Raw genomic sequence first — 72,089 nt, 5'->3', positions numbered from 1 at the left:
TATGTACAATTTGAATTTGTATAAAATGAGAAAGAGAGAAAGACAAAAGAGACTTGACAAGGAATATACAATTGAATCAAATTGTATAAAATGAGAAAGAGAGAAATTAGATACAATTTGAAAATTGTATAAAACGAGAAAGTGAGAAAGGCAAAAGAAACTGGGTAGGGGAGTATATTATTGTATAATTATAAGTGTATAGGACGAAAATATATGTACTTGCATGTGTATATACAATTTTTCTCACACTTTACACAAAAAGAAACACGATATATACATTTTGCTTCTGTTTGTATAAGTGAGAAAGGCTAGGGTGGTGAGCGACATTTAGGAGAGTGGCGAGCGAGATCTGCAAGAGGGGGGAGAGGGGAACAAAAATATATGTATTTATACAATTTTCTCTGCTTTATACAATTAGAAACAAATTTTACACACTTGTATTTATATAAAAAGTGAGGAAGCGAGAGAGAGACTAGAGGAGAGTGGCGAGCGAGATATTTGGGAGAGATACGCCTGGCAATGTTTTGCAAACGTTTGCTATTGATCACAATTAAATCAAACCCTAGCTACTCCATTTATTTTAGGTTATTAGTTTGCTATTATATACAATTTTTCCTTAAATGAATTATGCAGACAACTTTAAGGGGCCGCATATGACTTAAGCCTAATAATAAAGATAATGAATATTATTTTATCAATTGTCACAACACATTCAGATGTAACGCTTCAAACTTATTATGTATTGTTATCACATTCAGTAGAGAATAGTCATCATTATATCATTGTTACAATGATATAATGTGACTTAAATCCAATATCTTGTCCATATAAATTGTTGTTAGTTCACGATGTATTAAAACTTAAATTCAATATACATTGTCATTAGAGTACATCATGACTATAACTCGATATTTTATCAACTTCATTGTCCTACCCTCAATCAATGGCGTATGTAATAGGCCAAAAAAATCAATCAACTCCTTTCGTTTCTATTCATTTGTCAAATATTTTCTAATTGATTTTTTTTGTCATTTTTGACAAATTAAGAAATGGCAAAAAAATTCATATTATACCCCAAGTTTATTAATATTGATGAGTTAATGTCTTTGAAAATATAGTAAGTAAATATGTTTAAGACCCTATCAATTAATATGGGTAAAATGATAAACTCACCATAACATTTATTATTTTCTTAATAAGTATATCAAGTCAAAAATTGACAAGTAAAAGAGACGAAGGGAGTACTGTATATCAAGTTTTTAAACTTATTGTGAAACAAATTTAAAGTTTTGTGTATGTTATAATTATATATATCAATATATAATGTTGTATAACAAAATTTCCAAACGTCTTTATTAAAAAATAGAAAAAAATTACGCAGATAAGTAAACATATACTAGTTAATTGACTAACATAACTATAGTTTGAATTAATTATCATTTTCTTAGCCTTTTTAACTATAATTATGTGTGCATGTGCCTCTCTCTTATACATATACAAATTCAGTTGTACGAATTATACATTTCTATATACAATTATATGACAAATATATATATATATATATATACACACACACACAATTCGTCTCTCTCCACTCTCTGTCATCTCTCGCCTCCCTCTCGCAGTCTCGCTTGTCAACAGGGGCGGCTCAACGTCATTGGGGCCTAAAATAAAATTTCAATTTGAGGCCTAAAATATAAACAAACTTCGTATACATATTTATTTAAATTTAATTTTTCTTAGCCTATTTAAATTAAAATTATTAGTATGTTATAAATCCATTGAATGAGTGGATAGTCCATAAAGTTAATACATGAACAACTATGCATATTCACTAAGTTTCATGAACATTTTTGGATAAGAATGTATCTATTTATTATGATACTTAATATGATGACTTTTGGAGTGATTTTTCAACCTATAAATACGGTTATTTATTCACTATTGTATGAAACACATATGAGACATACATACACTTGAATTAGAAGAAAGTCTTCTCCTACATCTATTTCTCTTATCTTCTTTCTTTATACTTATATTATTCTGCGCTTAAATTTCAAAACACGTTATCAGCACAAGTCTCTAGCCAATTAAGGTTAAGTTTTAGTTTTTTTTTAACTCATGTTTTGGTTGATCTCGTTATGAGAATCAAGGTATTATATGCATAAAATCAGGTATGTATTTTCTAAAATATTTTTATGATTTAGAATAAAATAGTATTCAGCCACTAACAATTGTTGACACCCATTTTTTTTTACCCTCACCGATATAAATTAATTAACAAGATTCTTAATTCGAAACGACTTAAAATAATGAGATTTTATAAAGTTTAAAATATTTTAAATTATTTAAAAGGATTTCATCATACATATATGTTTTACAAATTTTATATATAACTAGTATACAATTATTTGAAAATCATCTCGAAAAGATTTTATTCTATTTTAAATACTCTGCTATTGAGTTCAATTATATAATAGTTTACGTTTTGAATTAATTATCTTACAATTACGTTGATTATTTTATTTCGTTAAAGTTAAAGAAGTTTGTTTAATTAATGAATCTTAATCCTTTTTGTCTAACCACCCAAATATTTAATTCATTTGGACAAAAATCAATTTGGATCATTTTCTTAATACAATTAGACCCAATACTTTTTTTCAGCCGACCCCCTTTTATTTTGGGAAAATTTCATATATGGCAAATTTAATTGACTAAATAACATTTTATGGGTATAGTTTACCTAATTACATTTTATGGGTATAGTTTAGTTATTTTAGGTATCTTTAATTTTGTATATAAGGTTTCTTTTGTTTTTTATTTATACAATTTTATTTTATAAAAAGTAGTTTGTAACTGAAGCGTTAAATATGCTAACAATAAATTTAGATAATGTCATAATTTAAGGTAAACGTCCATAATTTAAGGTAAACATTCAAATTCATTTTTTTTTTCAAAAAAAAAAAAGAAGTATACATCAATTGAAACACAAGATAAACTTGTTTCTGCTATTTATGAAACATGAGTAGATCGATTTTTTTTCTTTATAATTGAATACAGGTAATCATTCATTGGAACAAGATTCATGTTTATTATTGCAATATTTATACAATGTTCTATTGGATTTACAAATTTTGATGTATGTGCGTTCGTTATTGTGGTGATAATTGTATATAGCCATATCGTAAGTGTTTTTCTTTTGAAAACTGGTTTCTAAAATATATAAATTCTTTAAGAAGAAATTTCGTAGGGTACAGTTATATAATTTTTGTTGATAAGATACAATTATATACTTTTCGTAGGATATAATTATATACTTTTCGTTTGTGATAATTGTATATAGCCATAACGTAAGTGTTTTGCTTTGAAAATTGATTTCAAAAATATAAAAAATTTTAAAGAAGAAAATTCATATGATACAATTATATTTTTTTTTGATGTAGTATTTGTATATTAGAAAGAAACATTTGTAATTGTGTTTCTTTTGTATACATATACAAACTTACCTTTTTTGTATATTAATATGTGTACATGAATATGGTAGTTAAACATGGCAATATATACAACTGTCTAAATGAATTTGTATATACTACAATAATATATAAACTTAATATATACTAACTTTAATAATTTGTATATAACTACTAAAATATACAAATTATAATCATATATGAAATTTTCCCATCTCTATAACTAAATTCAATTATTTTTTGTATATGTATACAAAAACAAAAATAATATGGAGCCTTTAATATATAATCCACTACTACCACTATTAATACTTAGTATATTATTCATTATACATAACTTAAAGTATGTATAAAATAATCAAATCTACAGACACATACAAAATTGACATGCAATGGAAAACCTCTGGTAATCCTCATAGATGAAGATGATTCATTCACTCTGTGAATAATTTGTGATCTAATAAGAACAAACAATCGATTATTTCACCAAAAAAATGAAATAACATAAGAAACACAATACATATACAATTGTTGAATAAGAAAAAAAAAGGAAAACGACTAAAATTTAGGAGTACCTGCGAAAATTGAATTCAACTTCGGGAGGGAGGAATTGAATTTTTGACAATTTGAAATTCAAATCGGATAGAAGTATTAATTGTAGGAGAAAAAGGTGGAATGTGAATAGGAGAGATAATATTGTTTTGTGTAAAATTATATACAAAATTTAAAAAAAAAAAGGTTTTTATACTATTGGTTTAGGAATAGGTGGTGGACCCCATTAATTATAGCCAAAAAAAACTATAATTATAAAAAGTAAATAAATTAAACTATACCCTTATTATATAATTACTTAGGTCATCCCACGTAATTTTCCCTTTTTATTTTAAATTCAAAATGACCCACTAGTAATACACATTGTTTTATCCAAAGTCACCCAGCCAGCCCATAAAATAACCCCCAAATCAGATCCGGCGTCCGTGCCCAGGGTGTGAAACGGATATCAAACCAACTCTGGTGTGTCTCTACCTCCATCACGATGAGCGATCTAAACCGATAGCTTCCTCTTTTCCGTTTTCGTATGAGTCTGCCAGAAAAAAAAAACAGCAAAAGCCTAAACCGATAGGCACATTATTTGCTTTAAAGAAAAATGCTTTACAGTGCTATCCTCTTGAGGCAACGTTGTCATTTTTTATTCCATCAGAATACTCGTGCTGCATATTTATATCCATTGTGTTTAGTTTCTAAATATCATCGATCGGTCCTCCTTAGCTTAAAGATGATTTATTTGCTACTATCCTTTACTTCCCGCCCTTTGGCATTGGTTAGAGATGTGATTTTATTTTGGAAGGAAATAGTATATTTGTCAATAGTAGGATAAGTCCTCTTTTGCCCCCAGTGCCTTAGCTGGTTAGTGTATAAAATGGCATGTTTGTTTCAGTTTGCCTTCATGGTTCGGTTGTGGAAGAGACTTTAACTCCTCTATTGTGTTTATCCATAATATCAGTACTTTAATAGTTGGCCTAATTCTTGAGAAAAAAAGCAGAAATTTGGTTCACTCTCTCATTTGCCTTACTTTACTGTAGGCCTTCCCTCTCTATGCTTGTTTGTTTTCCTAGCTAGAGAACAGTACATATTTCTTTTCTTCATTAGTGGAGTTTTCTTTTAGTTAAGCCTCGTTTTGTTTGAGTTATCTTATTCGTTTTATGGCTTCAAATACTAATCCTTATCACCCCTTTTCCTTGCATACAAAACCTATCCGAGTTCATCATGAACTCCTCTTCTCTTGCATTTCAAGAGAGTCGTCAAGACTCGGCTTCCTTTACTCGAGTCAATCAACCCGTAAAAGGCAAAAATTTTCTGAAGTTTGAAGGGATCGAAGAAGATCGGAGGAATGGAAGTGTTTGGGTCAAAAGCCTATATTTGATCATGTATTTTGTTTTCTATGGGCCTAAGCCTTGTAAATTTCCTTTATTATCTTGCTAGATTAAGGACAGGTGAAAAGTTTTGGGGTCTTATGCCCAAAGGAAAAAATGAAGGTCATTATCTTGTTAGTTTAGGACAGGCACAATTTGAATGGGCATAAGACCCCAAAAATAAATGGGTCCAAAATTGGTTCAGGCGAACAGAATCCGGGATTGGGCCCAATCTCTCTCTCTCTCTCTCTCTCTTTCTTTACTTGCTTAATTGCTTTTTGTTTAATTGTCTCTAGTCATCGGGTTAAAGAATCCAAACCCCGCAAGACGCTATTTTTGTTTAAACAAATCGATCATGATTAAATGAGTTTAAATAATGATAGATAAATTTTGCGAGTCAAATAGATAGTTCACTTTCAAACAAGCTCTAAGAAATATTTTTGTCGCAAATCTTTAGTTAAACAAATTTTAGCCAAAATAAACTTAGTTGTCGAATAACCGCAAGTAAGTAGACGTCTAGGTGCTTTCAAACCTTTCTAAGACGGTAATAGGAATTCCCGAATCCCTTTAAAGTTTTTAAAATGATTTTTTTGTTAAGTCTTTTGAAAACAATAGTTTTCTTGATTTTCCTTTAAAAATTAAGTGGCGATTTTGACAAAGTCGAAAACTTACAAAATCTAATATTTTCCTTTTTTTTAATAAAACAACAATTATCAGAATCTGAATATATATGCTACTATTGGTTGAATATGACATGCTATACAAAATTTCATAAATAGAAGAAGGTATACAATTTTAATAGCATGAATTTGAATATTATTTTGATTATTTTGAAAGACTCAAAGGGTGAGTTATATTGTATCTCATTCTATTATACCCTTGGTTGAGGGTAAAATGGTGGATTCAAGCCTCATCACACCCTAAAAAGGTAAGACATCAGGTTAAAGTCCGGATGCACCATAATAAAAAATATTTAAGGGTAAGACGATAGATTCAACTTCTGTCACACCAAAAAAGTAAGACATCAATTTGAGTTTTGATGCACAATGATTATAAGGTATTGGGTCCAGTCTCATAGATTTATGACCTAAAATGACCTTATATGGATAAGACATTGAGTTTGAGTTTCAATGCACCATAGTGATGATAAAGTGAGGACCAAGGCAAAAATAATATATTTTGATTAAAATCTATGAAATTCATCTTACTGAATTTACTCCATTCCTTGAAAAGAATGTGGTAACAACATATGATAACTTTAAAATTCGCCTGTTGATTTTCTCCATTCTATCATATTAATGTGGTAACAGTAAATAATTAGTCTGAAAGATGACAAATGATTAATGATATGAAAAAGGGTGTGAAGGGACGAAATAATAGTCATCATTGTGGTAATTATAAAAGGAAGAACACTATGGGTTCTTCAAATAGTCCTTGAAATGTAAATGCAATTTTTATTATCAAAATGTTGTGAAAGGTCATTTGACTTGTGAATGTTCTCGACCCAATAATTCGACAAGTTTATAAATCATCCATCAAAAAACAAGAAGATAAAGTGATGGTACACTTGATCTTTCAAAGTGATGTTGAGGTGTGTCATGAAAATATGATGAATTTTAAAGCTATGACAATGTACTTATAATGCAAATTTATGAAGTATATATAAATGATTAGTCCATTCCTTGAAGAGAATGACATGACTTGTGATGAGTATTGTAAATGCTCGACCAATCTATAAGAGAATGGGTCAAGATGTGATAAAATCATTATGGGTTGAATATATGTCACAACTCACCTCTATGGAAGGTTTGAGAAAAAATGATATATACCAAAACTGACCTCTACGGGAGGTCAGAGAGGAAATAAATTTTATTTACCAGAAATGGTTGATGGTATTGTACGTTTATACGTCACTATGGTATGTTTATTGTGAACTACGAAAGGGCAAAAGAAAGAAATAGTTCTTGCCTAGAGTTATGGTCATTATTGTGTGGCAATACAAATTTGTCATTGGTTGTGTACCTATGGTACAACAAAAGTAAAGCAAAAAACACGTCTTGCTCGTAATGATTTTGACCATGACAATAATTATATAATTTCCTCCTTGAAGGATATGTTCATCATGTGGATGACGTCATAAAATATGTGATAGTTCATAGAAATTAATTACATGCTCTAACGAGTTGTGATATTGCCAGAGGAATAATATCGGGGTACGGTTGTAGTAAGCCTCAGAAGAAACTTTTTAAGTTTTGGATGAATCAAAAGAAATATTGAGACTATAAATTATGAAAAGATTCATTATCTTCATATTACTATAACTGAAGAGGGTTATAAATATTAATGGAAAAGATTACTTCATTTTTCCTCTTGTTTGTTGCAACAAACATGGACATGCTGATGAAATCACATGTAAAAGTAAACTATAAATGTACTAAAATGAAGATTAGTTGCATGACCGGTTGACCATTCTGGTTTAAATATGATGCAAATGTAATTGAGAATTCATGTGGATTATATGATGAAGAAATAAAAGATTCTTCAAGAATTATCTTGTGTTGCTTGTTCTCTTGATAAAATAATTCTCTAAAATTTTTGGAACATATAAAAAGGTGAATATAGGCCCATTTACCTGTCATGTGGATCATTTGCAATTATATGATAGATGCATCTATGTGATGATCACATCTGCTTTGGTGTCAACTTACAAATTGGTGTTTGTAAGGTTGTTTGCTCGAATTGTTAAATTAAGAGCACAGTTCCAAATTATGATTTATATTGATAACGTTAGTTGATTTAGCAAAAATTATATGCCTCCAATTACAGCTAAATCATGGTTATGAAAACAAAACTCCCAAATAAAATTTGGTATGAGATAAATTTATTTAACATGTAGCAACACATATATGCATCAAGCCAACAAGGTTACCCCATTAAAATTGGTTCAGGGTCAGGAACCATATAATTTTCATCTAAAATGTTGAATATGCGGTTATGGATTTTAATTTCTCCACCACGCACAAAGATAAGTTTTCAAATAAGGTTCGGATGAATGTTAGATTTTCTAACATTAGGGGGTAGAGATAATTTTGACAGCTGAAAATTATGTGTGAGGTTAATTATGAATTATCTAGATCTTCGTTAAATAAATATGTGAACTTAATGTTCAAGGGATAATTCATTTGCATAATGTTGCAAATCAATTGTCAGATGAATTTAGTGACCCTATGATATAATTTAGTTGCAAATGATCCAACGTAAAGTCTTTGAAGGACAGAGTCTATGATACGCCGAAAGCGTAATAGACCAATCGGTTCCAAGTATAAAATTCCTTGAAGAAGGAAGGAACATGATCAATATGGTCATGATAATGAGGCAAGTGCTATAAAAGAGCACATTGACATAACACTTTATAAAACCTCGGAAAAGGTTCATGTATCTGAAAAATGAAAAAAAATGAAGAAATCTCGATAAGTTATGTCTTGTTGAAATCGATATCAAATAACCATCGATGGTATCTTTGACATGAGTTATTGTTCAATGATATAAATTGTGACGATGATCTTGAATTCAAATCTGTCATAGATTGTCGACGGATAAATGGTTGGCCAAGTAAATACATAATTCAAGTTTATTGTTTCACTTAGAAAAGTGACGTTTTGGACTGGTTTTCCATAAATCAAGGTATAATGTCAGTGGGGTACAAATAAATTATTATGCAATAGTATAATCATAAGATATCAAAGACGACTTGTGCCTTGGGTCATAAAGGTTTGTCGCAAGAATCCTGACATTATTAGAGATGTTTTCTCCTATGGTGGATGCAATGAGGTTTGTTTTTATCTTGCAACATATGAAAAACTTGAATGCATATAATGAATAATTTTTATGTCTACCTAGACAATGAAGGTTATATGAAAACTCTTGAAGCAATCAAGGTGTCTGAAGCATATGAAAGTTTGAAGGAAATTTTTTCACTAAAGCTTCAAAAATCCTTATATGGATTGAAATAGTCAAGGAAGAAAAGGGTACAAAAGAATGACCCTAATTGTCCTTGCATTTTATGAAAATGTATATAATTTTTTCTTGACCTACAAATTGATAATTTGACAAATGAAATATTTGTCTAACAGTGCACATACACTGAAAAGCTTTAATGCAATTTTATATGTATAAATCACATTCATTGAGTACCCCAATAATTATGAGATCACTTGACATAAATGATGATTCAGTTTGATCTCCAAAAAAGGATAAAGAGCTTTTTGGTGATGAAACTCCATATCTTGGGACAATCAGGGCACCAGTGCATCTTACTACCAGATATTTGTTTTGCAGTAAATTTAGTGACAAGATTCGGTTCTTCCCCAATAAAAGGACATTGAAATTGTGTTATGTATATACTTGAATATTAATGAAGGACCATATACATGGGTTCATCCTATTCCAAAGAATTCAAGTCAGAACTGATTGGTTACGCAGATACATAATATTTATCTGATCCGCATAGAGCATGATCTCAAACACACTATTTGTTTTCGTGTGGAGGCACAATAATATCCCGATGATCAATAAAACAAATGTCGCTATGAAGAAATAGAAGTCCTCCATGAAGCAAGTTGAGAATGCGTCTTGTTGAGATAAATGACACACTATATTCAGGAAATCTGTGGTTTTACTTTAAAAAAGAATATATCAACCATAATGTATGAAGATAGGAGACATCATCACAAGAAATTAAGTGATGTTTCAATCAGGAGGAATATAATACGCGTTGTACTCTTTTTTTCTTGACCGAGGTTTTGTCCCACTGCGTTTTTCTAGCAAGGTTTTTAATGAGGCAACAAATAATGCATATCAAAAGATATGTCTACTCTTTTTCCTTCACTAGAATTTTTTCCCACACGGTTTTTTCTAGTAAGGTTTTAACGAGACACACTTTCTATGGACATCCTAGGGGGAGTGTTATAAATCAATTGAATGAGTGGATAGTCCATAAAGTTAATACATGAACAACTATGCATATTCACTAAGTTTCATGAACTTTTTTTTTATAAGAATGTATCTATTTATTATGATACTTAATATGGTGACTTTTGGAGTGATTTTTCAACCTATAAATAGGGTTGTTTACTCACTATTGTATGAAACACATATGAGACTTACATGCACTTGAATAAGAAGAAAGTCTTCTCGTACATCTACTTCTCTTATCTTCTTTCTTTATACTTATATTATTCTGAGCTTAAATTTCATAACAAAGTATTTAATATTGTAGTTTTACATAAGATTATATCAACTCAACAGTGAAAAACATCATTTTAGTGAGGTAACTTTATGTGATTGTTAATATAATTCTAGAGGAAGACATCGACGTACAATAATTACATACAATTAGGGTTGTGCATTCGATTTTTCGATTCTGTTTAATTCTATTTGATTTGAGTTTTTGATTTTTGGTTTTGAAGAAGTGCAACTCAATTCAAACCAAAATAAGTTTTTCTCTTTTTGGTTTGGGTTTTTTTGGTTTGGATAATCGGTTTTTTCAATAATTAAAAACATAACAAAGTTATATTTGCAATTTAATATATATATATATATATATATATATATATATATATATATATATATATATATATATATATATATATATATATATAAAAATTCGATTTTCGATTTTTATTTTTCTAAATTCGAAACAAAATCAAAAATCCAAAGAAAGTAAATTATAAATCCAAAACTAAATCAAAAATCCTAAAAACCAATTCAAATTGGAATTCAATTTGATTTGGTTTAATCCAAATAATGTACACCCTTACATACAATTGGCAAATTTAGAAAAGAATTAGTTAGCATCTTTTAGTCCAAAACAAATTAGCAACTATTAGCCCAATACTAAAATATATATATATATATATATATATATATATATATATATATATTTTGTAGATTTATTTTTTTTTAAAATGTGTCTGCAACCAATATATATATATATATATTGTAGATTTATTTTTTTTTAAAATGTGTCTGCAACCAACCGTTAAAAGAAAGGGTGTGGGTTGATTAATCTTCCTCATTATTTATTATCTCCTACATTATGTATCCTTCAAAAGAATTAGTATTTGTATACATCCAATTATATATTCTCTGCACCAATGTATACACAAAATCACGTATACACTAGGATTTGTGTACATTCAATGGTAAAGTTTATGCCCAATGTATACACACAACCGTGTATATATAAGTGTTTGTATACATTCAATATTAATGTTTCTGCACCAACATATACACGCAAACATGTATACATACTTGTTTGTATACATTCAATTGTATTTTGTCTGCACAAATGTATACACACAACCATATATATAGTAAATATGACAAACTTAAGTATGCTGATTTGATTAGATTTTATATGAACTCTACTGTATGGCAACAATGCATACATTGATTTTTTGGAATCATCATTCCGATTGTTAACATAAATGTTACGAAAGAATTTTTATTCATAAATCCCCAAAACAAATTGAGAAACCCAAACAGTTAACACTAAAATATCAATAATTTACCTTACATATAAAAACACAGAACAAATTAAGAAATTAGATTTACCATTAGAAAAAGTTTAGAACAATTTTTTTTGAAAAACTTATAAGGAATTAAGAAAGAAAGAGGAAAGAGAAAACGTATATTTAATATTATTTAACTTGTTGCATTGAAAAAATTTGATGAAAGTGATTTGGAGTAATTAAAAAAGGGATAATGGTATAAATGACAAATTAATAATATAAAATAAATATAATAGCTATCTTTTGATTGATTTGTATTCCATAGAAAACTGTCTGTCAGTCCCTTTCTCCCTCATATAATTGCCAGTGGCGGAGCCATATGTAGTGAAGGGGTGTCGCTTCGTCGGAAAATTACGTTATGTAGCTAGAATTAAAATATTTTTTTATGTATATTTATATTACATACTGACACTCCTTGGCTTCTACACGATTTTATCTTTTTATATTTTGACACCCCTTCGACCGAATTCTAGCTCCGCCACTGATTCTCGCTCGCTTCCTATCGCTCGCTTCTCTCGCTTTATACAATATAAAAGTATAAAATGTGTTTCTAATTATAAAGCGAGAGAAAATTGTATAAGCGTAAACAAATACATCTATCTTCGTTCGATACACTTATAATTATACAATACAAATATTTTTCTGCCCAAGTCTTTTTTGTCTTTCTCGTTTTATACAAATTTAAATTGTATATAATTTCTCTCTTTCTCTTTTTATACTATTCGATTCGATTGTATATTCCCTGCATAAGTCTTTTTTTATCTTTCTCTCTTTCTCGTTTTATACAAATTCAAATTGTATATAATTTCTCTTTTTCTCATCTTATACAATTGAATTCTGCCTTTCTCGCTTTCTCATTTTATACAATTCAAATTGTATATAATTTCTCTCTTACTCGTTTTATACAATTCACTTCAATTGTATATGTATAGCGAATTATACATATATAAATTTGTTATGGAACACAATTATATAAATTTTGTTATAACATACAAATATAAATTTTATGTTTGTTATATGTAAAAGTTGCCCAAAAAAAACTTACCTTTTCGATAACGAAATAAAAGGAGCAATGGGATAGTTACCGTATCTTAATATTAGAGAGATGAAAGAAAATATAGGAAAAGTAGTTCAGTTTTCAAGAATATAAATTGGGCTATTTAATGCAAAAATAAATATTACAAAAAACTTTTCATGCTAAAAAAGTAAAATGGGTTATTTATTGCCAATTTAGAGCATAAAGAATCATGTTGTATCATTTTTTATAATTCTATAAGTAATGAGTTGACAAAAATTAAATAGTTAAAGATAAGGGTTAGAACTATAGAATCTCAAGAAGTTGATGACTTTGATCAATACTTCTCACTATTAATTCTTATTTTTAACAAAGTACAAAAGATGTTAAAGTTCATAAAATAATATATTTCTAATATTATACTTTTTATCTTAAATATTCATTTTTTTCTATAAAAAATTTAAATATATAATTTATTCTTAATAAAAATTTGAGGCCCTCAAAATTTAGGGGCCTAAGGCATAACCCTTATTTTACAAAGCATAGAGTTGTCTCTGCTCGTCAGACATACAAATAAATATGTATATCAGTTACATATATACAATTATCTGACGGATACATATATATAGTTCGATAAATATGCAATACAATTCACCTCTCTTTCAATCGCCTTTCTCCTCCTTCTAATGTTTAACTACGAATCGCAATTACTAAATTATAACTATAAAGTCTAATTAAATTAATTTCACTGATTATTTGTGAAATTTCTCCTAAAAAATAATGGCTATACAATTGAAAACGTAAAATTCCAAGTGGGCTTAAGCTCCTAAATATACATAGGAATTTGGATATATTTATGGCCTCTTTGTTAGTTGACTTAGTAGATGTAGAAAATCTAGAATTCAATGAAAAATATATGGAACAGAAGTGTAGGAAAAGATAACATAATTTATAGCAAAGAATGTCTAACATTTTATTTCGCCCTCTTTCCAAGAGACTTCTTTTTCTTTCTTTTGATATTAATCTTTCCATTAAATATTACATTAAGTATTAAAAAAATTAAGTTTTTGTTATAAATCAATGGAATAGTGGATTGTTCCTATGCTTTCTTCGTGAACATATTCTATCATGTATCTACATTTTCAAGGTGGCATAAACCTTTGTAGATAATTATGTACCTATTAATTGGTATGCACTTGAATAAGAAGAAAAGTCATCTTCTTCTATCTACTTCTCTTTATAATTATATTCTTATGAGCTTGATTTTATAATACGTTATTAAGCACGATATTCTAGCCAATTGAGATTAACTATTAGTTTTTTTTTAGCTCATGTTATAGTTGATCTTGTTATCAGAATCAATCTATTATATGCATAAAATCATATATGTATTTTCTAAGATCTTTTTATGATTTAGAATACAATAGTAGTGTTCAGTCACTAACATTAACCAGGAACCAAAGACATATACTACTATTGGTTGAATATGACATGCTATACAAAGTTTCTTAAATGGAAGAAGACATAAAGTTTTAATAACATGAATTTGAATATTATTTTGATTATTTTGAAATACTCAAAGGGTGAGTTATATTGTATTTCGTTCTATTATACTGTTGGTTGAGGGTAAGATGGTGTATTCAAGCCCCATCACACCAAAAAAAGGATAAGACATCAGGTTAAAGTCTGAATACATCATAATTAATATTTAAGGATAAGACGGTAAATTCAAGTTCTATCGCACCAAAAAGGTAAGACATCAATTTGAGTTTTGATGAACCATAATTATAAGGTATTGGGTCCAGTCTCATAGATTTATGACCTAAAATGAGTTTGAGTCTCAATGCACCATAGTGCTGATAAAATGAGGACCAAGGCAAAAATAATATATTTTGATTAAAATCTATGAAATTCATCTTACTGAATTTGCTCCATTCCTTGAAAAGAATGTGGTAGCAACATATGATAACTTTAAAATCCGCCTGTTGATTTGCTCCATTCTTATAAATGTGGTAGCAGTAAATAATTAGTCTGAAAGATGACAAATGATTAACGATATGAAAAAGAGCGTGAAGGGACATAATAATAGTCATCATTGTGGTAATTATAAAAGGAAGAACACTATGGGTTCTTTAAATAGTCCTTGAAATGTGAATGCAATTTTTATTATCAAAATATTGTGAAAGGTCATTGGACTTGTGAATGTTGTCGAACCAATAATTTGACAAGTTTATAAATCCTCTATCAAAAGACAAGAAGATAAAGTGATGGTACACTTGATCTTTCAAAGCGATGTTAAGGTGTGTCATGGAAATATGATGAATTTTAAAGCCATGACAATGTGCTTATAATGCAAAATTTCTGAAGTACATATAAATGAATAGTCCATTCCTTGAAGACAATGTGACTTGTAATGAGTATCGTGAATGCTCGATCTATAAGAGAATGTGACAACATGTGATAAAATCATTATGGGTTGGATATATATCACAACTCACCTATATGGGAGGTTTGAGAAAAAATTATATGTCACAACTCATCTCTACGAGAGGTTTGAGAAGAATAAATAAATTTTATTTGATAGAAATGATCAATGGTCGTGTACGTGTAAACGTAATAAATATTATGGTATGTTTATTTGTGAACTACCAAAAGGACAAAAGAAAGAAAAACTCTTGCCTATAAAGGTTGTGCCATGACCAAAATGATATTATTGTGTGGCAATACAAATTTGTCATTGGTTGTGCACCTATGGTACAACAAAATTAAATCAAGAAACATGTCTTGCTCGTAATAATTTTGACCATGACAATAATAATATAATTTCTCCTTGAGGAAATGTTCACATTATGGATGGTGTCATGAAATATGTGATAGTACACAAAATTAATTGTAAGCTCTAACGAGTTGTACTATTCTCATAGGAATGATATTGGGGTTGTAGTAAGTCTCAAAAGAAACTTTCAAGTTTCGGATGAATTGAAAAGAAATGTTGAGATTATAAATCATGAAAAGATTTAATATCTTTAGATTACTACAGCCGAAACAGGTTATAAATATTTGTGTAAAAGATTATCCATTTTTCCTCTTTTTTGTTGCACACAAATATGAACGTGCTTATGGAATCACATGCAAAAGTAAACTACAAGTGTACTGAAGTAAAGATTAATTGGCATGATCAGTTGACCATTCTGATTTAAATGTGATGCAAATGTAATTGAGAATTCAGGTGACTTATATGATGAAGAAATAAAAGATTCTTCAAGAAATAGGTGTTGCTTGTTTACTTAATAAAATGATTATTGTACTAGCTAAGGTTGGATTGTAATCTCCTGAAATTTTTAGAACATATAAAAAGGTGAATATGGGCTCATTCAGCTGCCATGTGATCATTTGCAACTATATGATAGATGTATCTATGCGATGATCACATATGATTTGTTGTCAACTTACAAACTTGTGTCTGTAAGGTTGTTTGCTCTAATTGTTAAATTAAAAGCAAAATTTCAAATTATGAAATTATATTGATAATGCTGGTTGATTTAGCAGAAATTGTATGCCTTCAATTATAGCTAAATATTGATTATGAGAACAAAACTCCAAATAAGATTTGGTATGAGATAATTTTATTTAACATGTAGCAACATAAGTATGCATCAAGCCAACAAGGTTTATCTATTAAAATTGGTTCAGGGTAAGGAACCAAATAATTTTCATCTAAAATGTTGAATGTGTGGTTATGATTTTAATTGTTCAATCACGCACAAAGATGAATTCTCAAAAAGGTTGGAATGAATGTTAGATTTTCTAACATTAGAGGGAGAGATGATTCACAACTGAAAATTCTGTGTGAGGTTAATTATGAATTATCTAGCCTCATTAAATAAATATGTGAACTTAAAGTTCAAGGGATAATTCATTTGCATAATATTGTAAATCAATGTCACATGAATGTACTGACCATATGATACAATTCTACTGTAAATGCTCCAACGAGAAGTCCTTGAAGAACAGAGTCTATGATACGCCGGAAGTATAATAGACCAATCGGTTCCAAATATAAAATTCTTTGAAGAAGGAGAGGATCAAATGATCAATATGATCATGATAATGAGACAAGTGACATAAAAGAAAACCACGACATAACACTTCATAAAACCTCAGAAAAGATTTAGGTACCTGAAAAATGAAGAGATCTTCATAAGTTATGTCATATTGGAATCGATATCAAATAACTGTCGACGGTATCTTTGATATGAAGTAGCGTTCAATGATATAAATTGTGATGGGGATATTGAATTCAAATTTGTAATCGAGTGTGAACAGATAAATGATTGACAAAGTAAAATGCATAATTCAAGTATATTTTGTTTCACTTAGAAAAGTGATGTTTTGGATTGATAGTCCATAAATCGTGGTATAATGTCAGTGGGTACAAATAAATAATTATGCGATAGTATAACTATAATATATAAAGTACGGTTTATGCCTTGGGGCATAAAGATTTTTCGCAAAAGTCCTGACATTATTGAAGATATTTTCTCCTGTGGTAGATTTAATAATGTTTATTTTGATCTGGCAACATATCTAAAACTTGAATGCATATAATGAATAATTGTCATGTCTAACTAGACGATGAAGGTTATATGAAGATCTTTAAAGCAATCGAGGTATACGCAACATATAAAAGTTTGAAAGAAGTTTTTTCAATAAAGCTTCAAGAATCCTTAAATGGATTGAAATAATCAAGGAAAAAAAGGGTACAAAAGGAATGACTTACATTTTTATGAAAAGATCAGGATTTGAATTTGTCATTATAGTGGTGTATGTTGATAACTTGGACGTCATTAACACTCTTAAAGAGCTTCCAAAAGTTGTTGAGTGTTTGAAAGGGTGAAAAGGTATTAGTAAGACAGACGTTGTCTTGACCTACAGATTAATAATTTGACAAATGAAATATTTTTTTATCAATCAACATACACAAAAAGGTTTTGATTCGATTTTTATACGGATAAATCATATTCATTGAGTACCCCAATGATTATGAGATCACTTGATATAAATGATTATTCAGTTTTATCTCAAAAGAAGGATGAAGAACTTCTTGATGATAAAACTTCATATCTTAGTGCAATCAAGACACTAGTGCATCTTGCTAACAATACTCGATTAGATATTTGTTTTGCAATAAATTTACTGCCAAGATTTAGTTCCTCCCCAACAAAAAGACATCGAAATGAGGTTAAACACATACTTGAATATCCTCAAAGGATCATAGTTATAGGTTTATTCTATTTTGAGGAATCTAACACAGAATTGATTGGTTACGCAGATGAAGAATTTTTTATCGGATTTGTATAAAGTTTGATTTCAAGCACATTATTTATTTGTATGTGAAGGCACAATAATATCTTGGTGATCAATGAAGCAAATGTTGGTTATCACTTCTTCAAACATGCTGAAATAAAAGTTCTTCATGAAGCAAGTTGAGAGTGTGTATGGTTAAGATCAATGACACACCATATTTAGAAAGTTTGTGGTTTATCGTTAAAAAAAATATACCACAATGTACGAAGATAATCAACTGAAAGTGCCCACAAGATGGTTGTTGCTATAAAAAAATTGAATGAGCAATTTACTTGCAACAACAAGGTCATGACGAATAGAATGATATTCAGTAATGTATTTGGCTAAGCTCAAAGTCTCGTCATATTCATCAAATCAGAAAATAATATATCAGGATGAGTTCAACAATGCAACATGTGACGCCCAAAACGAGTCGTGAATGGCACCCACACTTAACCTCCTAAGTGGGTGAACCAACCAATTTAACCTAACTTACAAAATACAAGCATACTACGGAAACTCAAACGTTACTAAATTTCATTTTCCAAAACCTGAAAGTCATCACATCAAGGACACTCAAATGTTACTAAATTTCATTTCCCAAAACCTGAAAGTCATCACATCAAGGACATCTAATCTCCAATAATAAGTCTAAGAATATAAAATACACCAAAATAAAAGAATAAAATGGTATGTGTCCAAAAGTATAGAACATCATGTCATGACCGAAAGAATCCAACATGAGCTTGAAGGAATAGCTAACCCTGGAACCTGATATGCGAGAGACTGGCTGGAGCTGAGGGAAATCTGAAGTCATTGGTACACTCGCTGCATTTTATTGGTACACTCCCTGCATTTCATAAAAGGAAAACAAAGAAAAACACAAGTAGGACTCAGTACGGGGCAACATATTCTGAGTAGGTATCATCGGCCAACCAAAAATAGAAAATAATATACAATGAATAATAGTATGAACTCAACTATAGCACTTAACAAGTGATAAGCAACAAACAACATGAACAAGTGTCAACAACATTAAAGTAAGCACGTAATAAGTCAACAATATCAAGATCACACATGAGGACTCATGCCTCCAAATCAAACCATTTCGGGAGTTGAGTTCTTTGAGATTGAGTACCTTCCATTAAGTCAACATGTTTTATCTTTAATATTATCGTGTCGGAACATGAAATTTCGATCCAAGAATACCGTGTCAGAACGTGACACTCCGATCCAATAATATCATTATTTTATCATATGATATCACCACCACTTTTTCATTCGTTAATAATATTTCATCGAGCCTTCTTTATTCAAGCCATCACTTCGATAAAGAGGGTTCAAGATTATAAACTCCACGGTCTTAGGATTTCAGACCAATTACAAGCCACATAACCACACAATCAAGTACATAGAAAACTTCACAATATCATTCAATGCATATCAATCACTATTGAGAGTTTACTATCAAATAGCATAAACAATAACCTACCTCCAACGAAGTCAAGCAAGCTAGTTCCTCAATGTCATTCCTTTCTTCAGTGCCTCAGAATGTTTATTTCGCTGCGAAAAGTGATACCACAAAAGCAAACTGTTATCCACGAATTTGAAATCATGATCAAAACCTCTAACTCTCTCCTAATTCTCAAAATAAAATTTTATTTTTTTTCTTTGCTTTTTTTCTCTGTATTTCGATCTGCATATCTATGCGTGGTCATAATGTTTGGCCTATGTTTTCCAAGCAATCATGACGTGGTGCAGAGAAGATTTTAGCTCATCTTTTTCTTTTATAATAATTAACATTAAAATAATCATAATTCTCATATTAAAATTAATGTAAATCCCCTCCCCCAACCAAAATATTCATCACAGGAGTGAACAGAAAAGCTCTGTCATTCCTTCCCTAAATGCTTTAGATATTATATCATCATGAAAAGAGATATTGTTTCGACATTTATAGCAGCTTACAAGCAAGGTCCAACTAATTCATCAATTCGACAAAAATTCAATGACAAATTCCTCACTGATCACTTACCCAAGAAATTCAAATAACCAAATCCTTAAAAGAGAAAATGCTTACAACCCATATAGGTTTAACTTGCACGACATCGATATAAATTCTTATGGGGATTTAATGAAACTACCAATCACGAAACTTAGAAAAAATTAAAGCTACCAACATGAAGATCAGTAAGGGATAAAGATGAAACAATTACGTAGGTATTCTTTGCTTGAGTTGATTTTTTTGAAAGATGAAAGCTCACTCTTGTGCACAACAGTCTATTTCATGGCCGCTTTCACTTCGTCCTCTTCTACAGATTATTTTTACCCTAATTATTATATGACTCGTTATAAAAATAGGGAAAGTGATCCACTATCAATTTTAATATTATTTTTTTTAATCACCAACTAACTCAAATATTAAACTATCTCATTAATTCTAGGGAAAATGCACAAGTATCCCCTCAACCTATGCCCGAAATCCTAGAGACACATTTATACTATAATAAGGTCCTATTAGCCCTGAACTTATTTTATAAGTAATTTTCTACCCCTTTTTAGCCTACGTGGCGCTAGTTTGAAAAAAAAGTCAACCATCGTTGGACCCACAAGATAGTGCCACGTAGGCTAAAAAGGGGTGAAAATTATTAATAAAATAAGTTCAGGGGGTAATAGGACCTTAGTATAGTATAAGTGTGTCTCTGAAATTTCGGGCATAGGTTGAGGGGATACTTGGACATTATCCCTTAATTCTATAATTATAGATACAAATAGTCCAAAATGCACATTTAGAATCTATCGAAAGAGTTTTTTATGAAATAAAAAAAAACCTTTAGCACTCAAACGAAAAATGGGTCGTTACACAACATCTTCATTAATGCAATTTGATCACAATTAAGACACCGTTATTATCAATATTTGAGAAGTCAGTGTACAAGATTGAAAAAAATCATCACAAGAAATTAAGTGATGTTTTAATATGGGGGTGTATACTACGCGTTGCACTCTTTTTTTCTTGATCGAGGTTTTGTTCCACTGGATATTTCTGGCAAGGTTTTTAATGAGGCAACAATTAATGCGTATAAAAATATATGTGTACTCTTTTTTCTTCATTAGAATTTTTTCCCACTGAATCTTTTCTAGTAAGGTTTTAACGAGGCACATAATCTATGGACATCCAAGGGGGAGTATTATAAATCTATTGAATAGTGGATTGTCCATTTGCTTTCTTCGTGAACTTATCCCATCATGTATCTACATTCCAAGGTGACATGAACCTTTGTAGATAACCATTTATTTATTGATTGGGCATTTATCATAGTAATCTTTGGGAGTGATATCTTAACACGATAAAAAGGGATATCACTCACCATTTGAAATATGCACTTGAATAAGAAGAAAAGTCATCTTTTTCTATCTACTTATCTTGCCTTCATCTCTTTATAATTATATTCTTATGAGCTGCTTTTATAACAATTTTAAATTTTCAAAATATTGTTAATGTGAATAATTATAAAACAAATTCTTAACAACTAAGTAATTTCTTGAAGAAAGTATTAAGTCAATAACAAACTAGTAAAAGTAATTAAAAGGAGTTAATTTTTTAGAAAAAAGAGGTCTATAATATTGTTGATGGTTCTTTCATTGTTACTCACAAGTAAAGGTACTTAATGATGGCAATATATCATTTTTATGTCTTAAATTTAGTGTTCAAAATTTATATTGGATCTATAATATAAATTTGATTATTTTAAATTTATGCATTTTAGGGTCTCATTTGGGTGAAAATGCATACCAAAATCTCATAATCGAAATCTCTAATTAAGAAAGAAATAATCTTATTCGATTATCCATTACATCACATCCATCGATGGTGATGATGTACGTATTCATCTGTTAATCGTAAGGTGATTTTCTACTTTTTAAATAATAAAGGATCATATTTGTCATTATACTATAAAAAATAAATTAATATTTATCATTTGGGCGCTGTGTCGTGGGTCAGTTTCGGGTACGAAACAAAGACAGATCGGAAGAATGATTCATTTGGATCGACGAGCTTTTTCAGCCCAAAAACTAAGAATACATGAAATGACTGTCTATTCTTTAGTAAAGGCATGACTTAAGCCCACTCGGGACGGGAGGTTTTTCAACTACTATTACAGCTCGTACAATCTTGAGAAATCGAGACTAGTCTAATAAGTTACTAGCCTAGTGCTACTCATGGACTTAAACAAGCGTCCCGAAATGAGTTTGTCAAATTTGCTTTTGTGGATGTTGATTTTCTTCAATCCCAGGCAGTCCATTTTTGAGCCTTTGATGGATCTTGGACCAACGTATGGAGCGAAGAAGCTCGTTCTTGCTTTTTGCATGCCAGCCCGGTCGACGAGAACCGTCATATAACTGATTGTCCTGTCAAGTCTAATCAGCTGACCTTACCCCGCAAGGCCTGATATCGTACCCCTTTTATTTTGTTTTTTTGGCAATAAATATACTCCTATAATTATATTTAAAGCCACAATATACACCAAACTTATTGAAACTAGTTATATTTATTATTCTCACGTGAGATTAAGTTAAAGTTTTGTTTGAATGTCATTTGAAAATTTTAAGTTATATGCTTTACTTGTGAATATAGAAAATTTATAAGTTGTGAAAACTATCAAATTATTTCAATTTTTATACGATCTTACAAAATAAACAAAAGATTAAAATAAAATTATCGTGCATTGTCATAAAGTTATTCTAAAATTTTGTAACATTAATTGATCGAACTTTAATTCATTAAAAAGATAACGAAGAAGAGCCTAAAATACCTTTGAAGTATTGAAAACGGTACAAAATTATCTTTCATCCATCTATTGGCTCCAAAATACTCTTTTCATCCACCTATTGACTCCAAAATGCCCTTGTCATCCACCTTTGGGTTCAAAATTAACCACTTCTTTAATTTTTTTTAAAAATTAAACTCTTTAAATATTTTTTAAAAATAATTGGCGTTCAACTATTGGAAGGGTTTAATTAGTAATGGGTGGATAGTAAATTGATTTACAAATTATACTAATAAGTTAAATTATAACAAAATAGTTGAGTGCTATGTATTTAAGAAAATATTTAAATAGTTCGAATATAAAACCGTTGGATAAATGGTCAATTTTGAACCAAAAGGTGAATAACAAGGGTATTTTGGACCCAATAGTTGGGTGGGAAGGGTATTTTGAAGCCAATAGATGGATGGAGGATAATTTTGTACCATTTCCAATACTTTGAGGATATTTTAAGCCCTTTTCCAAAAAGATAAAATTGAATTTGAATTGTAGTATATTACTCTTTAATGAAATAGAACATAAATTATAGTGTACCACTCTTTTATAAAAATGAACATGATTAATATCATTAGTAACTGTATCAACATATTCATATTGTGCTTATGTTTCATCACTCCTTTGGTTTTTATTCTCGCAAAAGAAAAAATATGTTGATAAAAAACAATGATTTGTTTTGTAAAATATAAATTTGTGGGTTAATTTTATATTTGAAAAATGTGAAGTCATGATATAAAATTTTCAAATTAAACTATTTGGAGAAGTTGAGATTTCATCTCACGAAGTTGTAATCATGAGATGGAAAAATTACATGTTCAAATCCTAATTTCATCTTATGAAATCACATGTTCAAACCCTAATTTCATCTTATGATTTCAAATCAGTATATCCAAACTCCAAATGCCTAACTAAGAGCCTGTTTGGCTCAGCTTAAAAGCTGGTCAAACTGACTTAAAAGCTGGTTTTTGACTTATTTAACTGTTTGGCAATATTCAAAACAACTTATGTTAAGTTAAAAAAAACTTATTTTAAGCCAAAAGTTAAAAGCTGGGGTAGGGGTGTTTTTTTTTTTTAGCTTATAAGCTGTTTTAAGTTGACCATATTTTTATGTTTTTTCCCGTAATATTTTTATACAATATTCAAATTATCCATATAACCCTAACATCTCTTTCTTCTATTTTTCCCTTTTCACGTTTGGCATAACAACTTCAGCACTTTTATCCAAACGCATAACTGCTTATTTTAAAAATAAGTTTCAGCACTTTCAAAAGTACTTTTTTAAAGCTGCTTTTATTAAGCCCATCCAAACGGGTCCTAAGTTTAAAAAGAACGAAAGAGTTTCATATTTTCCCTTATATTAGTAGGAAAGTGTTATATTTTTTCGATTATATTTTTCTAATATATATTTATCTGTGTCATTTAATTTTGAATTTATAGTTTTTGTTAAATTGTTAAATTTTATATCACTATTTTTATTATCCTACGTGACACACACACACACACACATATATATATATATATATATATATCACAATCAAAACTTGCTTCCAATATAATTATTATACCCACACATCTAACCCATTAAATCCATTCCTAATACCATATTTGCCTTGTCACTAATCCATAGAAAAAACGTGGACATCAATAAAAATGTATTTTTGTAGTTGTCACATAGGATAATGAGAGTTTAAAAAAAATGAAATTTTATTGTTCAAAGACAAATAATAAATTCAAGTTGAATGATAAGAATAAGAGTCTGTTTGGCTCAGCTTAAAAGTTGGTTAAAGTGACTTAAAAGCTGGTTCTTGACTTATTTAGTTGTTTGGCAATACTCAAAATAACTTATTTTAAGTTAAAGAAAATTTATTTTAAGCCAAAAGTTAAAAGCTGGGTAGGGGTGCTTTTTTATAACTTATAAGCTATTTTAAATTGACCACATTTTTATCTTTTTGCCCTTAATATTTTTATATAATCTCCAAATTACCCATATAACCCTAACATCTCTTTCTTCCATTTTTCCCTTTTCACGTTTGCCATAGCAACTTCAACACTTTTATCTAAACACATAACTGCTTATTTTAAAATAAATTTCAGCACTTTCAAATGAATTTAAAGTATATAAAAAGTACGATGAGAGATAAATATAAACTTTTTTTTCCAATGTACATCCACAAATATGACTTTCCAAAAAAGAAACAAAACCTCTCTCCTTCAACTTTTTTGACTATATTAGTTTCTCTGTCATTTTTTTAAAATTATTATTATTATTATTATTATGATGATTATTAAATAATCATTTTATTTTTGTCATAACCTGACAAAAGATCGAAATTATTTAAAAAAACATGTTGGTAATGAGCATTAATTTTTCTATTCCTACAATTTGATCCACTATCTATGACCCCCTCAATAATGGCATTAATTTTTTTTTCTTAATAAAATATTTAGAAAAAAACTCATAAATTAAATTATTCAAAAGTTAATAAAATATGTATAAAATCAATAGCATCTTTGGCTTCTATTTCATCACAAATGAATTGTTATTTTTTTGAGTAGGTGATATCGCTAGAATATAAAATTTGGGGCTATTTATAGATAAGATTTAAGCTAGAATTTAATTTTAATCTTGATTTATCGAAGTTTGAAGTTACATTCGCATTTATATTAAAAGTATTTTAAAATTTAAATGATATGATATTAAAATTGTATTTTATGACGTTTAATTATATTAAATTTTCAGAAACTAACATGAAATTTATATAAAAATTTATAGCTTGTAAATAAATTTCATATATGCATTTATTTTGTGATGAGACTTATGATATTATTATTATTACTATTATTATTATTAATACAACTATCCATTATTACATTTAAAACAAATTAAATTACCCTCTCCGTCCTTGTTTAAATATTTTATTTCTTTTTAGTCTTTTCAAATTGAACTAAAGTCCCATTATTACATTTAAAACAAATTAAATTACCCTCTCCGTCCTCGTTTAAATATTTTATTTCTTTTTAGTCTTTTCAAATTGAACTAAAGTCGTATTTCAAGCTAATACCTCAACTTTTAATAAAGTAGTTCACTTAAATATTTTTTATTCAAATTTTTAAAGAAAAAAAATATTTTTATTTTTCTACTAAATAGTTAAGTTGACTAAATAAAAAATTTATAATTATTTTTAATTATGCATATCAACCTCAAGTAAAAAAATGTAGGTTAAAATTAAGGGTGAAAAAATCAAACTCAAACAACCGAACTCATTTAAGTTTGGACAGATTATTGAACAATATATTTATCATCTCAACTCATTAAAAATTGGACTGATAAATAGCCCAAATAAACTAATGAGAAATCTTGTTTCAAATAGTATCGATCTTAAAATTTAAAATCAAACTTAACTAAATCAAATCAAATCACACCAGATGTCAATTTTTAAATCAGTTTAGTTTAAATTATAGTTGAGTTTGATATTTTAAACCATACTCATGAACAACTTAACCATAATAAAGAGAAACAATGATTTTATTAACTACTAAGATCTTATAAGAAATCAAATAAAGTATTAAAAATTAGATAATTGATTTTGCTCCGAACCATTTTGATCCAAATAAATTTTAGTTAAAATGAATCTTAAGTGATAGTTAAAATGAATCTTTAAGTGATTTATCATCTTGATTCATTTTAATCTGTTCAAATATACTTTAATCCATTCAATTATCACCCCGATCAAAACTAAGAAAGTAATAATTGCATAAACAATTATCATGTGTATATTCTGAATTATAGATATGTAGCATGAAAATGACTTGTTTGGCGTGATTTTCAAGAAGCATAGGTCTATTGGAAGCAGTAGGTAAGGGGACAATGTATGGCTTCATTATTGACTTCATAATCTGTGCCATTTACAGCCTTACTCTAGTTTGGATTATTTTTAGCACCATACCATTCTTAAAAAATACAGAAAAAACTTAAATATGTCATTAAATTTTAAAATAATGATAATATATTTTTGAACTATTATAAATTATATGTAAATATTTTTTGTGATACTTATAAAATATTGGTATTTTTGTTGTTAAAAAACTATAATATATATATCTTTTATACTAACAGACATACACGTGTTATAATCTTATTCACCGATTCAACATTTAGATAAAACATATATGCTCTAATTTTTGAACGGCAGGGGCATCAAATATATGACGGAAGGTATATACATATCATTTACGATAATTCGAAGGTATATTTGTCTTTTCCACCTTAAATTTTAGAAAAGACTTTCCTTCTGTCCTTAATTATTTGTCCACATTTTCTCTTTTAGTTGTTCCTAATTATTTTGTCAATTTTGACAGATCAAGAAAGGACAAATTTTTTTTACCTATTATACCCTGAATTAATTATTTTGTAAAATGTAGAACTTCTTGAAAATATCAATTTTTTAAGTCATCAACTTCATAATTAATAAGAACAAATGATAAAATGACTATGTCAAATATTAATTTTTTAATACACGTATCAATTTAAAAGTATACAAGTAATTAAAAACTGAAAAAGTATTTGAGTTCAAAGCCCACCTACTATTCAAACCATACCTCTAAAAATCATTTTTCATATTTCAATTATCGTCAAAATCATACTCTCCAGTTTTCATTTACAGTACATTTTGAACTCAATCATTATGAAAAGATGGAGGAGGAATGAAAGGTCATAAAAGGGGCAAATTCATTCGTAGACACTTCTATCTCTAACCTTATAATATCAAGTTCCATAAGGAATGAAAGGTCATAAAAGGGGCAAATTCATTCGTATACACATCTATCTCTAACCTTATAATATCAAGTTCCATAAGTAATTATCTATAAGTAATATGCATGGACAAATCTTGAGGGTAGCTAGGAGGTATACAATATATCTATATATATATATATATATATATATATATAATCACTGATACATTAATTTGATGCGCGAGATATATTAATCGTAAAGTGAGATATACATAACATTTTATACATGATACACTAATCTGATGTACATTTTAAACATGATATACCAATCTGATGCGCAAAATACATTAATATGATGTGCGAGATATAATAATTTGATGTGCCGATACATTAATCTGATGCATGAAAATTAGAGATTTTGAGGATTTGTAAAACTGATGGGGAATAATGTAAATAATCTTAAGCACCATATTTTTATATTTCAAATCCTCGTACACCTTTGTTTGGATTGTTGTTACATGTGGTATGTATTGTTAGTTTAACTATAATATTTGATTTGATCATTACTTAAGTTTTATTGTATTGCAATTTAAATTCATCCTTAGGTAAAGGCGAGGAGTCTCATTTTCGTGTAATTACTGATTTATTGTGATTCTGTCGTTACCTTAATGTATTTTTCTTATTTTTGTCTTTACTTATTATTTAATAATCTTAGTTTATCTTTTATCTTGTCTAAAATAATCATACATTCACTTTACTCCTCTCTTTTTTTAAGGCTTGTTATCCAAATAATAGACCCGTGATATTATATAGTGATAAAGAACGATACAATTTATTTAAACATTATATTAAATAAAATAATATAACAGGATATATTATAAAACAATTCATAACACTTATTTTAAATAGAACGCGAGTAAAAATTTTAAATCCACCATAACCAATAACCAATACGATTAAAGTGACCACCAAAAAGAAAAGAAAATGTCTATTAATCAACTAGTAGTATAAAATTACAACAACAAAAAAAAAAAGTGGAGTTAAGAACGTGTAACATGTGGATTTGTCTATTGTTCTTTTATTGTTTATTATTATTAATCTTTATTTATATCTTGCTAGCTATAGTAACTTTTGTTTTTTTGGCTATAAATAGAAGACTCATTTCCATTGGAATTTCACAACAAAAACTCATCATATCTTTTTATACTTTTTAATATTTCTCTTATTCATCATCATGTTAGGTCAACTTGTGGGTGGATTAATTGGTGGCCATCATGACTCAAAGAAAGTTAAAGGAACTGTGGTGATGATGAAGAAAAATGCTCTAGATTTTACTGATCTTGCTGGCTCTTTGACTGATAAAATCTTTGAAGCCCTTGGCCAAAAGGTTTCTTTTCAATTAATTAGTTCTGTTCAAAGTGATCCTGGTAAGTTTATAACCTCTCATGCACTTTATATATTGCATTATTTTATCTGCTACACTGACAGAATCAAGATTATCACTAAAGATGTTCAACATTAATTTTATTTATGTTGTATAAATAACGTTAACTTTCGATCGAAGGAGGTTTAGATGAATGCATTTATGTTACTCGAAGGTTGAAGTTTAATTGGAAGGGAAATAAGGATAGATTTTTTAACCTTGTTTGTAAATATAAAGATTTTCCTACTTATTCAATACTAGTTGAGAGATATATATAACCGGGCTGTATTATAGAAAGACATAATATATAAATATGACATTTAATTTAGTTTTAACTCACAATTATGATTTTAATTTTGAGTGTGCACTTGTAAACTTTTAAATTTGTACTATAAAGTTGAATAATTAGACACACACGTCCTATATGACATCTTACATGACAATTTTGCATCTTACATATTGATATATAATTTAGATACGTATTCAAGATTTCGAGATGATGGGTGCACTATTACAAAGATTGATTTAAGATGTAAATTTGATCGGTTTGACTTTAGGTTCTTATTACTAAAAAAACGTTCAAATTTTAATATTATAGGTTTTATATATATATATACGTACATACTACATATGTCAATAGTGCTACCAATAACCACTTAGCGAGGTGCTATCTAATTTTAGAAAGAAAATTAAACAAGATAAATATTAACATTCAAATTTCTAACCTCACGAAGAGAAGTGCATCCAATCATCATCGCATTATATTGTACTCCGAGTATGGATCCACACATCTATATTTGAATTATTTTTTAAAAATATAACACAATGGTATATGATCTCGGAAGGAGAGCATGGGTTCACGTGAACCTGGTGACCCTCGTTGGATGCAAGTTTAAGTGGTTATTTGTACACATCCAAAGTTGAAAAATATAATTTTAAAAGAAGATGATGTTAAATGACACATTTTTTGTTTTAAGATTTGTAAAAAAAATATTTTAAGAATTTTATAGTGAATAATGAATTAAATGTAACACAGATGATACATCAAGAGGTAATTCACGTAAAAGTGATGCAAGAACGAAAACGTTTATTCATTTATGCTATGTTTATAATATTTTTAAGAAGTCATTACGATAATTTTATGGAGTTTTTTTTAAGAGAAAGACATCCCAACTACCAAAGTTATTCATTAACAACTTATTAGGTAGTCCTATTTGTAGGAAATATTGTGAAGTATTTCATATAATAACTTTGTGTTATTCACTATTATATTTTTATTTAATATCGTTAATTATTTAAAGTATTAATTTTATTTTTCTAATAAATATTATTTATTTTAAATTTCTATGCAACAAATAATTATGAAAATAGGTGAAAATTTTTGTCTATCAACTTAGGAGTCATTTGGTGTAGAATTCTAATGCTACCCAAAGTATTACTAATTTAGAGATTAGTTAATGAAAGAATTTTATATATTTAGATATAGTCGTATTTGAAATTTTCAATTTTTTAAAATTTTTATATTAGATAAAAATAATACTGCACTTTATTGATCTCATTATAAATATAATAGTATTTGAACGGGCAAATGATTGAAAAGGATAAGATCTATCATTGAATAATTGCACCCCACACGATATATAAATAAATTGTTTTATTAAGTTATCTAGAAGATTAGGCACAATTTTATCTTTTACTATTTTCTTAATTTCAATTTTATTTGTTTTATTCTAATTTTACGCATAATTTAAGAAAGATTTTTTTAAAAAAATCATATAATCTTAAATTAAAAATATATAACTTTCAATTTTTTTATCTTGTAAATTAAATATTCTATGTGAAAATTTAAAATTTTAAAAAATACCAATAATCATAAATATTCTTTTTTTAAATAAATAAATAAATAAATACAATAAACTAATTAAAACAGAGAGTGCCTATTATAAATTATAGATATATGTGAACAGCATATACGTATTGTTGATACTGAAAAATCCTGATATTTTTCAATATATTACTCATTTCACTCAAAATTATGTGATATAATTTAACCAACCATAAAGTTTAAGAAATATTTAAAAATTTCACAATGTTTTAAATATATTTTTTGAAAAGTACATTTTTATGGATTTTTTGTCAAATAAGTGAGATTCAATATGACTTTGAAATAATTATTTTTACTAGTAACTAAACATTTGGATATCATGTTTCATAGCAATCACTGAAGGACTCTGTGACAATAATATAGTTATCGTTATTTAGTGACAATAATAATATTAAAAATTAATGTGAACTAAATTTCTGACTTCGCCACCGTTCGCAGCAAATGGCTTACAAGGGAAACATAGTAATCCAGCCTATTTGGAGAACTTTCTCCTTACTCTAACACCATTAGCAGCTGGTGAAACAGCCTTTGGTGTCACATTTGATTGGAATGAGGAGTTTGGAGTTCCAGGTGCATTTGTCATAAAAAATATGCATATCAATGAGTTCTTTCTCAAGTCACTCACACTTGAAGATGTGCCTAATCATGGCAAGGTCCATTTTGTTTGCAATTCTTGGGTTTATCCTTCTTTTAGATACAAATCAGATAGAATTTTCTTTGCAAATCAGGTATGATTTACTTTTTCAAACTACTAACTGGTCGTTTCGTAGCTGGTTTGGAGGTGAGTTATGCAGCATAAATAATGTCATGTAATGAGTTATGCTGGTATTAATTAAACTAATATTGCATTCACACTTTGGTAGGTAGTTAGGGGGTAACATTACTAAAAATAAAAATAATTATTTCCTCATCGGGAATCAGTGAGGAATTTGTGCTATATAACAGGATTTTCCTATTCATTTTTCAACGAATCAACTGATCACTCGGGAAGCTTTCTAATTTTTTCCATATGAAACAATTACTATATATTTGTTTTGTCACCAATTTAATCAAAATATTTGTGGGAATAACTACCGAACATTTTTCTGTCGGAATATAGTGAATTTTTTTGTTAGTGCAAGCATAACTAAGCTACATATATAGTAATTAAAATAAGCATAACTAATACTACATATATATGTTATATATGAGAAAATTTATGTATTATATACATGAATATAATGACTAAGCTATGTATAACCAAATCCATACATAAATTTCCCTTATACAGTATACTACTAATACATGCATGACTCTAACCAGCTACGAAACGACCGCTGAGCATGTTAACTATGGCAATTGCTCAAACTGCAATGTTTTGATTGTTTATGCAGCCATATCTCCCAAGTGAAACACCAGAGCTTTTGCGAAAATACAGAGAAAATGAATTGGTAACATTAAGAGGAGATGGAACTGGAAAGCGCGAGGCGTGGGATAGGATTTATGACTATGATGTCTACAATGACTTAGGTAATCCTGATCAAGGTAAAGAAAATGTTAGAACTACCTTAGGAGGTTCTGCTGACTACCCGTATCCTCGGAGAGGAAGAACTGGTAGACCACCAACACGAACAGGTTAGTTAGACGTTCACATTTATCAGTCCATTCAACGCGTTTAGTTTCATTGAAAGCTAACTTTCTGATCAGTTACATTGTTGTTTTGCTTTGTATAGATCCTAAAAGTGAAAGCAGGATTCCACTTATTCTGAGCTTAGACATCTATGTACCGAGAGACGAGCGTTTTGGTCACTTGAAGATGTCAGACTTCCTAACATATGCATTGAAATCCATTGTTCAATTCATCCTCCCTGAATTACATGCCTTGTTTGATGGTACCCCTAACGAGTTCGATAGTTTTGAGGATGTACTTAGACTATATGAAGGAGGGATCAAACTTCCTCAAGGACCTTTATTTAAAGCTCTTACTGATGCTATTCCTCTAGAGATGATAAGAGAACTCCTTCGAACAGACGGTGAAGGAATATTGAGATTTCCAACTCCTCTAGTGATAAAAGGTACAATTTGTTACACCTAATCTAACTAATGATCACTCACTTTTATGTGTTTGTATGATTTAAAAGTATCGATTGTGCAGATAGTAAAACCGCGTGGAGGACTGATGAAGAATTTGCAAGAGAAATGCTAGCTGGAGTTAATCCTGTTATAATTAGTAGACTTGAAGTAAGTTAGTTTCTTCGCGACTAGGAAATAGGGGACTAAAACTTTGAATATGTCGCGACTAGTAAGTCTTTGTGTTAGATAAAGAGTATTGATGCTTTGTTTCTTGTTTAATTTGCAAGGAATTTCCTCCAAAAAGCAAGCTAGATCCTGAACTATATGGAAATCAAAACAGTACAATTACTGCAGAACACATAGAGGGTAAGCTGGATGGACTAACGATTGATGAGGTAATATATATATTTACTCGAAATTCCATACTAGTTTGTATGATTACGATAAGGATTTTAACATGTTGTTTGACAGGCGATCAACAGTAATAAACTTTTCATATTGAACCATCATGATGTTCTTATACCATATTTGAGGAGGATAAACACTACAACAACGAAAACATATGCCTCGAGAACTTTGCTATTCTTGCAAGATAATGGATCTTTGAAGCCACTAGCAATTGAATTGAGTTTGCCACATCCAGATGGAGATCAATTTGGTGTTACTAGTAAAGTGTATACTCCAAGTGATCAAGGTGTTGAGGGCTCTATCTGGCAATTGGCTAAAGCTTATGTTGCGGTGAATGACTCTGGTGTTCATCAACTGATTAGTCATTGGTAATTCCCTTTATGTCGAAAGACTTCTATAGTGATTCATGATACAAAATAATAACTAACTCGAAGGGGAACTTTGAAGTAACTGGTAAAGTTGTAATGAGTTCATAAGGCTGTGTACAATAGATCCTTGTGGTTCGGCCCTTCTTTAAACCCTGCATCAACACATGCCTTGTAGTATTAATCTAATACGTTTGATCATCTTTGCAGGTTGAATACACATGCTGTGATCGAGCCATTTGTGATTGCAACAAACAGGCAACTAAGTGTGCTTCACCCTATTCATAAGCTTCTATATCCTCATTTCCGGGACACAATGAATATTAATGCTTTGGCAAGACAGATCCTAATCAATGCTGGTGGAGTTCTTGAGAGTACAGTTTTCCCTTCCAAATTTGCCATGGAAATGTCAGCTGTCGTTTACAAAGACTGGGTCTTCCCTGATCAAGCCCTTCCAGCTGATCTTGTTAAGAGGTACAACGTCAAAACTAACGTTATATGAAAACATTAGGATGTTCACATTATATGACCAATTCAATTTCAGGGGAGTAGCAGTTGAGGACTCGAGTTCTCCTCATGGTGTTCGTTTACTGATAGATGACTATCCATACGCTGTTGATGGCTTAGAAATCTGGTCTGCAATCAAAAGTTGGGTGACAGATTACTGCAGTTTCTACTACGGATCGAATGAAGAGATTTTGAAAGACAATGAACTACAAGCGTGGTGGAAGGAAGTCCGAGAAGTGGGACATGGTGACAAGAAAAATGAACCATGGTGGGCTGAAATGGAAACACCACAAGAGCTAATCGATTCGTGTACAACCATCATCTGGATAGCTTCTGCACTTCATGCAGCAGTCAATTTCGGGCAGTATCCTTATGCAGGTTACCTCCCAAATCGTCCCACAGTAAGTCGAAAATTCATGCCTGAACCAGGTACTCCTGAATACGAAGAGCTAAAGAAAAACCCCGATAAGGCATTCTTGAAAACCATCACAGCGCAGTTACAAACATTGCTTGGTGTTTCCCTCATAGAGATATTGTCAAGGCATACCACAGATGAGATATACCTCGGACAACGAGAGTCTCCTGAATGGACAAAGGACAAAGAACCACTCGCTGCTTTCGAAAGATTTGGAAATAAGTTAACAGACATTGAAAAACAGATTATGCAGAGGAATGGTAACAACATATTGACAAACAGAACAGGCCCCGTTAACGCTCCGTATACGTTGCTGTTCCCAACAAGTGAAGGTGGACTTACAGGCAAAGGAATTCCAAACAGTGTGTCAATATAGAAGAGTTTTGAGTACACATGAAAATGAAGAAAGCTGGAGTTTGAATGAATCTTCAAATAAAATTGATCATTACTGTATGTTCATTTCTCCTAAGTTTACTGTATTTTCTTTTCAACCTTACTTGTTATGTAATTCTCAGTATGTTGTGAGAATAATAAAACTAATTCCAGCTGAAAAGTTTCAATATATTTTGCAATTAAGCAAGTTTCCAATGTTAAATTTGATAAGATTCAAAAATGGATTAATGAGAAGATATGGTAATTACAGGATAATTCTTCATTGGTAAAAAAGTCAAGATAGCACCTTTTGTAGGTGAAATTTAGGTGAATCATAAATTGGTTTCACTAGGTAAATGTTGACATTTTGACATATTGTGATGTCATGGATGACATCAATAAGAAGAATTCACTCCAATAAATAGGTAGCTCCTAATTCATTTGTAACACACCTCTCACTTGCCTTCTCATCTCCTAAGGCATTTGTTCTTCTTTCTTTCTTATAGTATTTCACTTGTACTCTTTTGGAGTGAAATAAATATTGATTGGTTGTGTCCGAGGAGTAGGCAAAAGAAAACAAAAGTTTACCGAACCTCGTTAATTTCTGATGTTTTTTTTGTTGTTGTCTCATTTACTATTTATAAGCTACCTTTAGATATAGTAGTTGTAATTCCATCACTCTCTATATATTTGGCTTCCACAACATCCGATACTCCTTAGTATCATAATTAGTTAAAGTCAATTATAAGTGTGACCAAGTTTTTAGGAAAAATATAAATGTTTTTAAGTTGTTTTTCAAAAGAAAGTAGTTTTTCTAGTATTTTTGGAACCTTGGTCAAGCACAAACTTTTGAGTATTGATAAAAGTGTGTTTCAAATTTATTAAACTCAAATAATGCTCTACAACTTGCTTGAGATTTCTCCCTGAGGAATTAAAGTAATTAATAAATCAATATTTAGAAATTAAAACAATCAATAAATAAATAGTTAAAAATAGTGTCGGTATAAAGAATAGTATTTTATAAAGAAATATTAAATTTATATAACAACCGTATTTTAAAAAAAAGTTCTTGTTCTTGATATCCTTTTTTTTCTTATTTAATTTATTTTACTTCAAAAATAAAGATTACAATTTGAACATAAATATAGTACATATTTACAAAATAGGAAGTATTTTGAGGAATGATCGCTTTAAAATAAACGTCGTATTCCCTCTGTTTAAAAAAGAATTGTTATAAATCTATTGTGTTATGTGGATGATCCATTAGAGTTATCTAACAATTAATTGGATTCATGTATTAATGTTTCCAATGTGATAAGATTTCAAGGTGATATGAACCTTGATGATAACTATGTATAATTCCAAGGTGATCTTTAACTATGATATCTCAACACTATAAATAGATATCATTCACCATTATATATACTTGAATATGAAGACAATTTCTCTTCTTCTATCTACTTCTCTTGTCTTCTTCTCTTTATGATTATATTCTTATGAACTTGATTTTATAACACGTTATCAGCACGAGTCTCTATCTAATTGAGAGTGAGTTATTGTTTTTCTTTAGCTCATATTTTGGTTGATCTCGTTATGAAGATCAAAGTATTATATGCATAAAATCAGGTGTGTATTTTCTAAAATATTTTATGATTTAGAATAAAATAGTGTTCAGTCACTAACAAATATCAAGAACCGAAGACATATACTACTATTGGTTGAATATGACAGGCTATACAAAATTTCTTAAATAGAAGGAAGTATAAAATTTTAATAGCATGAGTTTGAATATTATTTTGATTGTTTTGAAAGACTCAAATAATAAATCATGTTGTACTTCGGTTTATTATACCGTTGCTTAATGGTAAGACGATGGATTCAAGTTTCATCGCACCAAAAGGGTAAGACATCAGGTTAAAGTCTGGATGCACCATAATGAAAAATATTTGAGGATAAGACGATAGATTCAACTTCTATCGCACCAAAAAGGTAAGACATCAATTAGAATTTTGATGCACCGTGATTGAGTTCAAGTGCAATAGAATTATGGCGTAACACGCCTTATATGGGTAAGACATTGAGTTTGAGCCAATGCACCATAGCGATAATAAAATGATGACTAAGAAAAATAATATATTTTTGAAGAAATGTCTTGAAATTCATCATATTGAATTTGCTCCATTCCTTGAAAAGAATGTGGTAGCAACATGTGATAACTCTGAAATACGCCTGTTGACTTGCTCCATTCAATCATATGAATGTGGTAGCAGTGAATGGTTAGTCTGAAAGATGACAAATAATTAATGATATGAATAAGGGCGTGGAGGGACATAATTATAATAATCATCATTGTGGTAATGATAAAAGGAAGAACACTATGAGTTCTTCAAATAGTCCTTCAAAATGTGAAGGCAATTTTTATTATCAAAATGGTATGAAAGGTCATTAGACTTGTGAATGTTGTCAACACAATAATTTGACAAGTTTATAAATCATCTATCATGATACAAGAAGATAAAGTGATGGTACACTTGATCTTTTAAAGTGATGTTGAGGTGTGTCATGGAAATATGATGAATTTTAAAGTCATGACAATGTGCTTCTAATGCAAATTTATGAAGTACATATAAATAATCAGTCCATTCCTTGAAAAGAATGTGACTTGTGATAAGTATCGTAAATGCTCGACCATTCTTTAAGAGAATGAGTCCAGATGTGATAAAATCATTATAGGTTGGATATATGCCACAACTCACCTCTATGGAAGGTTTGAGAAAAAAAATGATATATGTCACTTCTCATCTCTACGGAAAATTTGAGAGGAAATAAATTTTATTTGGCAGAAATGGCTAATTGTATTGTACGTTTTATACGTCACTATGGTATGTTTATTGTGAACTACCAAAAGGGCAAAAGAAAGAAATAGTTCTTGCCTACAAGGATTGTGGTCATTATTGTGTGGCAATACGAATTTGTCATTGGTTGTGTATTTATGGTACAACAAAAGTAAAGCAAGAAAGACGTCTTGCTCGTAATGATTTTGACCATGACAATAATAATATAATTTTCTCCTTGAAGGAGATGCTCACAATAGGGATGGTGTCATGCAATATGTGATCGTACACAAAATTAATTGCAAGCTCTAACGAGTTGTGCTATTTTCATAGGAATAATATTGAGGTTGTAGTAAGTCTCAAAAGAAACTTTTTAAGTTTCGGATGAATTGAAAATAAATATTGAGATTATAAATCACTACAATCGAAGAGGGTTACAAATGTTTATGTAAAAGATTATCTCACTTTTCCTCATGTTTATTCCATACAAACATGTACATGTTGATGAAATCACATGTAAAAGTAAATTATAAGTGTACTAAAATAAAGATCAGTTGGCATGACTTGTTGACCATTCCGATTAAATGTGACGCAAACGTGATTGAGAATTCAGGTGATTTATATGATGAAGAAATAAAGATTCTTCAAGAATTCTCTTGTACTGCTTGTTCTCTTGATAAAATGATTATTGTACCAGCTAAGGTTGGGATTGTAATCCCCTAAAATTTTTGGAACATATAAAAGGGTGAATATGGGCCCGTTCATCTGTCATGTGGATCATTTGCAACTATATGATTAATGCATCTATGCGATTGTCACATGTATTTTGTTGTCAACTTACAAATTGATTTTTGTAAGGTTGTTTGCTCGAATTGTTAAAATTAAGAGCACAGTTTCAAACTATGAAATTATTTGATAATTCTGGTTGATTTAGCAGAAATTGTATGCCTCCGATTATAGCTAAATCATGGTTATGAGTACAAAACTCCCAAATAAGATTTGGTATGAGATAATTTTATTTAACATGTAGCAACACATGTATGCATTAAACCAACAAGGTTTCCCCATTAAAATTGGTTCAGGGCCATGAACCATATAATTTTCATCTTAAAATGTTGAATGTGCGGTTATGATTTTAATTGTTCCACCACGCATAAAGATGAACTTCAAAATAAGGTTGGAATGAATGTTAGATTTTCTAACATTAGGGGGAGAGATGATTGACAACTGAAAATTATGTGTGAGGTTAATTATGAATTATTTAGATCCTCGTCCAATAAATTTGTGAACTTAAAGTTCAAAGGATAATTCAGTTGCATAATGTTTCAAATCAGTTGCCAGATGAATGCACTGACCCTATGATATAATTCAGCTGCAAATGCTCCAATGTGAAGTCCTTGAAGGACAGTGTCTATGATACGCCGGAAGCGTAATAGACCAATCGATTCCAAATATAAATTCCTTGAAGAAGGAAGGAGCAAATGATCAATATGGTCATGATAATGAGACAAATACTATAAAGGAGCACATTGACATAACACTTCATAAAATTTTGAAAAAGGTTCAGGTACCTGAAATAATGAAAAATGAAGAGATCTCGATAAATTATATCTTGTTGGAATCGATATCAAATAACCGTCGACGGTATCTTTGATATGAGGTAGCGCTCAATGATATAAATTGTGACGAGGATCTTGAATTCAAATCTGTCATATAGTGTGGACAAACAAAAGGTTGGCTAACTAAAATGCACAATTCAAGTATATTTTGTTTCACTTTGAAAAGTGACATTTCGGGCTGGTAGTCCATAAGTCAAGATATAATATCAGTGGGGTACAAATAAATTATTATGCGTTAGTATAACCGTAAGATATCAAATACGGTTTGTGCCTTGGGGCATAAAGGTTTATCGCAAAAATCCTGACATTATTGGAGATGTTTTAACCTTTGGTGGATGCAATGAGGTTTGTTTTGATCTGACAACATATGAAAACTTGAATGCATGTAATGAATAATTGTAATGTCTAGCTAGACAATGAAGGTTATATGAAAATCCTTGAAACAATCGAGGTGTTTGAAGCATATAAGAGTTTGAAAGAAAATTTTCCAATAAAGCTTCAAGAATCCTCATATGGATTGAAATAGTCAAGGAAAAAAAAGGGGTACAAAAGAATGACCCTAGTTGTCCTTGTATTTTTATGAAAAGGTCTTGGTAAAACAAAATTTTGTCTTGACCTACAGATTGATAATTTGACAAATGAAATATTTGTCTAACAGTGCACATACACTGAAAATTTTTTATGCAATTTTATATGGATAAATCGCATTCATTGAGTACCTTAATGATTATGAGATCACTTGAGATAAATGATGATTCAGTTTGATCTCAAAAGAAGGATGAATAGTTTCTAGGTGATGAAATTCTATGGTGCAATCAGGGCACTAGTGTATCTTACTAACAATATTTGACCAAATATTTGTTATGTAGTAAATTTACTGGCAAGATTCAGTTTCTCCCCGATAAAAGGACATTGAAATGCTGTTTATCACATGATTGAATATCCTCGAAGGACCATAGTTATGAGTTTATTATATCCCGAGGAATCCAAGACAAAATTGATTGGTTATGCAGATACATAATATTTATCTGATCCGCATGAAGATCTATCTTAAGCACACTATGTGTTTGCATGTGGAGGCACAATAATATTCTGGCGATCAATGAAGCAAATGTTGCGATGCAGAAATAAAAGTCCTCCATGAAGGAAGTCGAAAGTGCGTCTGGTTGAGATAAATGACACACCATATTCAAGAAATGTGTGATTTTTCTTTGAAAAAGAATATATCAACTACAATGTATGAAGATTGGAGACATCATCATAAGAAATTAAGTGATGTTTTAATCAGGGGAGTATAATACGCGTTGCACTCTTTTTTCCTTGACTGAGATTTTTTTCCCACTGAATTTTCCTGGCAAGGTTTTTAATGAGACAACAAATAGTGCGTATCACAAGATATGTGTATTCTTTTTCCTTCACTAGAATTTTTTTCCGCGAGGGTTTTCCTAGTAAGATTTTAACGAGGCACATTATCTATGGACATCCAAGAGGGAGGGTTATAAATCTATTGTGTTATGTGGATGATCCATTTAAGTTATCCAACAATTAATTGGATTCATGTATTAATATTTCCAATGCGATAAGATTTCAAGGTGATATGAACCTTGATGATAACTATGTATAATTCCAAGGTGACCTTTGACTATGATATCTCAACACTATAAATAGAGATATCATTCACTATTGTATATACTTGAATATGAAGAAAATTTCTCTTCTTCTATCTACTTTTCTTGTCTTCTTCTCTTTATGATTATATTCTCATGAGTTTGATTTTATAACAAGAATGTTTTTATTTTCTTTTTTAATCTATTTAAAAAAAATGATCTCTTTCCTTTTTTGGTAACACTTTAACTTTAATTTTAACTTTCTATTTGACATGTTTAGACCACAAGATTAAAAGACATTTTGATACATTTGACATAACTTTAATTTTGAACCACAAGATTAAAAAATCTTTTTTTTTAAAATTTATTCTAAGTCAAATTAGATCATCATTTTTGAAACGGAGGGAGTAAATATTTTATACTTTTAAACCGCAACGCAAAAATATTATTCCCTCATTTTAAAAAAAAAGACCTTCTATCCTTTTTGTTCTCTTAAAAAAAGAAGGGAAAATGGTCTGATATACCCTTCAACTTTGTCATTTAGAGTTGATATATCCCTTGTTATGAAAGTGGCTCATATATACCCCTACTTGTAAACAAATGACTCACATATACCCTTTTCCTCTAACGGAAATGAAAAAAAAATAATTTTAATCTAAATTTTTATTTTTTAAAAAATATAATCCAACATGGGTAAATTTAATTCTCGGCAAACATATTTTTTTTGACTTTTTTTTGTTTCAATGACTAACTTATAATTATTATTTTGATAATCAAATTTATTTATGTTTCACTAATATTCTTGTAAAACTTATTATAGATGATCAAATTTTTTCTTCGAATACGAAATTGAATTACAATACACAAAAAAAATAGTTTAATTTATTATTCTTTAAATTAAGGAATGAAAGAAAAAAAAATAAGAATAAAAAATTCAAATAATTATAATAAAAGAAGTCAAAAAATAATTTATGTATGAAAAAAATTAAAATATACCTTGAATTTTGATAGAAGAATCATATATACCCCTAAATAATTTCTAAAAAAAAATAAGAAGTAATAAATATAAATTTAAAACTAATTTTTTAACTTCTGTTAAATGAAGGGTATATGTGAGCCATTTTGTAACAGCAGGGGTATATGTGAGCCGTTTGTATAACGGTAAGGGCATATATGAACCACTTTTATAACGAGGGGTATATCAGCTCTAAATGACAAAGTTGAGGGATATATCAGACCCTTTTCCCAAAAAAGAATGATCTCTTTTTTTTTGTAATATTTTAAAATCAACTTTTCACGTGGCATGTTTAAGACCTCAAAATTAAATAATTTTATACATTTAACTTAACATTAATTTAGCATCACAAGATACAAAAGTCTCTTTATATTCTTAAATTCCATACCAAGTCTTCTTTATACAAAAGTCAGGGAAACGGAGGGAGTACTATATTGGATAAAAACTAATTTAAGTGTAAATTTGAAGTTTATTAAAAAATATTTTATAAAAATTTGAAAACTATTTTAAATATATTTGAACTATCATTTATCAGTTCATTCTCTCTCTCCGGTGAAGATCGGAGATATCGCCGGCGCCGGATTTTTTCTATTTCTGACTTCGAACTTCAAGTATGTATCCCTCTCTCTCTCACACACAGATTGTAATTTTCAATTGAACGGAATGGTTATAAAGGGGACATTAAGTAGTTAGGGATTGAAATGGAGAAAAATTGTTATGGAGGATTCATGTAGCTTATAATAACTAGTTTGCCGTCCGATCCCTTTGAAAAATTGCTCATCTTTACTCATCCCTTTGCTCTAATTCCTTACATTTGAAGTTGGTAGATAGTAGAAGACGTTGTAGAGAGAGAAAAAAAGAAGCAAAATCCGATGATGGGAAGCGATTCAACATGGGTAGGAAGAAAACCCATGAGACGACTTGGTGGAATGTCTGATGCTCTCTCTATTGCTGCTGAATTGGGCTTTTCTGTTCCTCCTCCTCCTTCTCAGGTTCACCTTTTTTTTTTACTGCCCAACTGGGTCTTGTATTGCTGATTTTCTTGGTGGGATTCACCTTTAGAGTTTTGTAGTATGATTGTTGTGATAATTTTAATTGAAGACTTGTTGCTGAATTCCCATTTTAATGTAGATCGATTTGATTGTGATGAACGCAAGTTTAATGTGTTTTTTTTGGAAGTTAAGTTTAGGCATTTAGGGTTTTATGAAGGGGAAATACAATGATTTTAAAAGGGCTTCAACTAAAAATGAGACGCAACTGTATAATGTTGTAGAGAAATGGGGGAATTTACATGGTTTAGCTTAAGATTCTAGAGAAGTTGTTGGTGGATGGGAATGTTTGCTTGTAGGCTAGACATGCAAATACATGCTGTTACTTGTACTCCCGTTACTCTTTTTTGGGCCTGCTTTGGACTATTTTCCCTTAAGCTAAGGTTCTATCGGAGACAACCTCTCTACCTTTGAGGGGTAAGGGTAAGGTCTTCGTACACTCTACTTCGTACACTCTACCCTCCCAGGACTCCACTTTGTGGGACTATATTGGGTATGTTGTTCTTGTTGTTGCTAGACATGCTACTATGTTGATTTGTCGTGGTGTGCATATGCTGGCTCAGTCACTACCCATAAAAAAAGGAAACAGAAAAAGGAGGAAAGAGTTTAGTTGGTTTTTGCTGGGAATTGAAAAATTTGTGCTACTTAAAAAGAAAAAAATCAGTGTACGTGCTTTTTGGTACTGCAGTTTATCTATGCTTTCATGTTTGTTGACCTTTCATCATTGTAGATTGCTTTCCTTTTCCCAACTTTTTTGTTTTCTCTATTGTTCTTACACCACGGGGATAACCCAAAGTTTGTGCATGTGTATTCGAATGGCTTTCAATATGTCCTTGCTTCTCTCTTTGTTCATCTCTATTTTTACTGCTCTTTGTTTTCTCTCATACTTTGAGATTTATTTGTATTTATTGACTGGAATTCAACAACATTCCCTTTGTTTAGGAGGAGATCCAAAACTTATCCACCACCACTGGCGAAAATGGTGATGATTTGATCAGGGTCTTGAAGGAACTTACTGCTGTTCAAAGGAAGATTGCAGATTTACAAGTGGAACTTCAAGGTCGAAAGGTGATATTGTTGTTATTGTAATGATTCATCTATCTTTTTTTTAAGGTTTTACATTGTACTTAAAATATCCAACACAATGTGGTGCTTTAAATCTAGTGAATGTGCTTCCTGCCAGCATGAATATATACCACTTTGACCTTTTCAGTTTGACCCTAATATACAAATGTTCTATCCATTTAGACAGGCATGGATACCATATCGTTCAAATTGATTTGAGAACTTCCTTAACTAGGTTTTCAACTTGTAATTGTGGTGAGCACGTAATTCCTATCAATGGAAATTAACCATAAAAAAAGAGAACATCCTACCGTTTCGCACAGTGTTAACAAAAGCTCACAGCATATATACAATTATTTGGTTGTGTATTAATTAATACTTGTTAGATATCGTTTTCTATTTCGTGTGTGTATTCAAGTGCATAAATAGCTTGCACACTATAGTTAGAGACTAGCTTACATTGTGTTGGCAGCTTAGTTTAATAGTTTTGGTAATTTGGTCAAAATGGGTGACCACTAATGCAATGAGCTTTCTAAATCTAAAATTTTTACTCGTTTCATCTTGGGAAAACATAAGTTCAGTATTATCACTTGTCTATGTCTAACTTAAATGCAGAATATTTAACTGAATTCTAGATTTGTTTTAACCTGCATGAACATAATCTGGGGGAGGATCATTGCAGTTCAATCATTCAATCTCCCGATCCCAGATGATGTACAATGTTAAGAAAAACCTAATATTTAACACTACAAGGCATCTTGATTTGATCGGGCACAGAGAGGATTTGCCACTTGCTTTGTTTAAGTTCAACTCAAAACTGTATTTCTGTGGGTCTTCACCTTGTGCTCTTCTTAGTGGATTCCTAGAGTACTGCATGGGACACTATAAATTGAGTTTACAAGGAGTGATAATTGTGATATTTTATTTTCATCACCTAGTTACCTGAAAATTTACTCTTTTAGACGGTATCCGAACTAACATAGTACTGCGCTACAACTTTAGGAGGACAAAAATGTTGCTCATCTGACACATGTCAGTGAAATGGAAAAGAAGATTGAAACATTGCAAAGGATTACTACTATTTTGAAGGATGTTATTCAGAACAAGGTAATTGACCTAATCTAAATTTTAGCTTCTATTTTATGCATTGTTTAAACATGATTTGTATAGATTTTCTTCATACTACAAATAAGAGTCGTATTTATGAAAAATAATTTGGAATGATAAAACTTCGTTTCTGCAATGTCTAGCAAAGACTGAAAAAGAAGAATGATGTTGGTTTTCATATGTGTGTTTTTGTTTGCGCACAGCCATATTCATGAAAGTATTACAGATGTGCTTCTTTGTGCACTCTTTCATTCTTGCATGGGGGAATCAGCGGTAGAGAGAGGATGTGCTTCTTTGTGCACGTGTCTTGCATTCTTGTATGGGGGAGTCAATACATAGAGAGAGGCAAATAAAAAAAAAGAGGTAGCAGTGTCATGCCAAGGATTGGAGTTTTACTTAATCAAATAGGTCATTAATGAATATCACAAACTGAGACTGAAATCCTTAACATACCCACTAGGTTATGTCATGAGCCTCTCAGATACTAAAAGTATGTTGTTGATGTATTACCTTAAATACTTAAAAGCTTAAAGCAATATATAAGATTGTGCTCCCGCCAAAGTGACAAATGAAAGTGAGTTGCACTGAAGTCTAACCAATCCGATCATGCCTGAAGTGTAATCTGTAGTATCTGCATCCACCAAAATCGATGAAGGCCCTCACAGGCTAAGTCTCTCCCAATACGATACCAGCAAGTCTCATTGACTATTTCCTCAGTGGCAGAGAACGAAACTTTTGGGTTAAAGGTACGAATAGCAAGAACAGGAAATATCACATATGTTGGAAACTGGCATATTCTTCTAAAGGTAGCTGATAACTAGAGACTGCATTCTCACAATATAGCTAGACATGAATGTACAAGTAATTTTGTAAGCAAATGATTTTCGGATGAAAAAGGATTTTAATGTTCTGACCCTATGTACGTTGAGATCTTGAACACACATGGGGGGTGTCGGCCTATCCCTAAGTTGGCGCTTGTGAGCATCGGTAGCTAACCCCTGACCCTCGTGGCTCTTATACAAGGGGAAGTTGACCATTTGTCCCTTCTAAGTCTAATGTGATCACACCAGTAGCTAAATTTGAACTGAGCTTAGACGTGACAATGCAATGCACGTGATGTGTAATGGTTCATGATTCCTGTACGCACATTATATTCTGAAAGCTGAGTATATAAATCACATAAGTCAAGAAAGAGATCAAATAATACATGTACAACTCGTATGTTCGTTCTTACTACTGAACAGTGGACTGAGAGCTGATTCCCCGGGATATTATCTACAGTATTTTATCGAACATGTAGGGTATACTGATGTTTCTAGAATTCTTATTTAGTAAGCTAGCGAGCTTTAACTTACCTCAAGCTTCGATCTTCCTCAACTTCTCATATTTTTCGCTCGAATCAGTGCTTGATTTCGTGTTTGCCCTGTTGTTCAGGGTCAATAATCAATACATGTCCAAAGGTTTAAATTTTGTTCCATATCTTAACCAAATTACATCCATGGAACCAGAATTTGTGTAACCCATGGTTTAAATAATCTACTAGTTTGTATAATTCAGTCCTTATACACATCAAAGAAAAAAAAGGAAGATTCGAGTTTTTATTGTGTTAATCCTCGTGTATTTTTGTCCTTGAGTTTTAATCACGTTAAAAATTTTGTAGACCGTATTACAATGAAGTTTTAATTGTGTTAATCCCTAGATTCGTTTCTCGTGGAGTTCTTGAAATGGAACTTTGTAATTAATGTGTTAATCCTCGCGTTAGTTTGTGTTAAATGAGTTGAATTCACATGAGTTTGGGTTCTTACCATGGATGTAAAGGGAAAGCACTAAGTCACTTTTATCCTCCCAAGCTCTCAACTATGTTGAAGAAAAAATAATATGTTTTCTTTCTCCTGGACGTGACTTTTAAATTATATTCTGAGCCTGGGGACTTGTTGTGTCTGCACAACGACAGCGCCATGCCAAACATGGAATCTTTTCCAGGTCTTGTGACGCATAACTAAAGCGCCACAAACTGGAATTATTCTATTTCAGTCCATGCGATGGTTGTGCAACACATAACCCCTGTTCAGGTCCTGAGACATTTTATTTAGTTTGTTTTGAGTATCTTAAGCCACCTAATCGCTTCCAGTAAGTCCAATATCATATCTTACACTCAATACACTCGAGTGGGTCCTAATTAGTTATATGACATTATGGGGCTTTACATGAATGTTCCTTGTAATGGGAGAACCTTCATGATTTTAAGATGGAGAATATTTTATTGAAATTCACGTACCTTGAGATGAGACCAGAATATTGGGTTAAGAAAGCTTGCATTGGCTTGCAGTTGTGTCCCTATGCAGCAGAGAGGACTGCCAATTATTTTTGGTGTAGTTAAGTAAATTTCATACAATTGCAGAATTACATGATGGAATCCTCTTATTTATTATTCATTTATTTATTTTGTGATTATGATTTCCTTCCTCATTTGCTTCATTTTGCCGCTGTGTTTGCTTAAACCTCTTCCGTGGGTCTTTTAGGACCGCATAATTGCTCGCCTTCAACAACCATATTCATTGGATTGCATTCCCGTTGAAGCTGAATATCAGGTTTGTTACTTGCCAACTGTAATATAAAATTAGTTTATCTTCCATGAATATCTAGAATTCTAGAGATAAATGCTTGTCCATATATAGGCTTAAGTCATCTGCAGCCCCTTAAAGTTGTCCGCATATTTCACTTGGACACCTCAACTATATATATATATATATTACCTATTGAACACCTGAACTGTTCAAAAAGTATACCTATTTAACACAAGATGTTGAGGTGGCAAAAATTACACTTCCTCTGAGCGCGTGAAATTTTTTGAATAATGTTTTATTTTTATTTTTTCCAAAAAAAAACTTAATACTTTTGCTTCTTTGAGTGCCACTTGGCATTTAAACAATTTAATTTAAAAAAATTATATATTTAAAACTAATACTAATTCTTAAAAGAAAAAAACAAAAGGCCCCCACCCAACCCCTGTAACTCGTCTTCTCCACGAAGACCAGTGCATCCATTTTTTTCTTACTTTTTTCTATTCTAATTCTTTCGATATTTATTAAAAAATAATAAATGAACCTGCTAATTGAATTTGGAGGAAAGAAAGAAGAAAGAACATTGGATTGAAAAAAATTAGTCGATGACCTCCATTTCGGTTACCTTCGAATTAATTTTACCATTCAAATTAAAATGTAAACCCATTAAAATTATCAAACATAATATCAGATTGATTCAATAAAATTAATTTAGCTCCTCTCAATTTCTCTTTGTTATTGATCTCAAGATTGACAGAGTGTCTTTCTTTGTCACTCTTGTATCAGTTTCTTTGAATATCTCTCTCACGTATTAAGAATAAAAAATAATTATGTATGCAATTAACAAAGAAATTGAATTTTGTCCTTTGAGAAAGAAATCTTGCTAGGAAGAAGATGAAGAAGAAAGGGGATGGGGGTAGGGTTGGGCTTCTTATTTATTTTTATTTTATAAAAAGAATAGATGGAAAATTTATTTGAAATAATTTTCATTCTTTTTAACATAAATTTATTTTTCTATAATTGTTGGGCCTATCACCACATGTTATCTTTTAATTAGTCACTTTGCCACATCACAACAAGTGCATTACACTCACTTTATTTTTTTTTACTTATTGTCGAAAAATGTCTAATAGGAACAAGTTTTGAATAAATAAAAGTGTTCAATTGGTACTGGTCCTAGTTGAGGTGTCTAAGTGAATTATGATGACAACTTTAAGGGGCCGCATATGAAATAAGCCAACAATATATATATATATATATATATATATACACACACACACACTGACTACTAAAGAGTTTTAATCTCATTTGCGAAATATGATTTTTGTGGAAGATTGGGAAAAAACAACATAGGTATGTGAGAGAATTTTCACAGAATCTTATTTTATTAAATTCATTGCATTTGGCTAGCATAATATTGTGAATATCTTATTTGACATTTTAAGACTTTTTAACATTATATTCATCAGCATCGGTATTTACAATCAAAGATGGCCCAGTCCAAAATCTACAAGGAGTTGAAAAATTCATATTTTTTATGCATTCTTTACATAATTTATTTACACGGAATATAAAAGACAAAAACAGTTCCTATTTTCCTGTATAGAGCAGCTCATGTCTTCAAAGCACCTAGTTTTCCTTTCTTTCCACACAGTTCACCTCTTATACAAGCTTGGAAAAACATTCCACCATTTTTTCTGTCTAATACTTCCTGTCTAATTGCTCCAAGTCCACAAAAGATCCTTTGTATCTTTGGCATTACCTATTTAATAATTTAACCTCAGCCAAAGACAAGGATAGTTGCTAAATAGTTCAGTAACCTTTGCTATGCAGAAATAAATAGCTATGGTTCTCTGCCTCCTCCTGACACAAAAAACACCAAGAGCTCAGCTGTGTCCCCTTTTAACAGTGTAAACAGGCAACTTTGAATGGAGCCTCGACTTTCCAAAGAAATTTCCAAGGCCAGTCAGGGTGAATGGAATCAGTACCTGACAGAGAGTGATAGGCAGAACTGATTGTAAACCTTATTTTGCTGCTTCCATTCCAAACCACGGAGTCCTCAAAATTTCGAGGACCATGAAAGACCTCTTGTGTCTTCAGAATTTCAGCCATCCTTTCAATCTCCTAGTCATACAACAATCTTCTAAAAGAGATATTCCATTCCTGTTGACTCCATGCATCCTCAATTGTAGCTTCAGGTGTAGAGGCCAAACAGAACAATCTGGATATAATTCTTTTAAACGACCATGTCCTAACCAATTATCATTCCACAAGAATGTCTTCCTTCCATTGCCAATCCTGAATTCAATGTTTATCACAAAGTTCTCCCAAAATTTCCTGATGTCTTTCTTAATACTAACCCCAAAAGAAGAATTCACTGGTTTAGTGCACCACCATATTTTTGATTTATTGTCTTCCTCCAGAAAACATTATTTTCAGTATTATCTATTATGTCTCCATCCTTCCCTACGTAATAACGCACACCAATTTTAATCTGAGAAAAGTTGCCAATGTTCTAGAATTCCTACATCTCTTTTTCCCTGGGTTGATTGCTTTCCATTTCGGTGACACTATCCAAACAGCTAGTAACTACCCTGGTCTATCTGTAGTATTTTGTTTTCAAAATAAGCGAACTATAATTCTATAAGTTACCTTATAACCCCGAGTTTGAGCGAGCATGATGAAAGTCAAGAAAGAAAACTTAATTTCTTAGTAGTTACATTAGCCAGAGAATAATTAGAAGTGCAGAATATTCATAATATATGTCTTATAATTAAGAAACATAAATATTACAAAATTTTTCGCTGAAAACTCTTATATATTTTTTTTTGAGCAAGGTAAAGTTATATTCCTCAGCAATGTGGGTATGCTGTCAACCATCAAAAAAATTACAGTGCAAGTAACCATCAAAACTCTTATATTAGGAGCTCTTTGATGAGTTTTTAACCAGTTAATCTGAACAAGATTTTTCTGCTATACCACACCGTCAGTAATTAGTTCTTTTCTAAAAATTGCATAAGTTAACTTATCAAAAATGTAAAAATTGTATTAGTACACCTGTTTTTACAACTTCAATTAGTTCTCTAGATCGAAAAATTCCTGTTATTTTGCCAATATTGTTAATATCACCTCATTAAAACTTCTTAAAGCTGGCTTTTGAACAAACATGAAATCATAAAACCAAATTATTAGAAGTATCTCATTATATTTTAAATTCTTCCCTGATCTGATGTTTGTCATTGCTTTGATTTATCAACAAGAATGAGTATTGTTTTCATAATACCAAATCTCTAATTCTTTATTCTTCTGCTATTATGTGCACCATTGCTACACAATTTCAAAAGCACTTCAGCATTGTCAACACAAATTAAAAATATATAAACAGGCAACAACAATTCATGATACACGTACACACTGAATGTGGGACACTTTGCCGAAGAGCTACTGCTTAGTCCTTGTCTTTCCCTTTTGAAACTTAAACACCCAGTAAGAAAAACTAAGAGGAGGAGATGTTTTGATAACATAATGATTGTGGAATGCAGGATGCACCTATTTATTGTTGTAGGATGCAATCTTCAGTAGTCATTATGTGTGGGTTCTATGTAACGAGAGGAACATGAGAGCATTTGAAGAAGTAGATACTGATTTTGTTAAATTGCATTGTAGTCCTCTGTTCATGTTTCTTTTCGGTGTACCCTTGAAGTTCCTATGTGTGTAGATGACTGGATTGCTTTCTTAGAGAACCATACATATTTTGGTGTAGGTTGTCTGTGTTTCGGTATACTGCTTGTACTTGTATACGAGGTTGTCCGCCATCATTAATAAAAAAATTTACCTTATCAAAATAAGGATAACCTACATCTAATATTTAGTTGAAAGAGGAACTAACTAGATACTACATCAACTGTTCGCTTTAACGCGCCCTACTATACATTATCTACTTTGTAAAAACAGAGACTCGAAGTAGTTATATCACTGATGCATCCCTATGTATCCTGAGAGGAAGAACCCGGATGCTTCTATAATCTATACCACTCTTCTAGCTATTTAAAATAGTTCATTTGATCATTCAGACACATGACGAGCTAATAGATGTTGTATGTAATTGAATTGTGCAGAAACAATTTTCAGAATTGCTGATGAGGGCTGCCAGTGATTATGGAGCTTTGACGGCCTCCGTAACAGATTTTCAGTGGAGTCAGAATTTTAAAGAGCCACCAACAGTATGGGGGGTATGCACTTCTTCCTTTTTCAATCCTGCTGATAAACTTTTTCTTCATATATTGTCAAAATAAAACTAATTTGTCTTGATGGTTTGAGTTTGAAGCATTATTTGTAAAATTGTATATAATATGTTTTAGGTGGACACTATCATTTATTTTTGTATGTTGGTGTTCCTGAATCAGTAAAGAATAAATGGCATCATCATGTTAGCATATATCTGTTCTGGTGACAGTCAGGTCCTTGGCAGCTCATGTTTTATTCCCTATTTTTCTACTGCAAGAAGATATTGAGATTCATTTTGTGGAAGGTGTGTCACTCTAGTTCTAACTTCTAGATACACTTCGATGGAAAGAATATTGTAGAACTCAATAAGGAAAAAATAAAATAGTATGTGTAGTTTTAGTTAGTAGGAGCTATAGCTGTCAAATAGGGACGTAGATGTTGATGCAGCTAGATGTTGGAATGTTTGAATCTCTATAGAAGCAACACATTTGTATGTGCGTTCAGGTAATAGTAAGACTGATTCAAGAAGTTGCATCTGCAAAAGGATTAAAGGAAATAAGAATCTATGAAATCATTAGTGCAGTTTTGCATTCTTGTTTTACTGCATGTCTGGTGGAGTTGGAACCCTCAAAGTCAATGTTGCTTGGACTGTCCAAAACTGTTGCCACACCCGTGTTAGATCCTCCAAAAATGCACTATGTTTGGAGTATCCGATACACACCGGTCGATATTTTTGAGGAGTTCGAACAACATTACTCGAAGTACACAATGGGATACAAAACTATTCCCTTCTCAAAACCCCGAATTAGTCATGAATTCACATCTATGGACGGGAAAACAAGGTTAAATATTTTAGACATATACCAAATTGCATTTGATATTCAAGTTTGATGTTTAATTAATGTAGGAAATGCTTCGTCCAATTCCTGTTGCTTTGGCTTCCAGCACCCGGTTCTTTGAAGCCATGTCTGCTATGAGAGAGTCAATTGCAACACTGCATGCTTTGAGAGTTGGTCATTCTTCTTCCTTGTCTACAACACCAAGCAATGATCCTTCTCAAACAACACTTGGAGATACTGATTGCATTACTCCTCCCCCATGGAGAACAGAATCAAGCTTTGATGATTTAGCAGTTGGAAACCTGAGAAGGCAAGAAAGTGAACCTCAAGAAGGTAGTGAAATTGAAAAAGGTGATAGTATGAGCCACAGGAGATTGTCATGGCCTCCTTCAGTTAAAAACATCTGACATGTTTATCCCCATTTCCATGAATTCGTCGTTTTGGTTCTCTTTGTATTCCTTTAGTTGCTTGTATTATCGGTGTCTAATGGGTGTGTTTTTCTTTTCATTACTCGATTGAAGGAGGTCCCTATAGCGAATTTCCCAGGACATCTGTTTGGTTTTCATCATGTAAATGTAATCCCTTAACTGCAGCAATTGCTGGCACTGTCCAAAATGAAAAGGTGTTCTTTTCACAGATATATTCTTTCTCCAATTACACATCTTCCTTTCAATGAAAAGTATGATATATATAAGCTTTCTTTCTAATTGATGATGGTGACGAAGACAAAAGTGAAAACAAGCACACACTTAACCTGATGGTATATATGAAAAATCTAAAATACTGTCCGTGTATAAAAGTTAAACTCTATTTTTATTACTATACAAAGGTCTTTACCAGGGAAGGGATCAATAAAGGCAAGTATAGTATGCCCAAAAATTGTACATGAATCAGTCAACTCTTTGTTCTTTCTTTCTCTCTTTTTCGCGATGGAGAGATGACATTTTTCCCTTGGTAAGATCAAGATCAATGGCCATGGATGCTTAACTTTCTATCGCGAGATCACCCCAATGCATGAGTTGAGGGTGGAAGCATGGTGTTCGCGAGTTCTTCGTTTAACTTAACTGGGAGTGGTGGCATCTGCTTCAGCGTGCAGGACGACTCATTCAACCTGTAAATAAAGAACAAAGCTATAATATAAAAAATTGTCAAGGGACAGACATATTCAAGATAGTACTTTCCAACATACTTATGTAGAATCTTGAAGATATTATCTCGAGCTTGACACAAAAGTCGAGTATTCTCATGTATCTGCAAGAACGAAGGGCTATCAATTTAAAATTTCATAATATAACATGATCAAACGCCCACTTAAACAGGAAGCAAGTTGCAGACTATTTAGAAGCAAGAAACTGAAAGTATATCAGATAAGTTGCATACTTACTTGATGTGCAACAAGATTTGCAGAAATTTGTTCAAAGATTCGGGCGTTTTGATGAATAAGCTGTGTAGTCATACTAACTGTGGCTGCAAAGAACAAAATTCTGTTTTTCTTCAGAATAAAACAGATGATAAAAATGCACATTGTAGCTAAAAGAAGAGAAATCTTAATGTAGTGGCTATTATTGAGAAGTAAAACTGACCATGATACGAGGCGAAACCTTCACTCTTATTAGAAACCACTCCTTGAGCGTATGGAGCATAACTAGGCTGCTGCATTACCACCGGGGGCGATACTGCAGTAGGGTCAATCAATTTTTCCTGACAAAAGAATTGAACACATTCCTTGAGCCTCTAGATATATACATCAAAGTAAGCAACACAAAAAGGACCTAAAGCAGCAGTGACTGTTGTGAACCAAGATAATGATATAATGGTATATGGGCTAGACGTGGTAAATAAAACTGATTCAGTTGATATATTTGGGCTGAGTAAAACGTTGGAGTTGGAATTGAGTTTGTTTCAGTGACAAATTCAGAATTCCTAAAACACATGCTAGACAAAGAAACCAAGCTGAGACATGATCATCATAATTTGTTGAGTTTTTTGTTATGTCAGAATCAAGGACATGAAAGTTTTGAGGTTGCACATGATACAGGTATTATTTTTAAGTTTGTTCGTGAACTAGGGAAGATGAAAGTTGTTCACGAACTAAGAAGATAAACGAATATTTATAAGAAGAATATCTATAAATACCTACGTATGAGAAGCCAAAATGCAAGTCGAGTAGGTAGAAGTCCACTTGTCTTGGAAGAGAATGATGTGATTGTGTAAGCAAGTCGAGTGAAGTGAAGAAGAAACACTTTCTCTGTTTGACTTCAAGCATGTATTCGAGTGATTAATAGTGTTTTGAGCTGTTGTATTGTATATTAACAAGTATTAAGAAAACAAGACTGAACAGAAAGAAGAAATCACACATCTGTGTTACTCTCATTAAAGCAAGAGTAGCATCGTAAGGAAATTGATCGTTCAGAAAGACACTTTGTAGCCTTGAAATGTCTCATATGTTAGACGTTGTACTAGTCATGAATCATGATGTATTTGACAGTCAAGAATATGTAATATGCATCTCAACTTTGATTAAAGAGAGATTTGTTCTTTTCTTACAAATGATTTCCTTGAGTCGAGGGTCTATAGAAAACAACCTCTATACCTCCACAAGGTAGGGCTAAGGTCTGCGTACACACTACCCTTGATCCCCAGAACCCACCTGTGAGATAACAATCCCACTTGGTATGTTGTAGTTATAGAAAAGAAGTGCTTACCTTTCTATCTTTATTTTTCTTCAATAGATTTGCATCATCTTTCCTTCTCCTGCTGTTTTCCTTTTTCTGTAACACAGTCAATACAACAACAACAGAATAAGAACAACTTACTCCAAGGAATTTGAGAATTATAGCTACTACCTCCATCCCAATTTATGCTAATAATACAGAAAAATGCAGCATCAAGCTTAGTAACACATACCGTGGTCCATTTGCATCGTAATGCCACATCACGAACAGTCTTGTTCTTCAGTGCAATTGCTATTTTTGCATAACGGGATATGCTCGTCTCAGAGGCATATCTGCAGGTATTTTGGAGTTATTGCGTTGATGCATTTGCTATACGCGGTATAGAGCTTACAAATGAACTCTAAACCTCAAGTAAAGTGGCTTAGAGCAACAAATAAGAGACCCAAAACATCAGCCTGAATCATCCTTTTGTCTTTGCTTCTAAGTTAAAGTTAGTAGAAGTTTGATGCGTACAATAGATCCTTGTGGTCAGCCATTCTCGCGACCCAAGGGTGGACCTAGTCTCTTAAGAGAATGTGCACGTGCACCAGTTAATCTCGGAAAAAACTCTCTATATATACCTTAAAGAACTACTTATCATATATTTTAAAAGGACCCCTCAAACATATCTGATTAGGGAAGCTAGTCATTGTGCTCCTTTGTCTCTTGATGCTAGTGGTTGGCTCGAGTTTGAACCTCGGTGACACCACTTGATGACAGAGCTATTCAACTTCAATAACTCTATATCGTAAACTAAGAAGGATATTGTTCTTGATTTTACGCGATGCTCTCATTTTTATCCCCTCTTGTCTCACATTTCCCATCTCCCTAAAACGATTGTGCTTGACTTCCTAATTCCTTACGGAGAAATCTCAAGCAAGTTGGAGTCAGCTATATACGAATCTTTGAAGATTGTACCCTTACAAATTTCACATTCAAACATTTGACTAATTCATCAGTATAGCAATCACAAAGATTAGACAACCACAACAACAAACAAATAGTTTGACAAGTCACCATAATTGGCCACAAAGGCAAAATTATCTCTATCGAATAGCTTTGGTCCAAATCTTATATTTATATTAAAAAAAGTAAAAATTATTAATTTAGAACTCAGTAACTTCAAGCTACTAAAATCCCGAGTTTCTAACTCCACTAGCCAACCCCGTAAATAGAAACAACAACTTATTATTGAATATCTACAAATCATTTTAGTCCAAACCCTATATTTATGTCAAAAAAAATCACCAAATACGTACAAATTATTAATTTAGAATTCAATATATAAATTTCAATTCGTGACTCCATATCTAAATAGAAAACAACATGTAATATCAAATTCGAAACATCAAATTGACTACAAAAATTAAAAAAAAGATTCACTTACTTTACCAAGCCTTCCTCCAAAGTAGCTTGTTCTTCTGGAGTCCAATCCATTGAAACTTGATTTTGTTGAAAATTTGTAGGTGAAGATGAATTATCTCTTCCACCTATTGAATTATTATTATTATTATTATTATTCCCACTACATGAATTTGTAACATTCATATGTTGATTATTCCCTTCTTTAATATTCATATTTTCCATTAATCACATACCACAAAAGGAAATTTCCTTTATATATAAAAACAGAGAAACTCTGTTTTATTTTCTTTTTTTTTATATGCAAAAAAATGTATCAACAATAATATTTGGAGACTTAGAAAAAATTCAAAAAAAAAAAAAAGAAGAGTTGAAGATGGATTTGAAAGTTATGGTGAGATTATTATTCTTTGACAGATGCATGAGCATTAAAAAATAATGAGAAAATTCAAAGTTATTAGAGAGAGAGAGATAGAGAGAATAAAAAAGGAGGGAATCTATGAAGGATCACACTTAGTTATGACAAAAAGGTTGGTTGATACACAACTGAAAAGCAAAAAATTAAAAAATAATAACATGTTAATGTAAATACAAATTTGTCTTTGTTTTTATCTGAATATAAAATTGTTAGAGAAAATGAAAGGGTTGTTGTGGAAGGTATTATATATATATATATATATATATATATATATATATATATATATATACTATGACAATAATATACTCAGTAGTCAATGTAATTTCATAAGTGAAGTATAGAAAGAAAATATAATATACGTAAAGAATAATTGTTTTCGATAGAAAAACATGTCAAAGCAAATCGATAAAAAGAATAAAAATGAAAAATTATGATAAAATATCGTAAAAAGCATGATAAAATAATCAGAAAGAAACAAAACTAACTACAATGTTCTAATTGCTCAACTTGTTACCTAAAACACCTTTTGAAACTCCTTTACTAGTAAACAAAGTGGATATATATATGATTAATATAAAAACTAAATATAGTTCTAGACATAAACCAACTTATTGGCCAAAATGGGATAATAAATCCATATATAATATTTGTAAAATTCTATATATGATTGATATAAAAACTAAATATAGTTTTAGACATAAACCAACTTATTGGCCAAATTGTGATAATAAATCCATATATAATATTTGTAAAATTCTACATACACAATTATTCAAAATATAAAAATAATGACTTGCACTCACAATCTCTCATGAACATTTTTGTTTTCTATTACCAAACATACATTTTCTCATTTATTTTTTAAATAATGAAAAGAATCAAACTTAGAATTTTTGTTGTCAACAGACATGTACACTCTGGAGTCTGGTACTTAATTAATTATTACTTATATGATTAACAAAGAATAACGTGGTTTAATTTGACACAGAATTTAAAAGTATAAAGAAAAATTTTAAATTTTGTGATCCTAAATTAAAGTTAAAATGTACAAAATTGTCCTTTAATTTTGTGGTCTTAAACATGTCACGTGAAAAGCTGAAATTAAAATGTTACAAAAAAAAATCATTCTTTTTGAAATAGACTAAAAAGGAAAGGAATTCATTTTTTTGAAATGGAGAAAATACTTTGTTTCAAAACTTGTACCAACAGAGTCAAGTGAGAACAAGAGATTTTATCTGAATCTTCTCGATAAAAATTTATATCGCATATATATGTAAAGTAAATTTGTTATATTTTTTACATGTCTATATAGCAAATGTTAAATCGTTTTCTTTAGTGAAAATTTTGATTCTGTCGTTATAATAGATTACGTTTTAATTAATTATTTTAAGTTATGTTTGTGTAACATGCGTGAAGGTGGGGGGTTGGGTATTGTCAGTATATTTTTGAGAGAAAAATAAAGAAAGAAAGGGAAGTGGGAGCTGACGCACTGACAGCTTCTCACTCACTTCTGAATTCCCTTTCTAAAAGGCATTTAAAGGCAAAGTTTCTTCTTTTTTTTGCCTTTAACTTTGAGAAAATGAAAGCTTTATTTATTTACACAAAGAGAAGGCAAACTAAAATAAGTGGAGTATCTTGTTCATTAAAATTAGGGCTTAAAAATGTCATTTTCTCCAATTTGGTCCAAATATGTACCAACAATTAATATTTTATTTCAAAAATATTCATGTTGTTACTTAGTAGGTCAAAAATGACATTTTCCTATATATACACACATAATTAGTGTATATTTTTTGTACTATTAAGGGAGATTGGCCAAAAATGAAAAAAAAGTCGATTGAATCAAATATTTATGTGCAATGAATATGGATTTATGGTAAGTTTTATAAAGTGGTTGTTAGATCAACTATGTTATACAAAGAACGAACATGTTTGATTAAAAAATGAAAATAGCGAAATTGAGGATGTTACGATGAATAATGCGCATATAAAGAGATAGGATTAGGTATATTCTGACCTAAAAGTGTGACATTCCATGAGATAGATATTGGGGACAAGGTAGAAGTGACATTTGTGGTGAGACTGAAATGGTAAGACCTGTGAAGATTGAGGAGATGCATATATGCTCCAATGAGGAGGCATATGAGGCTAGTTATGGTGGGTATATATGATGAGAGACCGATAGAGATAAGCCAAATAGATGTTGTGAAGATGTATTGATTTGAAAGGACAAGACATATATGTAGCTTATATTGAGGGCATGACTTTAGATACGAGAATATAGAGGTCGAGAATGATAGAAGATTAATAGAATGTTGAGTGTTGTTTACTTTAACTTATCAATATTGTTAATATTATAACTCTTCTACTTTTTTATTGTTCTGCTATTACTACATATGGTTTCCTTTGCTTCTATTATCATATTAATTGTTATTGCTAAGTCTGAAGTCTCCTACTTACATGTTTTTTCACGTGCCTCTATTATCATATTATGTTCTTTGTTTTTAGCTTGACTATTTCATTATTGTCTTTCCTTTTTATACTTTATGTTGATATACTTTATTTGAGACAATGGTCTAATAAAATAGTTTCTCTATCTTTAAAAGATTCGACCAAACTGTGTACACCAATCTCTAATACCTCATTATAAAATTACATTTGTATATTTTGTTGTATAAGATATATTGAATTAATGGACCTATTTCTTTGGTCTAGTCACTTTGTTAAGCCCAATTTGTCATCTTATTCTTGAGGCTAGATTGGTGTTATGTTTCAAATAATATGACACACCAAGTCAAATGTTTCAGTCAATCAAATTTGCTCGTTCATAACTTCAATCTAATTGGTTAGAGATTCGAGTCATCCAATCAATTGAAATAAAAGTTTATTTTTCTTCTATAACTATACATAAGAATCATCGTAACTCAAAAAATACATCAAAACTAAAATATGAAGCCAGTGTGAGCTCATTGGGGATCAAATACTACAAAGTTTTCTAGAAACGGCAAGGATTCAAGTGTTCTAAATATTTAAAAATAAATATCAAAATTCAAGATCAAACTCAAAGGCTAATGACTTTATTTCTAAAAGGGAGAATTGGAGGAGTTATGGAGATTTAAAAATATCGACACGATTGCAATAGAAATCATCTTAAGTTTCCTCTACTCTTTTCTCTCTTCCTCTCTAGGTTTAAAAATATCGACACGATTGCAATAAAAATCAACCCCAAATCAAATACTATTGAGTCAACCTACTCCTAAAGAAGGTCAAAAGTTACCTTAGAAAATTATAGGTCAAATCAAAAGAAGCACAGTTGAAATATTGTTAGTACAACAAGTGTCTTCAAATGTCATCTAATATACTCATGATTTCATTCATCTTCTCCAAAGAAAGTGGGATTTTTTTTTTCATGCATCCTAAAAGAGGGGAACAACATTGCTATATGATGGTTGAAAGAGATTTGACTTGATTCAATCTGTCAAAAAGAATGACATTGACTATCCAACAACCATTTCATGCAAATGGATGATAATTCCTCAATTCACCGCTATTTTGTATAAGTTAGTTTGATTTCATACAAAATTTAAAGATTTTTTTTTTTTTGAAATTTATGAGGTCAAATAAATGACAGATGTTTGTGTGATTAGAGATTTATTTCATTAAGAATAAAAATGATATATTAATTTTAAATTCTTAATAAATATAGAAATATATTATTTTTCTTGAGACAAATTAAAAAAAAAAAAAGAGATTCATACAATCTGGGACACACAAATAATATATAATTGAAGATATATAAATTTCCTATCAAGGTCTACTCCCTAATATATATAATTTGATGATATCGGGAATGAAGAAACATTGGGTCAATGAATAGATCAAAGGGGCAAGGATAAATAATTTAAACCGTTAATCCAATTAGAATAAATATAAATATATTGAGTTGAGTCCAATTTAAATAATAATTTACCTAATGAGTTCAATTTGTATAATTTCCCCTAAAAACTAAGGATGAAAAATTTACTAAGAGAAGATGTTAAATTGCAACTAAGTTGATGATTTTGTTTATTCGATATATTTTGACCATAGCTAATAGACATATTTTCATCTCATCAAATTAATTAATGGAAAAGGGGAAATATATCTCTTTACTCTGTGATTTAAAAAAGATGTATTACTTGTTTAAAAAAATATATATATGTTCTCGTTGTCCAACAAATAATGTATATTTATCATTTTTGTTAATATATCTATATTTACTGAATCAAAAAAAGATATATCTTAAAATTATTTTTTTACTTTAAGAAATTATTGAAATTTTTAATAGATTAATTGGTTGGTTATTCAAATTTTAACCTTATTAATGAAGGTTCGATACTGGATTTTTTCTACTTGGAATTGATCTAGGTTGGGTCTAGAGGGATAAAAAAAGTGAATAAGGTCAACGAATTTAAAAAACAATAGGAATAAATATGCATTATCTATTAGAACGATAAAGATATACATAAATCATTTGTTATACTAAGACGGATGTAGCTCTTCACTAACAAGGAGTATTGGATTCAAATTGCAAACTTAAAAAAATATATTTACATCTTTTCTTTTAATTAATTATTAAAAAAAATTAATATAATTTTGTGTAAACACTAAACAAGCATAAAATTTTATTTAAAAAAAATAATTCAAGTTCATACTTTGAGAACAAACGAGTGTAATGCATGTATTGAAGGAAGAAAAAGAAAGGTCAGATATAAAAGGTAGAACATATTCTAAGTGGAATTTTAAAGGAGACAACTTTTTTATTGCCTTCTTTTCCTTGTAAAAGTCAATTAGATTTGGTCACATTAGAATCTAAATCTAATCTTGACTTGCATCCTATTTCTTTGTACTACAATAAAAAAAAATATTTAGTGATATAAATTATTTTCATAACGTAAAAATATTTAGCAATAAATGAATTATATTACTGTCACTATATATTCAGAGTTGTTAAAATATTAGAAACATATGTATGAAGTATTAACTATAATAATCTTTCTTATTATAGAATTTTTTTTATATAAGTACAATTACCTAACTTAAATTGTAAAATTATAACTCGAGACTTATATTACAAACTTTTAGCCTAAAAAACAATTCTCTATAAAATAATATACATTTGATATACATTAACATACAAAACTTTCATATTTCCTTTTTACAAAAAAAAATTAAAAACTTAATATACAATATAATACATCATATATAATATTATATAATATAATAAGAGGTATTCATACATATTGTTAAAGAAGAAGGAAACTGACGATTGAAACATGTCAAAAGAACAGGTCCAACTCAATTGAATGACTTGTCTACAACAAGTATTGATGAAGAAGGAAGCTGGGGATTGAAACATGTCGAAGGAACGAGTCCAACAAAGCTGACTGGCGAGTTACAATACTGTTGAAGAATTAGAGTCACACTAGGATTAGACTACCTATGTTAATTAGGATTATATTTCTTCTAAGAATTATATTATAATTAAGATTATAATACTACTAGGATTAGATTACTATTAGAATTATAGTACAATTAAAATTTAATTATTTTATTATTATAGTAGTAATAAGTATTGTAATAGGATTCTAAGCATAGTTAACTTAGGACTACAATTCTCTCCTATATAAGGAGTATGTACTTAACATTATTATATATCAATACCATCAATATTGATCACCATATCAATAATATCATAATTGATCAATACTATCATGATTGATCAATACTATCAATACAACAATATTGATCAACATATCAATATTGATCAACCTATCAAAAGATCAATACATAAATACATCAATAAATCCTTGATCTCGCTACATGAGATTTCTACATGGTATCAGAGCTTAAAGCTCTTCCGCTATCTGAGTATTGAAAAAAAAAACGAAAAGAAAAATCAAACATTGCAACGGCCCCTTCTACCAAAAACCATGTCAACCTCCTTACTTCACCAAATAATTGTCACTTGCTCCATTAAACTTAAGCCAACAAACTAGGTTATAAAGAGGACAAACATTATCCCAATTGATTCATATCACAGAGAATGAACCAAGTAAAAATAGTTGTTCCACTGAACAGACCGTTAGGGAAGCTCTAGCGGCAAAGAAGGATGCAAAAGATAGTGGCACCATTGATGATTGAAAGAAAAAAGATATGTTACTAAAGACTTGGATCTCAAACACATTAAACGAAGAAACGATGCAACTAATTGTGGGCTGCTCAACTGCAAAGGAGGTGTGGAAATTCTTAAAAAATACATATATTAAAAAAAAGCAATTAATTTTGCTAGAGGTTTAGGTAAGGCATCATATCCCACCCTTAATCAATTTGTTAATGCTCTCACAGGCTTTGATATAAGGGAAGAGGAAGAAAAAGTGTCATAACAAAATCATAACATGGTTTTATATGCCCAAAAAGGCAGGGGAAGAGAAAACAACAACACCAACATACCGAAGTATTGACAAAATAAGTTTTTTTTTGGTATTCAAAAAATGTTGTTGTTGGATATTCGAGAAAAAAAACACAACATCAATATACCGAAGCATTGACAAAATAAGATTTTTGTTGGGTATTCAAATTTTTTTTGCTGGATATTCAAAGCAAGTTAGGAGTAACCATTCCTCTACTCACTAGCTTGAGGGGAAGTGTTGAAGAAGAAGGAAACTAACGATTGGAACATGTCAAAGGAACAGGTCCAATGCAGTTGACTGACTTGTCTACAACAAGTGTTGATGAAGAAGGAAGCTGAGGATTGGAACATGTCGAAGGAACTGGTCCGACGAAACTGACTGGCGAGTTACAACACTACTGAAGAATTAGAGTCACACTAGGATTAAATTACCTATGTTAATTAGGATTATATTTCTTCTAAGAGTTATATTATGATTAAGATTATAGTACGACTAACATTAGATTATTATTAGAAATTATAGTACAATTAGGATTAATTATTTATTATTATAGTAAATAAATATTATAATAGGACTCTAAGTATAGTTAACTTAGGACTCTACAATTCTCTTCTGTATAAAGAGTATGTACTAACATTATTATATATCAATACCTTCAATATTGATCACCATATCAATAATATCATTATTGATCAATACATGATTGATCAATACTATCAATACAACAATATTGATAAACATATCAATATATCAATATTGATCAACCTATCAATAGATCAATACATCAATAAATTCTTGATTTCTCTACATGAGATTTCTACACACACATATAATAATATATAATTGTATACACTATTATACAAAATAGAACTTTGTTAGAAGTTTTTTCTCAAAATTTTAGTCTTTGAGTTAACTTTGATCACTATTTAGAGTTTGAATGCTCAAATCGGATTTTCGACAATTTTATTGGATTCATAGGATGATTTTAGGCTTAGTAAAGGTATTTGTTGAAATTCCAGAGATACCGAGGGTAGTTTGATTTTTTTTCTAGCGTTAAATTAGTTATTACGACTTTCATGAATTTTTGAACAAGGAGACCTCAAATTTGTGTATCAATGATTTCATTGAGTCACAAATGTTAAATTTAGAATGGTAACATATTTGGTTTATAAACTTGGAGTTCATAACGAATTTCAAAGGTCCATTTGAAAATATTTATGCCCTATGGGTTTTCTGGTTTTTTTGTTTATGGTACCTAGGTAACTGGTCTTTTTGTCCGAACATCATTTTCTTCTCAAAGTCATGATATCAACCCTATTTCACCATTTTTGAATATCGAGATAAGTTTGACGATTTTAAAGATTTTTTCAAGATTCATTGATTCTGTCTGACCTTTTTTCCCATTGATTAATTCATGATTTTGATGTTTAAACATGGATTTTGACCCCAACTTGAAAGGCTTTTGAAAAAAAATGGAGGGTTTTTTATAGATTCCGATTTTGAAAAATAATTTTCACCATTAATTTCTAATTTTTTTGGCAACATATTTATGTAATAAATTACATATTTACCCTTCATTTTTTTTAACTCGGGTTGTTAGGTAAATTTGCTCACATTTTCTAAATTGTTTTATATGAGTGTTGTTAGTTTTGAAACTTTTTGTGATTATTTTATTGATTAGATTGTATTTATTAAGATACCATTCGGAAAGGGAAAGTTTAAGTCCCGAAATGATATTTTGATTGATTAAGATAAGTGAACTTCTAAATCTTTTTAAGCTTGTAGAATCTTGTGTTCTCCTTGTTATATGTGTTGAGGAGTAATGATAAATGGTGATGGATTGAATTGCTCAAATTGATTAATCTTAATGATAATGAAGGGAATAACAAAAATGCAATATGATGATATTTGTTGGTGGTATATTGTGATAGACTTGAATTATGACATCGATTCAGTTATTAATGAAATATTATGATAGTGTTGTTGTGATTGTAAATTACTATGGATTTGTCATTATTGTGTGAACATGTCTATCTGCATCAGTTCTGAAATATTGTGACGAGATCTATTGTGATTATGTCGATGAAAAATGATCCCGATAAGTGATATTGATACTGATGGAAAATGATTTAGGCGAGTGATATTGAAGCTGAGGTTTGTTCTGGCAGATACTAGGCCTTGTAAGTCACTCATAGATTCTGGAGACATACGTGTATCATTTACTTGACATATCATTACATTGTGCATTATTATTATTTGTGAAGATGTGATCTTCTTATGAGACTTGTGATTGATGTGTTGAATACTTTACCATGATTGATGTATACTTGATGGATTGTTACTATTTAACTATGTGCCATGTGAACTGTGAATTGTTAGGTTGGATTTATTTTCTATGCAAGTTGTAGTTTGTGAAAGTTTGATTTGGATGAAAGGAGTAGTTGTATTCTATTTGCTCTACCTCATGTTTAGTGTTTTGCTTGATGAGTTTTGTGTTGTTTGGTACTCACTACTTGCTTCTACACTTGTGTAGATTATGAGCCTAAATCTATGTAACTATACTTCCTCCCTACTTTGCCCGAGACTTTTCTGTGGAGACTTGAGAGGTCCTTGTTTGTTACTTCAACATGCTCTCTTGTTCCTTCACTATGTTCTTGTTTTACTCTACTAACGAAGACATTGAGATTGTATTTATCTTTTAACTATGTTGTAATATATTAGTGATTTGTATATGTGACAATCAGATTTTGGGGTTATTACGGGATTGATTATGTTTTCCGCACTTATGATATTGATAGTTTATTTATCACATTTCTTTCGTATTGTCAGGCTAGACTGATTTGTCTAGGTAAGATAAGAAAAATGTCATCACGTTCATTTTCAGGTCTTAAGATAAAGTAAGAAAAAAAATTAAAACTTTTCGTAAATCAGAAAAATATTTTTCAACACTTTTCTTAAACCTCACCACCCGAAAATGTTCATTCTTGGAATCCAGCCCCAACCCAACCTTGACCTAACTCTTGGCCCTGTTCTGAGACCCGAATTTTGACCTCCCGACATTGACCTAGGACTACTCATATTTTTTAGAAAAAACCTTTTATAGAAAAATATGAAAGTACTTTCCTTCATACCAAATACATTCTAAAAGGAGAAAAATAAGAAAAAAAAATCTTTTAATATGAAATACCCTTTTTATATAATAAAAGCAATGAATAATATTAACATCGATATTTATTTATTCGATTTGCCTTCTTTTATCAATATTAAAATGATTTCGATTAAATATTTTATTTTATTTTTACCTTATTTATTTTGACCAGCCCGTATTCAACTCACCCATCCCTTTGTCATAAATAACCATAAATATCAAATCGCTTTACAATCTCTATCGCTCTTACTAAAATAAGTATATATATAATTAAAGATTGATTAAAATCTAATCTACATATAATAATGATGATAGATATAAAGAATGTGATGTGACACGTCTTTATATCTTAGATTTGTATTTAACTTTTATCTCAAACTTTTTTGATAATTCAATTCATTTTTTGCTAAGAAAATAAAATAATAAGTTATGAAATTATAGCAAAGATTGAATCCATACAATCATGTTTGTCTGCCAAAAAATAAATAAATTTATTTATTTATTTATTCTTTTTTTGTCTTTATTTCAAAAAAAATAAAAATAATCGGATCTCCTCTCGTATAAATCATTATTATCCAATTAAATGGACAATTAGTACATGTCAATGTCCATCACATGACAATCTTAAATTAATTGAAATATATTTTAACCTATTAATTGAATGTAATGAACATTACTATTTCATATTCCCATAAATACAAATTCAGTGTTCTATTCTATTATAAATACCAACTGGAATATTGAGATGAGTATCAATTTTGTATTTTTCATCTTATCGATTGACAACTTAGTCATTTTTTTTGGCAATATGCTATTGCGTGCCCAATTGGTGTGATTATTATTATTATTATTTTATCTTTTTCTCTTGAAACGTTTTGTCTGATTAGAATTGAGTTATTTTTTCATATCAATCAATTTAGTTTTTTAAATGTTTTGTCATGTTTTTTTTTTAAAAATAATATTTTGCCATAATTTCATTTTTTTTTCTCCATGTCTTTCTTTAAGTCGAGGGTATATAAAATAAACCCTTCTACCTGCCACATTTATTCATGTTTTATGTGTAATCATTTGAATCTCCAATTAAAGCAAATAATAATTACATATATCGAGTTTCTTTTAATCTTCTTTCATGGAAGTTATATTTCCTCAATTTTTTCATTCATCTATCACTACAATATGAAGTCTTATAGTTTTGATGTTATGCCTGAACTTAAGTTATATAATTATATTTATTGGTTTTGTTGTCTATGTGCAAGGTCGAAAGTATAAGTTGTTTAGAGACTACCTTATTGATTTTTGATTATTTTGTATGAGATAGTGATGAAAATATATATCAATATAAATAGAGTTTTTTTAAGTGTTATCGTACGATATTTATTCTTATTATAATTCTTTTCTTGCCTAAATATTATATGAATTCATGAGAAGAATTTTATGAGTTGGCACAGGATCAAATGTGTCTATGATATAAGAAATGTAAGAGTTTCATAAAAAATGGTAAGTGCATATATATATATACACACACACATTACTACACATTCAATATTTGTACTGTTTGACATGATACTATTAATTTCTTAAAAATATTTGAACATGAAGTTGTACTACATAAAATAGTTCAACCTTTAGATGGCGAAAAAATCTTAATTTGTTATTAATTTTAGTACTTGATGAGCTTTCAATTGCAAATTAAAGTCACGAGACTCGAACAATTTATCTATAAAAATAATTTTGGTAAAAAAAAGAAAAAAATTTATAATATACTATTTGACGTTTATAATGTAGTACTCATTAATTGATAAAAATAAAAAGCAACACTCAAATCAAGAGATCTATAATTAATGCAAGAGAAAGTAAAAAAAAGAAACTAAAAATAAATCATGAAAAGGAAGAAAAGGAGCAAGCAAAATAGAAGTGCCTGTCAATTGAGTTGTTCGGCATTTCATTCAATAGGTGGCACAAGTAATATATATTAATTTATAATGCATATATACATATATAAACAACATTTTTTCCCAGATCTGCCCCTGGATAAATGTAATTATTACGCGATCTTAATATTTTTCATATTGTATGTCTTTGAATATTTATTTTGATAAATTAAATGTTTTATATATTATATGTTCTTAAAAATTTATATTACAAAATAACTCCTCAAAATCAACATGAATAGTTCTGTTCTTGATTGAACACTAAGACAAAATGTATCATGTGATGTGTTTTATAGTGAACAACTTTGTCAAAATATTCTACTCTTGAAATGCATTTGCAAAATCTTGAAATCTGTTTTGATTATAATAAATGATATTATTAATGGCCTTAACCTTGCTTCTTGTGTTATAGTTAACTGTTACTGTTTATACATGCATGTTGACTTAATTTATAGAGATTGATTCCACTTTCCATTCCTTTACATACTTAGGGCCCGTTTGGATGGACTTAATAAAAGCAGCTTTAAAAAAGTACTTTTGAAAGTGCTGAAACTTATTTTTAAAATAAGCAGTTATGCGTTTGGATAAAAGTGTTGAAGTTGTTATGCCAAACGTGAAAAGGGAAAAATAGAAGAAAGAGATATTAGGGTTATATGGGTAATTTGGAGATTGTATAAAAATATTAAGGGAAAAAACATAAAAATGTGGTCAACTTAAAACAGCTTATAAGCTAAAAAAAAAAGCACCCATACTCCAGCTTTTAACTTTTGGCTTAAAATAAATTTTTTTAAACTTAAAATAAGCTATTTTAAGTATTGCCAAACAGTTAAATAAGTCAAAACCAGCTTTTAAGTCTGTTTGACCAGCTTTTAAGCTGAGCCAAACAGGCTCTAAGTGTACTTTAGGAATACCAAATTTCAGAATATATACTACACTAGATATTATAAGTTTGATGATTATTTGAATTCTTTTTAGGTCACTTATTTTATATAGTGACAAGCGCTCAACTTTACCTAAATGTTATACACTATTTTGATTCGATTAAAATGGGGTATAATAATAATATTAGAAAATATTTGTTTTATATAATATTTTTTGCTTATCATGAAGAAAATAGTTTTGAATGCACAAATTGTTTGTATATATTTGTGTCTTGAGAAAAACTGTATATAAATATTTCTGGAATGTTTAAAGAAATTTGGAAGCGATACTAGAATATTAATATGAAATTTTAGAAATCTATAAAATAATGTCACCTATTTTTGTGACATTCAATAATAACTTTTGTTGACATTAACTAAAGTGTCAGATATTTCAATGTGGCATGTTATAAATGTCACAAGTAAGTGTTTTGAAATTCATTTCACTAACATTAAATCTAAATGTCAGAAAGTTTAAGTGACATTTCATAAATGTCATAATCATAAATGTCATGTATCTCACACCGACATTTTACCTAAATATTAAAAATATATGTCATATATCTTATATAACTAAATGTCGAAAATAAATGTCATATATCTCATACTGACATTCACCTAAATGTAAAAAAATAAATGTCATATATTTCTTATCTACATTCGCATAAATGTCAAAAAATAAATGTCATAACAATCTTACCAACATTTACATATATGTTGCAAAGTAAATGATGCGAATTCTTTTCAACATTTACCTAAATGTCACAAAATAATTGTCACAAATTCTTTTCAACAACTATCTAAATGTCGAAAAAATCCCTGACACTAAAATTTAGGACATTTGGTCTAAATATAAAATAAATATCGGTAAATAAATTTGTGACATATAAATATCATAATACGACATTTAAAAAATATCGTTGTATCTCCGCTTTCTTGTAGTGACGTGCTCAAGCCATACTCATATTCAATCTAATTATATTCATACACGTGCATAATATAATATCAATTGATTAGGAGATGATTATCATCTCATTTCAATCAAATATATTCATCTCATGATGAAAATATACACACACAAAAACAAAATTCGAAAGTCTCAATATTTCCGGTGTAGTATCAATTTTTTATCTCATGATTTAGAGGGTACGGGCATAAATGTTTGTTATCTCATTAAGGTGGTACCCCTTATCCTCGAAAGGCGGAGCCAGAATTTTCAATAAAGATGATTCAAAATCTGTAGAAATAGATAGCGAAAGGAGGTTCCACATCTACTATATAAACTTATTTCAATCATGTATAAATAATATTGTTTTCAACCCCTGTTCATTAAGGGTAGCTCCGCGCCTGTTATCCTTCACAAAACTAATACTTGAAAGGATGTGTAATCTTTAATTAGTTAGTTGCCTCAAATCGAAGCCCAAATGCCAAATTGTGAATTTGTCATTCCACGTAGGGTGCTTTTGAACAATAAAATTTATTCAAACATTTTATTATTATAAGAATATGTATGAATGTAATGACATTTATATTTGGCTTGACGACAATCAAATAAAAAAGGTAACCCTAGAAGTCAAATGTGAAATATTATGTTCACTCATATATAAATAAATAATAAAAGAAACTCATTGAAACTATGCTCTAATTAATTATCAAGCAATTGCAAATTGCAAAGATTAGCAATGTAATATGTGATATTGTCTATCGGACTGACACATGAATCTTCAGTAGCTAGATTCTTCACCTTACCACACACCCATCAATGATGCATACATAAAAGGATTCAAATACCCAAATATAATTTACATAAATGGTCAAATATATCACATCATACTATTACTAGTTTTTGGAAATGTCCCTTATTATTATTATTATTATTATTAAATTTCTTTTCCCTTCGTCCATTTCCTTTTTC

The 72,089-nt window shown here is 30.1% G+C and overlaps 3 protein-coding genes and 1 long non-coding RNA gene across 5 annotated transcripts; 2 read left to right on the top strand and 2 right to left on the bottom strand.

Annotated features, from left to right (window-relative positions):
- Positions 1–18,682: 18,682 nt before the first annotated feature.
- LOC112941996 (uncharacterized) lies at positions 18,683–20,669 on the bottom strand. Its single transcript, XR_003247762.2, has 3 exons — positions 20,533–20,669; positions 19,809–19,879; positions 18,683–19,166 (listed from the first exon to the last, which is right to left on the bottom strand). It is a non-coding gene; the product is annotated as an uncharacterized lncRNA (long non-coding RNA).
- Positions 20,670–29,053: 8,384 nt separating this feature from the next.
- LOX1.1 (lipoxygenase) lies at positions 29,054–35,506 on the top strand. The gene is made up of 9 exons (NM_001247927.2): positions 29,054–29,303; positions 31,623–31,912; positions 32,558–32,798; positions 32,897–33,238; positions 33,319–33,404; positions 33,524–33,631; positions 33,708–34,012; positions 34,220–34,483; positions 34,554–35,506. The coding sequence occupies exons 1-9, from the start codon at positions 29,111–29,113 to the stop codon at positions 35,305–35,307; spliced, it is 2,583 nt and encodes an 860-aa protein (NP_001234856.1). The 5' UTR covers positions 29,054–29,110; the 3' UTR covers positions 35,308–35,506.
- A 7,337-nt stretch (positions 35,507–42,843) lies between these two features.
- LOC101248799 (AUGMIN subunit 2) lies at positions 42,844–53,869 on the top strand. 2 transcript variants are annotated; one of them, XM_004244700.5, is made up of 7 exons: positions 42,844–42,989; positions 43,199–43,370; positions 44,370–44,495; positions 45,495–45,599; positions 48,122–48,190; positions 52,282–52,395; positions 53,298–53,869. In XM_004244700.5, exons 2-7 carry the CDS (start codon positions 43,251–43,253, stop codon positions 53,634–53,636), a joined length of 873 nt encoding a protein of 290 aa, XP_004244748.2. In that variant the 5' UTR covers positions 42,844–42,989; positions 43,199–43,250; the 3' UTR covers positions 53,637–53,869. The 2 variants fall into 2 exon arrangements, with proteins under 2 accessions (XP_004244748.2, XP_069144149.1); XM_069288048.1 differs by having other exon boundaries at positions 42,860–42,989; positions 43,206–43,370.
- Positions 53,870–53,961: 92 nt separating this feature from the next.
- Positions 53,962–57,957, bottom strand: LOC101248502 (uncharacterized). The gene is made up of 7 exons (XM_004244699.5): positions 57,331–57,957; positions 56,137–56,236; positions 55,935–56,000; positions 54,813–54,930; positions 54,614–54,696; positions 54,419–54,480; positions 53,962–54,340 (listed from the first exon to the last, which is right to left on the bottom strand). The coding sequence occupies exons 1-7, from the start codon at positions 57,528–57,530 to the stop codon at positions 54,232–54,234; spliced, it is 738 nt and encodes a 245-aa protein (XP_004244747.2). The 5' UTR covers positions 57,531–57,957; the 3' UTR covers positions 53,962–54,231.
- Between the last annotated feature and the right edge of the window lie 14,132 nt (positions 57,958–72,089).

The sequence above is a fragment of the Solanum lycopersicum genome, chromosome 8, assembly GCF_036512215.1.
Source record: "Solanum lycopersicum chromosome 8, SLM_r2.1".
NCBI lineage: Eukaryota > Viridiplantae > Streptophyta > Magnoliopsida > Solanales > Solanaceae > Solanum > Solanum lycopersicum.
The sequence above is the reverse complement of the archived record's forward strand: the minus strand, read 5'-3'. Positions and strand labels throughout refer to the sequence as shown.

Coding starts and splice junctions, on each gene's coding strand:
- LOC101248502 (XM_004244699.5), bottom strand. CDS start 57,530: ATGGAAAATATGAATATTAAAGAAGGGAATAATCAACATATGAATGTT. Junction 56,001..56,136: donor TACGATGCAAATGGACCACG/GTATGTGTTACT, acceptor ACTGTGTTACAG/AAAAAGGAAAACAGCAGGAG. Junction 54,341..54,418: donor ATCTTCAAGATTCTACATAA/GTATGTTGGAAA, acceptor CTTTATTTACAG/GTTGAATGAGTCGTCCTGCA.
- LOX1.1 (NM_001247927.2), top strand. CDS start 29,111: ATGTTAGGTCAACTTGTGGGTGGATTAATTGGTGGCCATCATGACTCA. Junction 29,304..31,622: donor TTCTGTTCAAAGTGATCCTG/GTAAGTTTATAA, acceptor CACCGTTCGCAG/CAAATGGCTTACAAGGGAAA. Junction 33,632..33,707: donor ATGGACTAACGATTGATGAG/GTAATATATATA, acceptor GTTGTTTGACAG/GCGATCAACAGTAATAAACT.
- LOC101248799 (XM_004244700.5), top strand. CDS start 43,251: ATGATGGGAAGCGATTCAACATGGGTAGGAAGAAAACCCATGAGACGA. Junction 45,600..48,121: donor AGGATGTTATTCAGAACAAG/GTAATTGACCTA, acceptor TGGGTCTTTTAG/GACCGCATAATTGCTCGCCT. Junction 48,191..52,281: donor CCGTTGAAGCTGAATATCAG/GTTTGTTACTTG, acceptor TGAATTGTGCAG/AAACAATTTTCAGAATTGCT.